This window comes from Aquarana catesbeiana, linkage group LG09 (genome assembly GCF_042186555.1).
Source record: "Aquarana catesbeiana isolate 2022-GZ linkage group LG09, ASM4218655v1, whole genome shotgun sequence".
In the NCBI taxonomy this organism is placed as follows: domain Eukaryota; kingdom Metazoa; phylum Chordata; class Amphibia; order Anura; family Ranidae; genus Aquarana; species Aquarana catesbeiana.
The window spans coordinates 228,668,855-228,740,943 of NC_133332.1; the positions used below are offsets into that span (position 1 = coordinate 228,668,855).

General features: G+C 43.0%; 2 protein-coding genes across 2 annotated transcripts; one reads left to right on the forward strand and one right to left on the reverse strand.

Annotated features, from left to right (window-relative positions):
- Positions 1 to 10,805: 10,805 nt before the first annotated feature.
- On the reverse strand, positions 10,806 to 45,148 carry ANAPC2 (anaphase promoting complex subunit 2). Its single transcript, XM_073599917.1, has 13 exons — positions 44,960 to 45,148; positions 38,496 to 39,112; positions 30,532 to 30,664; positions 29,136 to 29,310; positions 27,436 to 27,555; positions 22,898 to 23,015; positions 22,298 to 22,473; positions 18,340 to 18,481; positions 18,031 to 18,106; positions 15,313 to 15,516; positions 15,098 to 15,227; positions 14,168 to 14,403; positions 10,806 to 11,207 (listed from the first exon to the last, which is right to left on the reverse strand). The coding sequence occupies exons 1-13, from the start codon at positions 45,131 to 45,133 to the stop codon at positions 10,995 to 10,997; spliced, it is 2,514 nt and encodes an 837-aa protein (XP_073456018.1). The 5' UTR covers positions 45,134 to 45,148; the 3' UTR covers positions 10,806 to 10,994.
- SSNA1 (SS nuclear autoantigen 1) lies at positions 45,111 to 50,499 on the forward strand. Its single transcript, XM_073599918.1, has 3 exons — positions 45,111 to 45,369; positions 48,096 to 48,295; positions 50,261 to 50,499. Exons 1-3 carry the CDS (start codon positions 45,318 to 45,320, stop codon positions 50,354 to 50,356), a joined length of 348 nt encoding a protein of 115 aa, XP_073456019.1. The 5' UTR covers positions 45,111 to 45,317; the 3' UTR covers positions 50,357 to 50,499.
- Positions 50,500 to 72,089: the final 21,590 nt, after the last annotated feature.

The following is a 72,089-nucleotide window of genomic DNA, read 5'->3' on the forward strand; positions in this document are numbered from 1 at the left end:
AAGGCTTTAATCAAAGCAAAATGTTTTCCAACAAAATATTACATAAGTGGGTGATCCTTTTTCCAATTCAGTGATTCTGTTTTTGATTTTTTTTATGACATGTTGGCATTATATATTTTACACAGATTTTATTAGTAAACACTTGTAAATACAGCTGGATAAAAACAAAAACAAAAAAAAAAAAACTGTCCGTTTTCATTTCAGGCTGCAAAACAACAAAATGTGATTATTTAAAAGGGGGGCGATTCTTTTCTATACCCACTATATGTAAGATAATCTTCACCAGTAGACCTGCCTTATGTTCAAGGATATTGGTTTATTTAGAAAAACAGGAGTAGAACCAAACAAAGCTGATGTTTCAGGACCTCGCAACCTCACTTTATCAAGGCAGGTGATCTTTCAAAGGAATTGTGAATGATGGACATGGAATGATGGTAGCTGTCATTGTTTACTTTTGTGTTAAAGAGCAGGCTCCTGGGTACTCAGTGTTCATTCTTTATACCACCTCCACAAGAGAAAAAAAAAAAAATTAAAAAAAAAGACCGTTCGTAAACAGGAAGGTTAATTGCAAAAAATTTAAAAAGGCACACTTAGGGGTCTCTATTTATAAAAGTGTTCTCACATTTTCCTAAATAAATCCACTTAGAGAAGTGTAAAAAAAAAAAAAAAAAAAAAAAATAGAAATAGACTTCATTATGTCTTTTCTCCAAATGAAGATATCTTCCTTCTTGCAAGCTTCTGTAAAATGTGCACTAAACTGTACATTCTCAGTAAGCCTTGGTGTCGGGATGAACTAACTTTCATGTGCAGGAGTTACTTCATCACAGCCTGTCCAGTCAAGATGGTCGAAGATGCTAAAGCCAGAAGGATTAGAATTAGATGACTGCAAGCATCCTCACTGGTGTACAATCACAAAGCTGGTATGGAGGTGACGTATAGATCTTTTTTTTTTTTTTCTTCTTTTTTTTTTAAGGTGGAACAAAAGCTAAGATGTATGGGATTCCCCCCCCAATCATACTTGCCTAGGTGGATACAACATTGGTCCGATGCTGCACCTGTCCCCCACCAGCTCTAACACTTAAAACTGAGCAAACTAACACCGCTGATTACTCGATTCTCAGGGCTCCCTGCGCAGAGAGCTGGGGACTGTCAGTCACCACATTCTCCTCTGGTCCCCCCCCCCCTTGCTCAGTGGAACGCTGGGATGTGGAGGGGGCATGGGCGGCCGGGCTCAGGCTCTCAGCAGCTCACTGAGAGCCTGAGTCGGGTGCCAGTCCAGGCATGTGGGCGGATCCTGACCATATGGTTGCGATCTTGCCCAAGCCTGGACCAGCACTGTGACTTCAGCCCACTGTCTGCTGAAAATAGGTCACAGGAGTTCAGAACGAACTGCACTTCTGTAATCCACAAGCAAAATACAGCCAAACAAGATTTGGCTGTACTTCTTTAATTGCGAACATAAGGTTAACCACTTAAAAGCAGAGTTCCACCCATTTAAAAGTCAGCAGCTACAAAAAGTGCTGCTGCTGACTTAATAAACAGACACTCACCTGTTCCACGATCCAGCGAGTGCCTTCAGCAAGCCACGCGTTATGAATGGCTGGGCAGTCTTCTGGGACCTGTGACATGTCCCAGAAGATTGCAGGGAGAGGTGAACTTCCTTCCGGCCCCAGGAGAAGAAATGGGAGCTGGGTACCTGTAAAACTAGGTAGCCGCTTTCCCTCCCTCCCTCCCACAAAAAAATGACATGCCAAATGTGGCATGTCAGGGGGTCACGAGTACTTAAAGCGAAAGTTCCATTTTTGGGTGGCATCCTGCTTTAAGAACCGGAAGATTTTCCCCCTTGATGACCAGGCCATTTTTGCGATACGGCACTGCATTGCTTTAACTGACAATTGTGCGGTCGTGAGATGCTGTACCCAAACAAAATGTATGTCCTTTTTTCCCGACAAATAGAGCTTTCTTTTGGTGGTATTTGATCACCTCTGCGGTTTTTATTTTTTGCGCTATAAACAAAAAAAAAAAAATAATAATTTTGAAAGAAAAAATATATTTATTATTTTCCTATAATAAATATCCCAAAAAAACTCATCAGTTTAGGCCAATATGTGCTCTACATATTTTTGATTAAAAATAAAAAAATCGCATAAGTGTATATTGATTGGTTTGTGCAAAAGTTATAGCGTCTACAAAACAAAATAGGGGATATATTTATGGCATTATTATTCTTTTTTTTTACTAGTAATGGCGGTAATCAACGATTTTTAGCAGGATTGTGGCGGACAGATCGGACACTTGACACACTTTTGGGACCATTGACATTTATACAGCGATCAGAGCTAAAAATAGCCACCGATTACTGTAAAAATGGCATTGGCAGGGAAGGGGGTTAACCCTAGGGGGGCGATCAAGGGGTTAGGTGTTCCCTAGGGGTGTAGTGACTGGAGGAGGAGAGAAATCACTGTTCCTGATCACTAGGAACAGCAGATCTCTTTCTCTACTCCCCTGTCAGAACGGGGATCTGTGTCTACATTGACAGATCCTCGTTCTGGCTCTGAGGAGCGATCTCAAGGTGGTGGCGACATCGCAGGCATGTGCATCGGCTCCAGGGTCATGCCCCCTATAGCCCTTAAAGCAGCCGCCGTACAGCTAAGGAGATTCGCGCAGGGGAGCCAACCTGCCACCGTATAACAACGGCGGCTGGTCGGCAAGTAGTTAAAGGCCACCAAACAGCTGTCAGAGGATGCAATCCGAATTACAGAAGTGCTAGCTTCAGCCAGGCAGGAAGTTTAGCTGCAGGTGTGCTCTGCCAGTTACTAGCACTATGTCCAGGAATCAGGTGTTGAGAGCCCTCAGTGCTGGAAAGGAGCATCACCTGTAGCAGATTAAAACTGTCCTCAAGGATAAGTTTACTTAAAAAGAAAATAAACAAATGCACTTTTTTTTTTTTTTTACGTGAAAAAAAGTGCATTTTTTTGAGCCTGTAAAGCATTGCACCAGCGATCAGCAGACCACTGGTGCCATGCAGGTCTTCTGCAGACCTGTAGGTGTATCTGTGTGCCCGTACAGGCAAGCAGATACACTGACAAGAGTAATCAACCATGTAGTTAATTGAGAACTACAAGCCAACAGCCGCTAAGGAAGGGGGAAAATTTCTTTTTTTATAATCAGGCAGCCGCTGCAGCATTGGGAACATGTTACATATTCCACCCTAAAAAATCCTAAATAAGAACAGATCACAGTGCAAAAAACATTTAAGTAACTTTTAATTACAAAATGATTTTCTATTTTGTGCAAAAGTGACACACAGTGTACAAAAGAAAACATTTCATCAGTTTACAACATCCGTGAAGCCCTTAACCACTTGCCGACCGCCTAACGTAGATATACGTCGGCAGAATGGCACGGGCAGGCAGAATCACGTATATATACGTGATCTGCCTCCCGCGGGCGGGGGGTCCGATCGGACCCCCCCCCCGGTGCCATCGGCGGTCGGCATCTGACTGGGAGCGTCGGGAGGCGAGGGGGAGACCATCCGATCGTGGCCCCCCCCTCGCGATCGCTCCCAGCCAATAGGAATCCTCCCCTGCCTGTGTGTAGTTTCACACAGGCAGAGGATGTGATGTCATCTCTCCTCGGCTCGGCAGTTTCCGTCCAGCGCCGAGGAGAGAAGACATGTAAGTGCACACAACACACACACACACACAGTAGAACATGCCAGGCATACCTTACACCCCCGATCGCCCCCCGATCCCCCCCCAATCACCCCCCCCCCCCTGTCACAAACTGACATTAGCAGTATTTTTTTTTTTTTTCTGATTACTGCATAGTGTCAGTTTGTGACAGTTACAGTGTTAGGGCAGGTAGTATTACCCCCCTTTAGGTCTAGGATACCCCCCTAACCCCCCCTAATAAAGTTTTAACCCCTTGATCACCCCCTGTCACCAGTGTCACTAAGCGATCATTTTTCTGATCGCTGTATTAGTGTCGCTGGTGACGCTAGTTAGGAACGTAAATATTTAGGTTCGCCGTCAGCGTTTTATAGCGACAGGGACCCCCATATACTACCTAATAAATGTTTTAACCCCTTGATTGCCCCCTAGTTAACCCTTTCACCACTGATCACCGTATAACTGTTACGGTGACGCTGGTTAGTTTGTTTATTTTTTATAGTGTCAGGGCACCCGCCGTTTATTACCGAATAAAGGTTTAGCCCCCCGGTCGCCCGGCGGTGATATGCGTCGCCCCAGGCAGCGTCAGATTAGCGCCAGTACCGCTAACACCCACGCACGCAGCATACGCCTCCCTTAGTGGTATAGTATCTGTACGGATCAATATCTGATCCAATCAGATCTATACTAGCGTCCCCAGCAGTTTAGGGTTCCCGAAAACGCAGTGTTAGCGGGATCAGCCCAGATACCCGCTAGCACCTGCGTTTTGCCCCTCTGCCCGGCCCACCCAAGTGCAGTATCGATCGATCACTGTCACTTACAAAACACTAAACGCATAACTGCAGCGTTCGCATAGTCAGGCCTGATCCCTGCGATCGCTAACAGTTTTTTTGGTAGCGCTTTGGTGAACTGGCAAGCACCAGCCCCAGGCAGCGTCAGATTAGCGCCAGTACCGCTAACACCCACGCACGCAGCATACGCCTCCCTTAGTGGTATAGTATCTGATCGGATCAATATCTGATCTGATCAGATCTATACTAGCGTCCCCAGCAGTTTAGGGTTCCCACAAACGCAGTGTTAGCGGGATCAGCCCAGATACCTGCTAGCACCTGCGTTTTGCCCCTCCACCCGGCCCAGCCCAGCCCACCCAAGTGCAGTATCGATCGATCACTGACACTTACAAAACACTAAACGCATAACTGCAGCGTTCGCAGAGTCAGGCCTGATCCTTGCGATCGCTAACAGTTTTTTTGGTAGCGTTTTGGTGAACTGGCAAGCCCCAGCGGCCTAGTACACCCCGGTTGTAGTCAAACCAGCACTGCAGTAACACTTGGTGACGTGGCGAGTCCCATAAGTGCAGTTCAAGCTGGTGAGGTGACAAGCACAAGTAGTGTCCCGCTGCCACCAAGAAGACAAACACAGGCCCGTCGTGTCCATAGTGCCCTTCCTGCTGCATTCGCCAATCCTAATTGGGAACCCACCACTTCTGCAGCGCCCGTACTTCCCCCATTCACATCCCCAACCAAATGCAGTCGGCTGCATGAGAGGCATTTTCTTTATGTCCTCCCGAGTACCCCTACCCAACGAACCCCCCCAAAAAAGATGTCGTGTCTGCAGCAAGCGCAGATATAGGCGTGACACCCGCTATTATTGTCCCTCCTGTCCTGACAATCCTGGTCTTTGCATTGGTGAATGTTTTGAACACTACCATTCACTAGTTGAGTATTAGCGTAGGGTACAGCATTGCACAGACTAGGCACACTTTCACAGGGTCTCCCAAGATGCCATCGCATTTTGAGAGACCCGAACCTGGAACCGGTTACAGTTATAAAAGTTAGTTACAAAAAAAAGTGTAAAAAAAAAAAAAAAACACATACAAAAATATAAAATAAAAAAAAAAATAGTTGTCGTTTTATTGTTCTTTCTCTCTCTCTATTGTTCTGTTCTTTTTTACTGTATTCTATTCTGCAATGTTTTATTGTTGTTATGTTTTATCATGTTTGCTTTTCAGGTATGCAATTTTTTATACCTTACCGTTTACTGTGCTTTATTGTTAACCATTTTTTTGTCTTCAGGTACGCCATTCACGACTTTGAGTGGTTATACCAGAATGATGCCTGCAGGTTTAGGTATCATCTTGGTATCATTCTTTTCAGCCAGCGGTCGGCTTTCATGTAAAAGCAATCCTAGCGGCTAATTAGCCTCTAGACTGCTTTTACAAGCAGTGGGAGGGAATGCCCCTCCCCCCCCAACGTCTTCCGTGTTTTTCTCTGGCTCTCCTGTCTCAACAGGGAACCTGAAAATGCAGCCGGTGATTCAGCCAGCTGACCATAGAGCTGATCAGAGACCAGAGTGGCTCCAAACATCTCTATGGCCTAAGAAACCGGAAGCTACGAGCATTTTATGACTTAGATTTCGCCGGATGTAAACAGCGCCATTGGGAAATTGGGAAAGCATTTTATCACACCGATCTTGGTGTGGTCAGATGCTTTGAGGGCAGAGGAGAAATCTAGGGTCTAATAGACCCCAATTTTTGCAAAAAAGAGTACCTGTCACTACCTATTGCTATGATAGGGGATATTTACATTCCCTGAGATAACAATAAAAATGATTAAAAAAAAAAAAATGAAAGGAACAGTTTAAAAATAAGATAAAAAAATAATAATAATAAAGGAAAAAAAAAAAAAAAAAAAAAAAGCACCCCTGTCCCCCCTGCTCTCGCGCTAAGGCGAACGCAAGCGTCGGTCTGGCGTCAAATGTAAACAGCAATTGCACCATGCATGTGAGGTATCGCCGCGAAGGTCAGATCGAGGGCAGTATTTTTAGCAGTAGACCTCCTCTGTAAATCTAAAGTGGTAACCTGTAAAGGCTTTTAAAGGCTTTTAAAAATGTATTTAGTTTGTCGCCACTGCACGTTTGTGCGCAATTTTAAAGCATGTCATGTTTGGTATCCATGTACTCGGCCTAAGATCATCTTTTTTATTCCATCAAACATTTGGGCAATATAGTGTGTTTTAGTGCATTAAAATGTAAAAAAGTGTGTTTTTTCCCCAAAAAATGCGTTTGAAAAATCGCTGCGCAAATACTGTGTGAAAAAAAAAAAATGAAACACCCACCATTTTAATCTGTAGGGCATTTGCTTTAAAAAAAATATATAATGTTTGGGGGTTCAAAGTAATTTTCTTGCAAAAAAAAATTATTTTTTTATGTAAACAATAAGTGTCAGAAAGGGCTTTGTCTTCAAGTGGTTAGAAGTGTGGGTGATGTGTGACATAAGCTTCTAGATGTTGTGCATAAAATGCCAGGACAGTTCAAAACCCCCCCAAATGACCCCATTTTGGAAAGTAGACACCCCAAGCTATTTGCTGAGAGTCATGTTGAGTCCATGGAATAATTTATATTGTGACACAAGTTGCGGGAAAGAGACAATTTTTTATTTTTTTAATTTTTTTTTGCGCAAAGTTGTCACTAAATGATATATTGCTCAAACATGCCATGGGAATATGTGAAATTACACCCCAAAATACATTCTGCTGCTTCTCCTGAGTACGGGGATACCACATGTGTGAGACTTTTTGGGAGCCTAGCCGCGTACGGGACCCCGAAAACCAATCACTGCCTTCAGGCTTTCTAAGGCCGTAAATTTTTGATTTCACTCTTCACTGCCTATCACAGTTTCGGAGGCCATGGAATGCCCAGGTGGCAAAAAAAACCCCCAAATGACCCCATTTTGGAAAGTAGACACCCCAAGCTATTTGATGAGAGGTATAGTGAGTATTTTGCAGACCTCACTTTTTGTCACAAAGTTTTGAAAATTGAAAAAAGAAAAAAAAAAAATGTTTTTTCTCGTCTTTCTTTATTTTCAAAAACAAATGAGAGCTGCAAAATACTCACCATGCCTCTCAGCAAATAGCTTGGGGTGTCTACTTTCCAAAATGGGGTCATTTGGGGGGGGGTTTGTGCCACCTGGGCATTCCATGGCCTCCGAAACTGTGATAGGCAGTGAGGAGTAAAATTAAAAATGTACGCCCTTAGAAATCCTGAAGGCAGTGATTGGTTTTCGGGGCCCCGTACGCGGCTAGGCTCCCAAAAAGTCCCACACATGTGGTATCCCCGTACTCAGGAGAAGCAGCTAAATGTATTTTGGGGTGCAATTCCACATATGCCCATGGCCTGTGTGAGCAATATATCATTTAGTGACAACTTTGTGCAAAAAAAAAAAAAAAAAAAATTTGTCACTTTCCCGCAACTTGTGTCAAAATATAAAATATTCCATGGACTCAACATGCCTCAAAGCAAATAGCTTGGGGTGTCTACTTTCCAAAATGGGGTCATTTGGGGGGGTTTTATGTCATCTGGGCATTTTATGGCCTTCAAAACTGTGATAGGTAGTGAGGAGTAAAATCAAAAATGTACGCCCTTAGAAATCCTGAAGGCAGTGATTGGTTTTCGGGGCCCCGTACGCGGCTAGGCTCCCAAAAAGTCCCACACATGTGGTATCCCCATACTCAGGAGAAGCAGCTAAATGTATTTTGGGGTGCAATTCCACATATGCCCATGGCCTGTGTGAGCAATATATCATTTAGTGACAACTTTTTGTAATTTTTTTTTTTTTGTCATTGTTCAATCACTTGGGACAAAAAAAATGAATATTCAATGGGCTCAACATGCCTCTCAGCAAATTCCTTGGGGTGTCTACTTTCCAAAATGGGGTCATTTGTGGGGGTTTTGTACTGCCCTGCCATTTTAGCACCTCAAGAAACGACATAGGCAGTCATAAATTAAAGGCTGTGTAAATTCCAGAAAATGTACCCTAGTTTGTAGACGCTATAACTTTTGCGCAAACCAATAAATATACACTTATTGACATTTTTTTTACCAAAGACATGTGGCCGAATACATTTTGGCCTAAATGTATGACTAAAATTGAGTTTATTGGATTTTTTTTAGAACAAAAAGTAGAAAATATCATTTTTTTTCAAAATTTTCGGTCTTTTTCCGTGTATAGCGCAAAAAATAAAAACGGCAGAGGTGATCAAATACTATCAAAAGAAAGCTCTATTTGTGGGAAGAAAAGGACGCAAATTTCGTTTGGGTACAGCATTGCATGACCGCGCAATTAGCAGTTAAAGCGACGCAGTGCCGAATTGTAAAAAGTGCTCTGGTCAGGAAGGGGGTAAATCCTTCCGGGGCTGAAGTGGTTAATGGAGACACATCATGAAGGATAAGGTATCGGTCATTGCTGTGGCAGCAAGTCTCGGTTCACACTGGTATGATGCGGGATCCAGCACGATTCCTGTGTCAGTTCCCGCATTGCATCTGACTCGCAGGCAGTTCACACTGCTCTGTGAACCACTGCGGGTGTCAATAGAAAGTTAATGACACCCCCAGATTGGTTCACAGAAAGCAGTGCGAACTGTGAAATTAGATTGCATGGGTATGAACACCCATGCATTTCGATTCCAGTGTAGACCAAAAAAAGGGTCCTGCACCATTTTGGTGCAAATGCGATGCGATATCAGCCATACAAACTGTATGGCTGAATTTGCATCGCACAGACATTGCATGTGATTCACACCGCATTGCTGTGCACATCACATGAAATGCCTGGCATCACATTGCTGTGAACCCATCCTTAAAATCTTTGATACCTGGCTGTTCTGGTTTCAGAAATGTGAGTCACTATCCTGGAAGTGGTATGTGGATCAGGTTTTGTGACTTCACTTGCTGGATGATTGTCACCATGGGGTTGATTTACTAAACCTGTAGAGTGCAAAATCTGGTGCAGCTGTGCAATTTTAGTCACTCGGCTTCTAACTTCAGCTTGTTTAATTAAGCTTTGACAAAAAAATACTGGAAGCTGATTGGCCACCATGCACATCTGCTCCAGATTTTGAACTCTCCAGTTTTAGTAAATCAAACCCATTATTACAACTCCATGAATAAAGTACTGAACCAAAGACAGCCATGCAATTACAATTTTCAGGTGGTCAGCAATAGCATTGCCCATATTTTTTGTCATGACAAGTTTCCTTTTTTAGCTCCAGTCTAGGAGTGATGAATGCAGATATTAAAGACAGTGCTGGCTTGTTTACAGCTACAGCCAAGCACTATTCCTATAAGATCTTTATTCAGCAGTCCCAGAATGCAGCTATACAATGCTTTATGGGCTTCAAAATAGTGGTTTGAATAATTCTTCATAAATAAAATACAGTTCAACCAATCATAGAAATGGTACTCATACATTTGATGGGCGTTGGGGAAAATGGCTATTGATGTTTTGCATCCTTGGACACCTCTCCTTTTTCAGCCAATGACAGGACAGAGAAAAAGAACTGCAACTAATGTCATCGCTTTGCTTGCTCCTACTGTCAGCAAATGTTCATGCAGCAAAGCCTGACTGGATCCAGCTGCTGCCCTTTCCTCTTCTAGTCTGAGTGCTGCTGTGCAGGGGATGATACCAAGACAGATTCAAAAACATATCTATACCATATGTAAACATACTGTAATTACATAACTAGATTCATTGGTGCTGAAAATTTGCCTGGAGTTCAGCTTTTAAGCTGATATCCAGTGAAGTTTAAACAGGTTGTTTGGACCAAGGTGGTCCAAATGAACTATTTACTTCACTAACACATGCAGCGGCTGTGAGCGTTGTATAAACTGTATGTAGCCTCGGTGTTCCGGCAGCAGGACGAAAACTTCCTTTTCCACTCCCAGGACAAAATCAATGCGGGCTGAATGCTACTCAGCCATTCACAGAAAGCTTTGTATTTTATGATTGAATACAAAGCTCCCGCGGATTGGCTGAGTTCGAGATTGTAATGTCAATCATCCACCTTAGCTAATCAAAGGAAGCTCTAAATTCATACACAGAATACAAAGCTTCCTGTGAATCGTCGAATTGATTTTGTTCTGAGAGCATGACTCAAGGTCTCTGTCGCACAGCTGCTGCATGCATCTGTTAGCGAAGCAAATAGTTTGGACCAGCTTGGCTAAAGCAAACTATTTAAAACTTACCTAAAACCCGGAGTAAAGCTTTAATTTCTACGCCCTGGGGCCCATTATCAGAGACTGCTCAGATTTTCCCTTAAAACTTTTAAAGTCTAAAGTAACCAATACTTCAAATGTAAATTAGAAGTCCAAAAATTAATTTTATAGAACCAGTTACACAAAATTCAGAAAACAAGGAAACTCTGAACCAGACAGAGCACAAGATCTGCGCAGGTATTCTCAGTGCTGATTGCAGGCCTTGACCACTTTCAAATGCTGGTAAACGAAAGGTGAAGAAAGTCTGTGCATCTCAACCATGGTGTCTGAACGTTAGCTGGAGTTTTTGGGTAACCTGTAAACCCCTCCAGAGTAGACAAGCTGTTGGTCACTGACTTTCTTCTGCAGATAGCCCTGGAGCTCCTGAATATCTATCTCTGTCACCACAGGACCAGTCATCACAAACATCTTTAGCATACTGTGAATCCGCTCAAGTGGCAAGCTCTCCAGGTTGGTCAGCATGGCCTGGATGTAAGTCCAGAAGAGCTAGGGAAATTGGAGGGAGGAAATAAAAAAATACATAAATAAAAGGATCAATCCTGTTACTTGCACCAGTCACATGCACACAATTTGGAGACTCCTGGTAAAATGACATGGTTTATTGATTTTGTAAGCTTAAAGGAAAAATGTGGGAATAGTTGTAAAAACACATCTATACTTACCTCCTTGCTGCAGCGGTTCTTCACCAGCTCTAAGCCAGAGAACTGAGCAATTACATACCCGTCAATTGATCAGTTCTCAGTCTGGTCTGAGCAGAGAGCAATGAATGTCAGTTACCGCTCTCTGCTTTGCCCCTCCAGGGCTCACAGTAGCACCGGGCTGGGTAGGGGGCAGGAGCAGCTGGCTCTGGCTCTCAGCGGCTGAGCTGGCTACTGGTCAGGCATCTGGTTGAATCCCGATATTGTTGGGATCCTTCCAGGGTGGCCCAGTGACGTCAGCTGACTGATTATGGGTTACATAGGAGCACAAGTAAAGTTAACTCCCATAACCCAAAAATGAAGTATGGCCAAAAAAGGTTAATGCTTTTTTAAAGCCATATTTCACAGTGGAGGAGAGTAGGTGTCAAAGATTAACACTTATAAATATTTCTGAACTAGAGAGGAAGAAGAGTGGCTGTTTACTGGCCGCAAGAAACATCTGATGTCTAATAAGTACTGACTACAACGCTGCACAAACCTCAAACACAAGCAACATCCCATCCAGATATACAAAATACACATAAAGCAAACATCCAGACAAAAAAAACACAAATAAAAACATGCTTATTGTTTAATCTGCTAAAGGACTTGTAATTTTATTTAGCCACTCTTGTGATTTTTTTTACAGGCAGAATAAAAAAGTTCTACTACTTCCTGGTTCAGCTTCACAGGTGCCTAGGTCACCCCGCAATTAGCAGCCAGACATGTGACATGAAAAGTAGCTTTGACAAAACAGGAAATAAGGGTGTTAATCTGCCTGGCTGTGCAGTGTGGTAGAGATGCATAAAATCACAAGATCTGTAAAGAATTACAAATACTTTGGCAGATGAAATACAGCTTCTTTTAGCCATATGATTGGATTTACACCTTGATTGAAAAAGCCAACATCCTTATAAATAGAAAATAAATTGGATGAGTCTCCTGTTTTCTAATGTACTGTTGCCTGTGTGGGACTGAAGTAGCAAACTAATCATTTTCTAGGAACTAGTGCCACAACTATTCTGTATATAATGAAGGGGAAGCACCTCTAAGTGCAGCAGCCAAGTGGTTTATTATAATAAAAAAAAGTTAAAAAAAAACAAAAAACACACCACATTCACAAGATGTGGTGAAAAGGAACCTATCAGCATAATCAAACCGCTTCGTGTGTGTCCTCCGTCAGCAACAGCAGTGTCCCTGAAGTGATGTCACTGGACCGCCCCTTACAGTGTGATGTCACCTTCCTGATTGCGCTCCACGCTGGTTCTGGAAGTCGCCAGATGCCATCTTGCCAGCTCATGGATCCAAAGCTGCTCTGGTTGGCTATTAGGATTGGGGACATTGCTGCTGCCGCCACAGAACAGCGACACACACCAGGGGTTTGATTCCACGGAGGCTCCTTTTCAGCACCTTTGTATTTCTAATCTGTTTTTTATTATAATAAAAATCTTGGCTGCTGCACTTAGAGGTGCTTCTTCTTGATTATATTGCCTTCAAATTTTACTCCATACCTGATAAGCAGCCCAAGTGCCTTGCTGCCTTCTGGCCTTTTTATGGGACATATGCTCAAGAAACAAAAATATAAAATAAAAATGTTTCTGCACACCCATGGGTTATCACCTCAATATTTATCAAAATACTTATCAAAATACAGCTTACCAAACAACCATCCCTCCTACCTCACATAAAATACCACATCCTCCACAAATAAATTACCCCCCCACCCCCCTACATTGTTATACAACCACCGTGTTGATTGCAACCCTTTGGAGGATTTAACCAGACAGTTATCACTTGAGGAGACAGAGCTGGGAGTACATTTATATACATTGCCGATCACATCGGCTGTTGCAGTAGAGTACCCGGATCAGCGGGATCCATTTATCTACTGGACCGATCGGATGTATACACTCATCCATGCTTCCTTGTGACCTTGTTCTACGGGTATCCACCTATAGGACTGTTCCTATATATCATTCACCTGTGCATAACTTATGCGGCATTTCTAGTGGCATGACCAGCGAATTTACCATCTAACCCACACCCATGAACTGATCTCTTGTTATATATTTCCACCAATAGGATTATCAGAACAGTTGTTTATCATCCAGGTGGGACCAATAACGGTTCATTTAGGAACCATCTATTCAGAGACCATAACACAGCAAGATTGACCCACCTGGTATAGGGCTACTGCATTCGCCCAACGGGGCTTTAAAGGTGCTGAGCCCTATATACAGGTAAATCGGTTACTATTACTATATTGGTTGTCATTTGATTATTTGGTGCAGGCGTCAGGGGTACCATCTTTTAGGGGTGGGTCACAGTTGTTTGGTTCCAGCTCCGGTAGTTTTTAGGGGAAGTCTATAGCGGTCTTTTATATGATTTGGGGGGAGATAAGCGATAATAACGGGTTAATACATCATAGTGCTGTAGGGGTGGGGTGGTTAGTGAGTGTGTGTGGGGGGGGGTGGTGTGATAACTTATTTGTGGGGGATGTGGTATTTTATGTGGGGGAAGAGGGACAGTTGTTTGGTAAGCTGTATTTTGAGGCAATTTTTTCATAACAAATAGTGAGGAGATAAAAATGTTTCTGCACAGCCATGGGTAATTTTGTTTTTTTTACTGATGGAGGTACCCTCACATATGTAATCCATCAGGCTCCTAGGTTTGTTTCTTTCTGCGTTTCCTTTTGTTAAAGCTCAAGACCACATGAGAGGCTTTTCCCTCCAGTACGCCCTCTAAACATAATTCCCAAACTTTTCTCACCTGCAGTTCCTCCTCCTTCTGATCAGCCTGTGAAGCCATCGCCGAGTCCCCTTCTTCATCACTATCTATCAAGACCACTTTCTCCGCCTGGTCTTTCTGCTCCTCCTCAATAACCATGAATGTTCCTTGAGGGTCTTCACGGAGAACACCTTGCTGGAGCCAGAAGGTCATTTTCCTCCGCAGGGAAGCAACAGGTACCTTCAACACCTCACTGAGCTCTTCTAAGGTCCAGGTACCTAGATAGAAAATCAAGTGGCATTTAACTTGGGATAAGCATGTGTGCGCCAAGATTAGGGCCTCATTTGCACAGGCTACTTTGATCAGACAGGCAATTCTTGCAGCTGGAATTGCAGGTGGTTCCAGAGAGCTGTGGCCAGGAATCCTGTACAAAAGCAACAGGCTGACCGGAGATGCAGCTGTGTCACTGTTCGTAAGTAAATCGCACAGCCAGCAAATACATGTTTGTTAAGGACAGATGATGGTCCCTGGATGCAGACATTTCCACAGTGGGTGTCCAGTGTACGACCATAAGTCACAAAAAAGTATTTTCCTTCTACGCTCATTTAAAAGCAGAGGGTTTGAATGTGGTTGCCTTTTCCCAATCATTGCTGTACACACAATTAGCTGCAAGCAGATCAGCCCTGCTCTGCTTTCCTTAACTTAGAGATTCCCTGAGAGCAACAGGAACAATTACAATTTTCTGCACCCTTCTATTCATATCAATTGGCAGCAGTCTCGCAGAAGCAGCTAGCCATGGGAGTCAGCCCTCCCAGCAAAATTGTACAGCGCACACAGAGTGTCTGCAAATGATGCAGCAGAGAAAGGGCTGTCCATTTTTTTTTCAATATAAGACAAAGTTTTGCAATCTATCAATTTAAATAAAACGGCAAGTTTCAACATGGAACAAGTCAGTGCTGAATGCATACTTACTTTTATTCTGAAAGTTTAGTATGATGGCAGCATGTACAGGGGACACGGAGTAAGAGAGTGTGCGGTCAGCTAGCTCCACATCCAGACTCACCAACCCAAGGTGGTGCTTCCAGTTTAGGGTCCTCATTGCCTGGGAAGGGGAACAAAACACTTTATTATAAGTTATGACAAAGGCTATCAAATCTGTACTGTGATAAATTATCTTTGGGTCTTACCTTGAGCTTCTCATATCTCCTAGTGAACATATCCATGGTTTCTTTAATCTGCTCTGGAAGTTCGAGCTTCTCCTCCTTTAGGGCTGGCCAAAACTCACTTGAAAGGATAACGGCAACCAGGTTAAATGGAGGCCGTTCTTCCTCTGGGAGCTTTTCTTCCTCATCACGTATATTTGTATTGATCCGGCGAGAATCTGCCATGTCCTGAAAAAAAAAAAAAAAAAAACATTTTCTACTGTAAAAGCTGTAAAGTTACCAGTGCAGCACACAGCCTGAGAAACCGAGGGACTATAAAGTAGCAGTATAGCAGTATGGCTTAACTGTGGCCATACAGCTGCTGAAAAAAGAAAAAACTGGTACATTTACAAAGCACAGGTTTGTACTTTACAGGTGTTCTCTCCATCTTGCTTGGTTCAGGACTTAAAAGCAAGCAAAACCCCAGCCATTCTAGCTAATGGGGGCGGGAACCCGTCCTGACAAAATATGCTAAAGTGAGCCTGATAAATAGCAACATTAATTGAACAAAAGGCAGATTTAGGGGAGCACAGACTTGCTTTCTAACCTTGCTACCCATTTTAAGATTTTTTGATTCATAGCCAAGCCATGCAAATGTATTCTTTTTGCTCCTGGGTCTGTGTATTAAAAAAATGTTTTCATCACAGACAGTCTAAATATATAAAAATATTTAACCATTTATGCAACTCATCAGGGCAGAATATGGATCTAGGTCTTTTTTGTGATAAAATTATATAGATCCATGTCCCTGGTTTGAGCAAACACCCGCAGCTTTAAAATAAACCTCACAGTCTGCAACAGCTAAGCCCTATATAGTAACCCCACATTTAGAATCACAAGGCTTATGGAATGAAAAAAAGAAAAAAAAAAAAAAAGGATTTAAATCCTACAAATTGTAAAGTCTTGTTATTTCCTATAAAAATAAACATGTTATACTTACCTGCTCTGTTGCAGTGGTTTTGCACAGAGCAGCCTGGACCTTCTGTTCTCAGGTCCCTCTTCGGTGTGCCTGGCCCATCCCTTCTGTTGAGTGCCCCAACAAGCAGCTGGCTACGAGGGCACCCAAGCCGATCCACGCTCCCTGTGTCCATTCAGATACGAAGCCCCGACCCAGCCCCACCCCCTCTCTCCCGATTGGCTAGCTGACTTTGACAACAGCAGGAGACAATGGCGCCACTGCTGTGTCTCAGGCAATCAGGAAGGAGAATCTGGGATGGCTGAGACATTCATTAACATCACTGGACAGAGAGGGAGCTCAGGTAAGTGTTAAGGGGGCTGAGGGAGGCTGCTGCCCACAGAAGTCTTTTTATCTTAATGCATAGAAGATAAGATAAAAAAACCTTCTGCCTTTACAACTCCTTTAAGCCTCAACCTTTGGCCTATTCACCTAGGTGAGGCATTACTATAAGTTTTTGCAGGATCTTTAGAAAGCTAGAGATCCCAAATTCTGCAAAATGTGTAGCAGCAAGATTTGAGGCTCTTCCACTTAGGATCTCAGCTGCAATTTGCTATTTAGAACCCTTCCTTACAATCTGGGGTTAGATGTGGAGGAAAATGCTATACAGGGTTTAGTTGTTGCAGACAGCGAAGTGCACTATAAGCATGTTTAAGTGAATTTTCACTGCATCTGAGCACCACAAACCAAAAACGCCATTTAATTCATTTTCGATATTCAAAGTAAACTCCCTCATCCATCCATGTCTCCATGCTTTATTTTGTTGAGAAATCAGTTTGAAAACCCCCTAGCATTTCTGGCCATGGCCATCTTGAGTAAGAGCAAATTATTCATATAGCATTTACTTCCTGGAATCTACCTGCCCTTAGCTAAAGCATGCAGAAGAGTGCTTGGCTGAGAAAACCCCTCCTCCTCTCCTGAAGACTCCTGGGATGTATGATATTGATTGCCTAGGCAAGAGACCAGGAAGCGAGTGCAGAAATAAACTTTTTATTCATTTTTTTTTTAACAAGTAAATATGATATATGCAGCCACATATTTGCATTCGAAAATGTAAAACAAATGCTCCCAATTGCTACTTGTGATTAAGCTTTCCAATTATGTGACCGCTGCGAAAACCAATCACGGCAACAAAACCATAAACCATGCCCAGCATCAGAAACCCCTTAAAGGGCCGGGAGCTGCAGGCATTAACCTACATGATTCCTGTACAAGCCATTAGGAAAGATAAATAAATTACATAACTTAAAGTGGAGTTCCACTCAAAAGTGGAACTTCCTCTTATCCGTCCCCCCCCCCCCCCCCCGGTGCCACATTTGTGGATGGTGGGGAAAACCGGTACCCTTCCCCACTTCCGGGAGATGGGGCCCGGCCCCCTTCTCCTTCCTCCGCCACACCAACTAGAAAGCACAGTGTGCTTTCGGCTTCACAGCCGGTTCCCCTCACCAGGAATGGTGGCGGCTTCACCTGACAGCCAATCCGAAGATCGGCTGCAATGCCGACATCGCGGGCTCCCTGGACAGCTAAGTGCCCTAACATTAAAAGTCAGCAGCTGCAGTATTTGTAGCTACTGACTTTTTTTTTCATGGGGGGGGTGCTGGACCTCCTCTTTAAGGTTTAATAGTTTGTTTGATTTAAGTGCGCATCATCTGTGAGCTTAGATATTTCATTTATGCACAATACATAGTCTCCACATAATGCACAGTAGTCTCTGTCCCAGCATTATATAAAACAGACATTATCCTTACCTTTAGCATGACCTCGCAGTAATGCATCTGAGCCTCTCCAAAACGCAGCTTCAGCAATTCTACATTACGAATTTCTCTAAAATAAGAGATAGAAGCCATACATCTTTAATGGTAATTGAAATTTGTGAGCTGCTAGTACACTTTTTGTGGGGTTAGTGTAGAAAGAGTGGTTAGGAACTAATGAATGGGAAAAAAAATTAAAAAACAGTAAATTATAAAAAAAAAAAAAAAAAAAAAAAAAAAAAAAAAAAACTCTGGTTACTAATGAATAATCAGTAGCTTGCCCTTCCTACAACACAATATATTTACCTCTCAGAACTGTAGCTGAACTGGTGGAGCAGTCTGTCAGCAAGGAGGGTTCTGTATTCATTAATAAAAAGCTCTTTGCTGCCGTAAATACTGACCAGAAGGCTGATGATGTCTGAGGAACGACGCTTGGAGCCACTTTTACCTAGAAGAAAAGAACGTAGATAGTATTGCTAAAAAAGCCATCACAGCTTTTTTTATACTAATTCTGCTGAGCAAGACAATCCAAAATAAGCAGTAATGTTCTGTTTAGCATTTGTTGTGTGCACATATAGGACTATCGCAGAGCATGAACACACCATAGCGAGAGGAATGAGGGCAGCAGCTGGGGCTAACAGACATATAACCTAATCAAAGTTCTCTACAGACCCAATGCTTTCAAGAGTGTCGAATGCCTAGAAAACGTTGATTTGTTATACAACCCCAATTCCATAAAAGTTGGGACGCTGTGTAAAATCTACAGAATACAATGATTTACAAATCTGATAAACCCATTATTTTATTCATATTAAAAAAAAAATCAAAAGTTTAAACTAAGAAAACTGACCACTTTTAAGAAAAAAAAAAAAGATAATTTTGAAATTGATGGAAACACCACATCCAAAAAAAAGTTGGGACAGGGCCATGTTTAATACGGTGTAGCATCCTCTCTTTTAACAACACTCTGTAAATGTCTGGGAACTGAGACCAGTTACTGGAGTTTTTGGAGAGGAATGTTGTCCCATTCTTGCCCAATATAGGATTCTAACTATGCAACAGTCCTGGGTCGTCTGTCCTATTTTTGTTCAAGATGCACCAAATATTTTTAATTGGGGAAAGATCTGGCCTGCAGGCAGGCCGGTTAAGCACACACACTCTTCTACTACGAAGACATGCTATTGTCATACATGCAGTGTGCGATTTATAAATTGTCCTGCTAAAATATGGAAGGCCTTCGCTGAAAGACACATTGGGGGTTATTTACAAAAGGCAAATCCACTTTGCACTACAAGTGCACTTTGAAGTGCAGTCACTGAGGGGAAGATCTGAAATGAGGTGAAGCTCTGCTGATTTTATCATCCAATCATGTGCAAGCAAAAATGCTGTTTTTTTTATTTTCCTTGCATGTCCCCCTCAGATCTACAACAACTGCACTTCCAAGTGCACTTGTAGTGCAAAGTGGATTTGCCTTTTATAAATAACCCCCATTGTCTGGATGGTAGCATAATCTGCTCTAAAACCTGGATATAGACTTTATTAGCCACCCCAAACTCACTCATCCATGTCTTTATGGACCTAGCTTTGTGCACTGGTGCGCAGTCATGTTGGAACAGGAAGGGGCCATCCCCTAACTGTTCCCACAAAGTTGGGAGCATGAAATTGTCCAAAATGTCTTAGTATGCTGACGCCTTAAAAGTTCCCTGCACTGGAACTAAGAGGCCAAGCCCAACTCCTATAAAACAATCCCACACCATAATCCCCCCTCCACCAAATGATTTGGACCAGTGCACAAAGCAAGATCCATAAAAACATGGATGACGAGTTTGGGGTGGAGGAACTTGACTGTTGTGCAAAGAGTCCTGAGCTCAACACGATAGAACACCTTTGGGATGAATTTGAGCTGCAGTATTTGTAGCTACTGACTTTTTTTTCCAGGGGGGGCTGGACCCCCTCTTTAAGGTTTAATAGTTTGTTTTAACCACCTTTGGGATGAATTTGAGCGGAGATTGCAAGCCAGGCCTTCTTGTCCACATCAGTGCCTGACCCCACAAATGTGCTTGAATGGTCAAACATTCCCATAGACACACTCCTAAACCTTGTGGACAGCCTTCCCAGAAGAGTTGAAGCTGTTATAGCTGTAAAGGGTGGGCCAGCTCAATATTGAACCCTACGGACTAAGTCTTGGATGCCATTAAAAGTTCATGTGCGTGTAAAGGCAGGTATCCCAATACTTTTGGTAATATAGTGCATCTTACAGCATTGATGGTGTAAGTTGCCAATTTCATACGCACTAATGCATCCCCATGCTATCACAGATGTAGCTTTTGAACTAAGCCAGTGGTTCTCAACTCCTGTCCTCGGGACCCACTAACAAGCCAGGTTTGCAGAATAACTGAAATACATCACAGGTGATATCATTTGCTGCTCAGTGATTGCAGCATTCTAGTCTGCATCTCCCCAGGGTAATACTTAAATTCTGGCCTGATAGTGGGTCCTGAGGACCGGAGTTGAGAACCACTGAACTAAGCACTGATAAGCCATAAGATCCCTCACCTCTTTAGTCCGGTGAATGTGGCACTCACCGTTGCCAAAAAGAATGTTAAATTTAAATTTTTCGGGCCACAGAACAGTTTTCCACTTTGCAATAGACCATTTTAAATGAGCTTTGGCCCAGAGAAGACAGCTGTGTTTCTGAATCATGTTCAGATATGGTTGTTTCTTTGCATGATACCTTGCATTTTGGATGGCATGGCGAACTGTGTTCACAGCTGGTGATTTTTTAAAGTATACCTAAGCCCATGTAGTGATGTCCATCACAGAATCACGCTGGTTTTTAATGCAGTGTCATCTGAGGTCACGAAGATCACAGGCATCAAATTTTTTTGGCCTTGTCCCTTGCACACAGAGATTTCTCCAGATTCTCTGAATCTTTTGATTATGTAGGTAGCTGATGTCATATTTAGCCCTCATGCACACAGGCTGTTAAAAAAACGTTATGAAAACACCAGTATCTTTGCAGTGATTTTTTTTAGCTTTTTTCAGCGTTTTTGCAATAGCGGTTTTGAGCGTTTTTCCGCGTTATCGTTTTTTTTTTTTTTTCAAATTTTTTTTTTTTTTTCAATGGATCAAAAACGCTAAAAAACGTTGGTGAATGACGTTTTTGAGCGTTTTTCAGCGTTAGAGCGTTTTTACAGCTGAAAAACGTCTTTCAGAACCCACTGGTCCTGGGTTTTTTTTACAGCTTAAAAACGCCTATGCCACTTGCAGCTCAAAAATGCCTAGGTGGGCATGAAGCCATAGACTAACATAGACAGGCCTTTTTAAGCTGCAAAAAAAGCTCAAAAAAGCAGCTGTAAAAACGTCCGTGTGCATGAGGACTTAAAGTCTTTGCAATTTTATGTTGAGGAACAATATTCTGAAACTGTATGAAGATTTTTAGATGCAGCTTTTCAGATTGGTGAACATCTGCCCATCTTTACTTCTGAGACAACTCTGACTGTCTAAGATGCCATTTTTTCTAACCAACCATATTACTGACCTGTTGCCAATTAAACCAATTAGTTGCAAAGTGTACTTCCAGCCCTTCCTTGTTAGTACCACTATGCCAGCTTTTTGTTGCCCTTTCCCAACTTGAGATGTGTTGCTGACATCAATTTCAAAATGATCTTATTTTTTCCTTAAAGTGGTAGTAAACCCAGTTCTTTACTACCTCTTTTAAATGATATATTTTCTCAGTTCAAACACTTGATATGTTTTCTATATTCAATTGTGAACAAAATATGGGTTTATAAGAATTACAAATCATTGCATTCTTTTTTTTGTATGTAGATTTTACACAGCCTACCAACGTTTTTGGAATTGGGGTTGTGGAAAGAAGGAAATGGTTTTGAAAAACAGATTGTTTAAGTTTTGAATATAGTAGGGAAGCATTTCCCCTGACTGATGTTTTTTTTTGTTTTGTCATTTATTAGAGCACCGTTTCTTTTTTGCCTCCACGCTACCCCAGAAAAAAAAAATCTAACAGTATTTTTTACTTACAATAAAAGCATTACCCGTCATCCCAACCAAAATGCATTTTTATATCCCCTTAGAATCCCATTTACTTTTTCAGCTCACAGGAAATGAGGTGAAGTCATCTGAGCTGGGACAAATATAAGTCTGAAAGAGGTTCTAATTTTTCCCTCCACCTTCATCCAACCTTGAGATTTCCATGCCAGAGTTTTGGGCCAGAAATAAGTTTCAGACATAGGTTACTGCATACCAGGATCGGCATCCACAGGGTCTGGCACCCAATCCTCTGGGTCTGAAACATCATCATCGCTCTCTTGACCATTCTCTAGGACCACAGGATCAGCCTTAGACAGCTCATTGGCCAAATCCCCTTCTGCGTCTCCTGTTAAACCAGCAACAATTTGTCGCACGGTATCCTCACGTGTTCTGTTGGGACAGGAAAAAAAAAAAAAAAAAAATTTATAACATTTACTTGACACTCATTTTGACAAAGTTTTAATAGGAGTTTTACTTTTTAAAAAGAGTTTTACGACTGCTTCATATAATTTTTAGATCCATCCTATGCCATTGTAGAAGGGATCTTTGCAGAAGTGCGAAGACTACATAATACGTTACAATCTCTTGTATTTTAATATTCTGAGCAGGGGCAGGGATTCATTATGATTTACAAGATAAATAAAAAACACCATCTGCAGAAGTACACAGAAAGAAGCACAGCCTGCATAGGGAATGAGGAAATAATGTTACTGCCATCTAGATGTGCATTTACAAACTAAACACAAAAGCAAGTCAACAGGTCTGAAAGACATCTTCAATTTATAAAAAGTGACTGTATGGAATGAATTATTACCTCAAGTACTTCCTGATTGGCTCACAGGCCACCTCCAGAATCACCATAGAGGGATCCAGCTCTCTCAGAGCTTTAATGGCAGAAATGTATAGGGTGATGATATCTGATGTATTCACACCTGCACAAGACAAATACCAGTGACTCCCATGAAAGATTTGCATGCAGCTCATTCCTGTTGTGTGGTCAGCTGTCTTGCAAGGTTTCTGTCTTTTAAATGTATTTTTAACCCCGTTGGAGAGCTTTCACTTTACTTCCTAAGCATGTGGATAACATCATCCATGTGTTCTCCCTCTTGAAAGTAGGTTCATAATGATAGATTAAAAGAGTGCAAAGCAAAAAGAATATAGCCTACAGAGTCACTCTTCTGTGAATGGGATTACAGTAGGGCAATAATAAGACTCAGGGGGGCTCATTTACACTTGCTTCGGCTTCAACACACATTAACGGCTATTTTACACTTCCTTCAAAACAAGGCTTCGGACAGGCTTTGTTAAAGCTCTCTAAACGCTAGTCAAAGCTCCTATCACAAAAAAAAAAATAATAATAAAAAGGGTTAGCTCAAAGTCCTGTTTACACCTTGCTTTTGCTTCAAAAATTATACCCCATGTAGCTTTAGTGGTACTTCAAAGCGTCTTCAAAGCCTCCATAGAAGTCTATGGCAAAGCTCGCTTGAAGCCCCACCAAGCAAAAGCAAGGTGTAAACAGGACTCTAAGCTAACCATTTTCTTTAGTGACAGGAGCTTTGACTGGCGTTTCAGAGAGCTTTAACAAAGCCTGTCCAAAGCCTTGTTTTGAAGCAAGTGTAGAACTACATTTGGGGCCTATATTGATTGGCTTTATTGGTCAAATGCAGCATTGCTATTCAAATTGATTATATTATTTATATATATATATATATATATATATATATATATATATATATATATATATATACACACACACACACATCTACATAAGCCAATATACAGAACATGAATATAAGTAATATTAACGTTTTTTTTGTCTTTAAAACAGACATGTTATACTTACAGCAAGTAAAATAAGTATTGAACACGTCACCATTTTTCTAGGTAAATATATTTCTAAAAGGTGCTATTGACATGAAATGTTACCACATGTCGTTAACAACCCATGCAATCCATACATACAAAGAAACCAAAAACAAATAAGTTCAGTAATTAAGTTGTGTGTAATAAATTGGAATGACACAGGGAAAAAGTATTGAACACATGAAGAAAGGGAGGTGCGTAAAGGCATGGAAAGCTAAGACACCAGCTGAACTCAGCAATTAGAAAGCAATCCTGCCCCTTGTCAGTGCAAATATCAGCTGGTTCAGTCTCAACTGATGGCCTATAAAAAGGTGTCTCATTACCAAGGTGTCATACAAGAAAAATCTCATGATGGGTGAAAGAAAAGAGCTCTCTCAAGACGTTTTCAAACTTATAGTAGCAAAACATACTGATGGCATTGGTTACAGAAGGATTTCTAATCTTCAAAATGTTCTAGTGAGCACTGTTGGGGCCATAATCCGGAAGTGGAAAGAACAGTTCACCAAAAACCGGCCACGACCAGGTGCTCCTCACAAGATTTCAGACAGAGGAGTATAAAGAATTATCAGAAGAGTTGTCCAAGAGCCAAGGACCACTTGTGGAGAGCTTCAGAAAGACCTGCAATTAGCAGGTTCAATTGTTTCAAAGAAAACAATAAGTAACTGAACTCAACTGCCATGGCCTGTGTGCGTGCTCACCACGCAAGACTCCATTGCTGAAGCTCGTTTAAAGTTTGCTGCCGAAGGTTTAGAGAAGTCTGTGAAATACTGGGAGAACATATAGGAGATACTCGAAAAATTAGAATATCATGCAAAAGTTCATTTATTTCACTAATGCAACTTAAAAGGTAAAACTAATATATGAGATAGACTCATTACATGCAGAGCAAGATAGTTCAAGCCCTGATTTGTCATAATTCTGATGATTATGGCTTACAGCTCATGAAAACCCCAAATCCACAATCTCAGAAAATTAGAATATTGTGAAAAGGTGCAATATTCTAGGCTCACTCAGCTAATTAAGCCATAACACCTGCAAAGGGTTCCTGAGCCTTAAAATAGTCTCTCGGTCTGGTTCAGTAGGAATCACAATCATGGGAAAGACTGCTGACCTGACAGTTGTGCAGAACACTATCATTGACACCCTCCATAAAGGAGGGAAAGCCTCAAAAAGGTACAGTAATTGCAAAAGAAGTTGAATGTTCCCAAAGTGCTGTATCAAAGCACATTAATAGAAAGTTATGTGGAAGGTTAAAGTGTGGAAGAAAAAAGGTGCACAAGCAGCAGGGATGACCGCAGCCTGGAGAGGATTGTCAGGAAAAGGCCATTCAAAAGTGTTGGGGACTTTCACAAGGAGTGGACTGAGGCTGGAGTCAGTGCATCAAGAGCCACCACACACAGACGGATCCTGGACATGGGCTTCAAATGTCAAATTCCTCTTGTCAAGCCACTCCTGAACAACAAACAACGTCAGAAGCGCCTTACCTGGGCTAAAGAAAAACAGACCTGGTCTGCTGCTCAGTGGTCCAAAGTCATCATTTATGATGAGAGCAAATTTTGCATCTCGTTTGGAAACCAAGGACCCAGAGTATGGAGGAAAAATGGAGAGGCAAACACTGCAAGATGCTTAAAGTCCAGTGTGAAGTTTCTACAGTCTGTGTTGATTTGGGGAGCCATGTCATCTGCTGGTGTTGGTCCACTGTGTTTCATTAAGTCCAGGGTCAACGCAGCAGTCTACCAGGAGATTTTGGAGCACTTCATGCTTCCTTCCACAGATGAGCTCTATGGGGATGCTGACTTCATTTTCCAGCAGGACTTGGCACCTGCCCACACTGCCAAAAGCACCAAAACCTGGTTCAATTACCGTGGGATTACTGTGCCTGATTGGCCAGCAAACTCGCGTGACATGAACCCCATAGAGAATCTATGGGGCATTGCCAAGAGAAAGATGAGAAACATGAAACTGAACAATGCAGAAGAGCTGAAGGCTGCTATTGAAGAATCCTGGTCTTCCATAACACCTCAGCAGTGCCACAGGCTGATAGCTTCCATGCCACACTGCATTGAGGCAGTAATTGCTGCAAAAGGGGCCCAAACTAAGTACATATGCATGCTTATACTTTTCAGAGGTCCGATATTGTTCTATGTATAATATTGATTGCATGTAATATTCAAATTTTCTGAGATTGTGGAATTGGGGTTTTTCACCTTTTAAGTTGCATTGGTGAAATAAATGAACTTTTGCACGATATTCTTAATTTTCAGGAATCACATGTAGTCTGGTCAGATGAGACCAAAATTTAACTATTTGGATGCCATAATACACACCATGTTTGGAGGTCAAATGGCACTGCACATCACCCCAAAAAAAACATCCCCATACCAACAGTGAAGTTTGGAGGTGGGAAAATCATGCTGTGGGGCTGTTTTTAGCAAATGGTACTGGCAAACTTCATATCATTGAAGGAAGGATGAATGAAAAAATGTACCAAGACCTTGATAAAAATCTGCTGCCATCTACCAGGATGAAGATGAAACGAGGGTGGACATTTCAGCAAAACAATGATCTCAAACACAAGGAAACGCTCAATTGGTTTCAAAGAAAGAAAATAAAGTTGCTAGAATGGCCCAGCCAATCACCTGACTTGAATTCAATGAAAAATCTATGAAAAGAACTAAAGATGAGAGTTCATAGAAGAGACCCACGGAACCTTCAAGATTTGAAGACTGTTTGTGTGGAAGAATGGGCCAAAACTGCACCTGAGCAATGCATGTGACTAGTTTCTCCATACAGGATGCATCTTGAAGCTATCATTACCAAAGGATTTTGTACGACGTATAAAATAAATTTTAGTTAGCGTGTTCAATACTTTCCCTGTGTCAATCCATTTTATTACACATAACTTAATCTCTGAACGTATTTGTTTAGGTTTCTTTGTATGTATGGATTGCATGGGTTGTTACTGACATGTGGTGAAAGTGTCATGTCAACAGCACCTTTAGAAATACATTTACCTAGAAAAATGGTGATGTGTTCAATACTTATTTTACCCGCTGTACCTGGTCTGTGTAATGGTTTTGCAGAGTAGCCCAAATTCCCCTCTTGAGTCACCTGCCAGTGCTCCTGGCTCCTCTCTCCCGCTGAGTGTCCCCATAGCAAGCCACTTGCTATGCAGGCACTTGTGCGTGCTCGCTCTTGAGCCCTGTTCTGTCAGTCCATAAGAGACACAGAGCGGGGCTCAGCCCCAGCTCACTCATCACTGGCTCTGACAGCAATGTGAGCCAATGGCACCTGCTGCTGTATCTGAGCCAATGAGGAGCGAGAGAACGGAGACAGCCTCGGCTCCCGTGCACATTGCTGGATCGAGATCGGGTTCAGGTATGTATTTGGGGGGGGGGGGGGCGCTGCAGGGGAAGCTGTATGCAAAAGGTTTTTTATCTTACTGCATTCAAAACCGCTTTAACATCAAGATAGAAACAGAATTCTCACCGGGATGCAGCAACCTGGTCTCTAGAGCAGATTTCAGGCTTGAAAGTAGTTCCTGCCTCTGATTGGTCCGCTCCAGACAGTACTTTAAATCCTTGATGGCTGGTTTAGAGTCAGGAAAATCTGAATATAATAGAAAAAAAAAAAAAGTTAAGATAACCTGTCACAGGAGACATACAGTATATAGGCCACCCCTGTTACCCTCTCCCAAAATATAAAGTTTCTTTGATGTCCGGCTCACAGAGCTTGAAGTAAACTTATAAGCAGTCTGTTGCTTAAAAGATTAATTTTAAAAATTGCTCCCAATGGCCTATAGGCAGCTAGAAAAAAAATAATTAGACTGAATAGAATATATCAAAAAAAGTTATTTATTCCATACAGATATATGGTAAAAAAACAAAAAAAAAAAAAAAAAAAACACGAATTAAAAACTACATGAGCTCTGGTATGCATGGTATCCAAACATGAGAGGTCAATGTTACAAATGCAAATAGCAAAAAAGTTTTACACTAAATGCTATTGCTCAGAGAATAGCAATAACGCGTTTCGATCGTATATTGTTCTGATCTTCCTCAGGGAGATGAAGACATATTCAAACTGAAATATCGTGCATGACCAGAGTCAATTAAAAACATATTAGGCGGGGTAGTTTACAGGTGAAAATCTGTCCAAGGAGTATAGAACGGGCCCACACTATCCCATGGAAAGCCACACAGACTAAATGTGAGACAAAAGGGAAAGGGAGCACAGACGTACCCATAAGTGGCCTTAGATGGTAAATAACATTCAAATCACAGGTGACACCGATGGGAACTCGTTCAATATTATAAATTATATATATTATATCTCCACTTGATTGTACAAGTTCAAATCCAATGTAGTTTATTTCTACAGGTACTCCGTTTGCAGGGGCATATATATATATAATAACCAAGTTTAAAGAGTCAGGGATTCATGCGAAGAATACCTCACATATCCAAATGAATCATATTTTGGGCTAGCAGTATTCTCTTCACCCAGGTGGGTGGGTTTCCATTGATTACAGTTGCTTAAAATATTACCTTTGGCATACAACACTGACTTTACTAGAAATCTGCTTTCCGAGTCCCTTTGTTTTAGAAAGAGCATGCAGCCAGGTGAAGTTATATATGCAGTGAGGCCACCGGATCAGCATGCCAGCTAGGAAACCATTGTAGGAGGAAATTTCAGCCTATGGCTCTTTACTGAAAATCGTTTTTTTGCAGTACATTAGTGTGAAGGGAGTAACTTTGTGCCGGGGGCCTGTGAAACGAGAGGTTGGGAAACCCTTGTTTCAGCTCCCCATGCACCTCCTATGTCTAAGTTACCCTGTGTCTATCAGGGGCACAGGGTGACCGAGAACCCCACTCTGATCTGTACTAATTGGACTCACCGTACAACCACACTGGAATGGTGTGTGATAGAGATATATAGATATAGATATAGAGAGAGTATATTATATACATATATTATAGTTTGGGGTGTGGCTGTATACCATTGTGTCTGTCTGCCTTGTGCGTTTGCTATGAGGAGGGAGAAGGGCATTCCTTCAACAGCTCTCCCTGCTGATTGAACAGTCTACTCCACCCTGAATGCAAGGGGGGGGGGGGGGGGGCTGATTGGCCCAAGTGTTACCTGTGTACCTGTGTTTCAATAAACAGTTCATGTTCAAGCTGTGTACTTACCTCGGATAATGCAGAAGAGTTCATCAATGCGCATGCTAGCGTACAGGCGGTAGAAGAATCGCTGAACATGACAACGCCACCGTTTCAGGGTACTCATAGCTTTAAGTTTGGAGACTTGAGATGTCTCATCCTGAAGGAAGACCTTACTGAGCCAGCCAATCACCTTCTCTATCCACTGCCAAAACAGGTGGTTATAATTTACATCACCCTCCTAGGAGCTTGTACAAATACACAGTCAAGCTTCCTTACATACAGTGTCAGGTAACCAATGCCAAACCAATTCAGTATTTTAACTGGACTATGTATTCTAAAATAATTATAACATTAATTTAAAAAATTGTTAGGTTACGTTCATCAGGCAGATTAATAGGCGTGTGAATCAAGCAGCAAAATGTCTGGCAAACCATTCATTTACAGTTTAATGCCTATTGATAATTCACAGTTTCTACAAAGCCCTTTGCTAGGTACGTGTTCAGATTCATTCCTGTATACCAGTCATATTTGTAATCACTTGGTAACCAAGAAAAAAAAAAAATGTAATAAATTATATATATATACACACACACACACACACACACACACACACACACACATATACATACACCTTAATTTACAGCATTTCTTCACACCTGCCTAAAACTTTTGCGCAGTAATGTACATAAATATTTCTCATATTATTCCTTGACCTTCGTGCAGCAGATAAGCCTAAATTTCTGGGGTATGTGGTTACACAATTCCGCTGTTCTTCCACAGCGTGTTCAGTTTCAATAATGCACACACATGAAAAAGGATCCAATGGAAACTAAGTACTGTTTAAATGCGTGTGTATCTATCACAACCATACACCCTTGGTTTCCTGCCTAGTAGCGCTTAATTGCCATTCCCTTTATTCCACTAATGCTTATACTCTCCTTTCCTTCAATCACTCTATTTCATTCAACTGCTGGAGAGAATGGAAATATCAAGTATTTCTAGGTAAGTGCAAATACATCTCTCGTCTTCCCCTCACAAAGCAATACTGACTGAGCAGACAATAGCCAGTACCAAAAGCTGTTACATAGCGGAGGAAGAGAGTCCTTAAACCTGTGTAAGCTCCAACCAGGTCAATCCCAATTAGGGTCAGTGTTGATAGGCTTTTGTTTGCTTTAGAACGGCTTCTCTCCCCATACAAAACTATGGCATGCTAAAGCAGGTCAGCTGCACCTGCACTGAATTCTAAATGATCTCATAAGTGTCCCAAATTGATTGCTGCATTTTGATTCAAATCCTTTACCCACAGGGCTTTAGTTTTATGTTCCAGCAGGCAAACAGAAGCACTAGGATAAATGTGTTGCGGGGGCTTTGCCCTACAAGCATAAAGCACAGGCTCACTTTAGGTTGGGTATCTCAACATTACCTCTAAGAATTCAGTAAGAAAGGATCTCTCGTAGTCTCCACGGCATCTCTTCTCCATTCTCTGCTCGATCATCTTGTGCAGAATTGTGGTGACTGCATCTGAACAAACTCTCTCCAGCAGATTCAACCTGTGGCTACAGTTAGTGATGTCAAGTCAAAGGTACAATAAAAAAAACTCCCTTCAAAAACATAAAAAAATGTGCCCAGCTCTACAATACCTGTTACATAACTCCATTATAACTACAGAATGTATTTGATGGTGTTTGCATGCCTCACATGTAGTAGTGAATAATCGTATAAAAAAAAAAAATATATATATATATAAAACGCAAAATGCTCCAATTGCATATGATTGACTACTGCTACATACTTGTGTAGCCAACATCATAGGGAACCACTTGTGTCATCTGTTAAAGCGGAGGTGTAACCTTAATAAAAACTATTTGCAACCAGGAAGGTATTTTATTACAGAAGAGACATACTAGGTATCTTTTGCAATAAAAGGCATCCTTACCATCCTCTTCAGATTTTCTTTACACTGTACATAGGGGTTTATTTACTAAAGGCAAATCCACTTTGCACTACAAGTGCACTGCATGTCCAGTTGCTGTAGATCTGAGGGGGACATGCAAGGAAAATCAAAAACAGCATTTCTGCTTGTACATAATTGGATGATAAAATCAGAAGAGCTTCCCCTCAGATTTACAGCGGCTGCACTTCCAAGTGGACTTGTAGTGCAGAGTGGATTTGCCTTTAGTAAATCAACACCACAGTGTTGTATGTGGACAGCTTAGTACACCAATTCCACCATGTGCTGGGTTGCATTAACTTTTAGAGTTACGCCATCACACGCTGGTCAATCAGGGCAGCCAAATAGCAGCAGAAGCGGGGAGAGCTTGGCTCCAGCAAGGAAGCTAATTGATGTCGCAATACTGGAGCAGAGTTGGGTATTTGCAGACTGTAGTACATCTATGCCTTACTTGACCGTTTCCTGTGTATTTAAAAACGCTGCAAGTACAGAAAAACACTTGTTCATCTGCTAGAAATCTAGCAAGTTCAAAATATCCCAGTTGATAAGACAAAAGAGTGCCTCTGCTGCACTGAAATCCTAAGAAATGTCAGTCATGCCCAGGAAATTAGTAGTACACTAGAGTTTCTGGCAGGATCAACTGGCCTTCTCTGTACTGTAGAATTTTTTGAGGGATAAATCATGGGGAAATGTACAGGCATAGCAAAGCAAGGTCCATAAAGACATGGATGAGTGAGTTTGGGGAGGAGGAACTTCACTGGTCTGAACAGAGTCCTGACCTCAACCCAATAGAACACCTTTGGGAAGAATTTGAGTGGAGAATGAGAACCAAGCCTTCTCGTCCACATCCTACCTAACCTCACAAATGCACTTCTGAAAGAATGGTCAAACATTCCCGTAGACCTTCTCCTAAATCCCAGAAGAGTTGAAGCTGTTATAGCTGCAAAGGGTGGGTCAACTCAATATTGAACCCTACGGACTAAGACTGGGATGCCACTAAAGTTCATGTGCGTGTAAAGGCAGGTGTCCCAATACTTTTGGTAATATAGTGTATGTACATTCTCGGCCCAACAGGTTTCGTCCAAAGGGACATCATCGGAGGCCTCACAATAACGAATATAGAAGTGCACTATTTGATAAGCATGCACATTACTTATGTTGTTGGTGGGATTCACGTTGTGAAGATCATATTTACGATGGACTTTCTCTATACTTAAATTTGTCTGAGGTGTTCACAAATTATTCTGTGGATTGGAGAAAAAAAAAAAAAAAAAAAAACCACACAGGGTACTAAGGATTATCTTTTTATAATTATATATTGTGTGCATTACATTGTGAAACACACTTAGGATCCATATTATATATTTGGATTGTAACACTTGGTGGTTCATTTGGAACATGGGAATTTTTGCAGGTTTTTTGTGTATTACTTTGTGAAGCACTCACAGGATTTATATTACATTTTTTGACTAACACTTGGTGCTTCGTTTGGAAGAAAGGACTTTCACAATAAAGTTTTGAATGTAGCACTGGATTGGAACATATATGCTTTGATTGTGTCACTTCATGTAAAATATTACGTTTATGTGGTCACGCTGCACGTTTTCTCTGTTATTTCCTCATGCATAAGGCCAACAGGACTATAGTAGTCCTGTGATTAAAAGTGGTGATGAGCTGTGTAATCAGTGAAGAAAACCCTAGTTAGACTTACCGGTAACGGTATTTCTACGAGTCTTTCAGGACAGCACCTGGAGAGAGCGCAGCACCACCCACTTTTCCCAGGAAACACTGCAGTCAGTTTTTTCTTTAAAGCCTGGACACTTCCACCATGGCCTCAGTTGTTCATAGAGTACCGAGGGCAATTCCTGTGGTGAACATTTTTTAGTCATGCACCAGGAATTAAACCGCTTCCATGTCTTAAAATAAATACCCCTGGTAACCTTCTTTCGGATACTTAACAGGGTTGACAGCAGCTTATCTGAGAAGCCCCTTCTTTTTAGAAGCTGCTCCTCAGTAACCAACCCGTCAGCCTGAGCTGGTTGATATTTGGATGCTGAAGGGGTCCCTGGGATAATAGATCCTTTCGAAGTGGGAGAACCCAATGTGGTTCCACTGCCATCCTCTGTATGGTTGCAAACCAGGGCCTCTTGGGCCAAAAAGGAGCCACTAGGATCATCCTTGTGGACTCTCGTTGTAGCTTTTTCAACACCAAAGGGGTCATTTGAAAGGGGGGAAAGGCGTAGCACAAGTGGAAGTTCAATGGTTGTGCCAGCGCATCCAATCCTTTTGCCTGATCTTGCCTGTTTAGTGAGTAATAGGCCTTCACCTTTGAATTCTTGTGGGATGCGAACAGGACTGAGGAGTTCCCCATTTCTCTGTTAATTCCTGGAATACCTCCTTGTTCAGACTCCACTCTGCCTCTAGTATCCTTTCTCTGCTTAGAAAGTCTGCTACTAGATTCAGCTCTCCTTTTAGGTGTACAGCTGTTAGGGACTTTACGTTGTCTTCCGCCCAGGATAGCATCTGAACTGACAAGGCTAGCAAGACCTTGCTTCTCGTGCCCCGTCTTGTCACATATGCCACTGCTGTGGCATTGTCTGATAGCACCTGAACATGGTGACCCCGGACTATTTTCTCGAAAGCCCATAGTCCTAGGAGAATAGCCCTTAGCTCCCTCCAATTGGAGGATCTCCTGGCCTCCCTGTTTGTCCAATTCCCCTGAGCCATCTGTCCTTCCAGGTGGGCGCCCCAACCCCAGGAACTCGCATCTGTTGTTAATCTCCTCTCCTGTGGAAAACACCAGAGCAGGCCCTTGTCCAGATTGGAGTGACTCCTCCACCACCAAAGCTTCCTCTGAACTCGGGGGGATATTGTTAAAATTTTTTCTAGGGACTCTCCATAGGACCAATTTTTCAAAATTGTCTGTTGAAGTTCCCTTGCGTGCAAACGTGCCCACTGTACTGCCGGTATTGCTGCAGTAAGGAGCCCCAAAACAGACATCGCTGCCCTGATAGAAATTGGCAGGTTTGTCTGGGCCTTTTTTACCGCGTTCTGAAGTTTTACTATCTTCTCCTCTGGGAGGTAGATTTTCTCCTGTATGGAATCGATAGTGTAACCTAGAAAGGTTATTGCCTGTGATGGGATCATGTTTGATTTTTCCTTGTTTATTAACCACCCCAGGCTCTCCAAATGACTCCTTGTCCTTTGTAGATCCCTCTAATATGTGCCTTGTTTTGGCAAATATTAGCAGATCGTCTAGATATGGGACAATCGAGATTCCCTCTATTCTGAGAGGGGCTAAGGCCTCTGCCAGAATCTTTGTGAATATCCTCGGAGAGGATGACAGCCCGAAAGGGAGAGCTCTGAATTGCAGATGAATGACAGACCCCTCTATTCTGGTCGCAAATCTGAGGTGTTTTTGTGATGCTGGGGCTATAGGTACATGGAGATATGCATCTCTCAGGTCTATGGATACCATAAAACAGTTTAGGGTCAGGAGACCCTTTACCGAAAAGATCGTATCCATCTTGAATTTCTTGTACCTGACCGCTCTGTTGAGAATCTTCAGGTTCAGGATTAATCTGGACTTGCCTGAAGGCTTCTTCACCAGAAAGATGTACGAATAGCACCCCTGTTCCACTTCTTTGGGGGGAACATTTACTACCACCTTCTGCTGAATTAACTCCTGAAGAATTGCCGACATTGCTGTAAGCTTTTCTGGGTCTCTGGGAGCCTGAGTTATATAAAACCGAACTGGAGGGGGTTGGGCAAACTCTAGTCCGTAACCCTCCCTTATAGTTTTTAGGATAAACGGACTGTCTGTTATCCTCTGCCACTGTGGGAAGAAAGTCTGTAACCTTGCTCCCACAGACGGGGGACAGTCACTGGCTCTTTGTATTTGGGGTAGGGGGGCGAAAGAGTACCCCTGACTTGCCCCTGCCTCTCTGAGACCTCCAAGGTCTTTTATATCCTGTCTCCTTTGAGTCTAAGGTTTTCCGAAAAGGACAAAAATTCTTGTTGCCCTGAGGAACCACCTTTTTCTTAATGGGGAAGGCCTTCTTCTTGTCGGCCGTTCTCTCAAGAATGGCTTCAAGACCTGGGCCAAAAACCAAATCCCCTTCAAAGGGTAAACCACATAACTTGGTCTTAGAGGCTGTATCCCCGGTCCAAGTCTTGACCCAAAGAGCTCTGCGCGTTGAATTGATTAGAGCAGATGATCTGGCCGACATCCTAATTGATTCCGCCGAAGCATCTGCTATATATCCAACTGCTTTCATAAGCACTGGTAATGTCTCCAAAAGATCCTTAGGAGGTGTACCTGCCTCGATATGAGCTTTCAGTTGTTCTAACCAGTGCTCCAGATTTCTTGATGCCATAGCTGGTTTTAGATTTGCTAGGGTGGAATCCCAAGCTTTCTTCAGCAGGGAGTCAGCCCTCTTGTCCATGGGATCCCTGAGGATACCCATGTCCTCGAACGCAAGGTCAGTGTTTCTTGACACCAGAGAGAAGGCCGCATCCAATCTAGGCTTTTTGTTCCAGACCTGTGTGCTATCTTCCTCAAAGGGAAACCTGCGTTTGAGGGATCTAGAAAAGAAGGGGACCCTCTCTGGGTCCTTCCATTCTCTTTTAATTGTTTCTGAAAGAAACTTGTGCACCGGAAACATCCTGTGTTTCACTTCACCCATGCCTTGAAACATTTTGTCGTGTAACGACAGCAGGGCTTTGTCCTCTGTAATATTTAGAGTAGTGTGGATAGTTTTTAGCAGATCATCCACCTCCTCTAGAGACAATTTATATCGAGAAGAAGAAGATTCTTTCTCTTCCTCTGCTTCTTCCTCCAATTCCGTAGCCACGCTACGATTTTCCTCCTCCGAGTCACTGTCACCCCTATATGCAGAAACAGAAGACTGGGAATGAGGCACTGAGCTGCCTGCGGCTGGACGTTTGTCCAGGTAAGATTTAAATGACTCAAAAGTATCCGCCAAATCTTTCCTAAATGAGCTCAGTAAATCCTGCTGAACCACAAGTGCACTAGGAGTGATTTCCTCTAGAGGTCGACCGATATATCGGCCGGCCGATATATCGGCCGATATTTGGCTTTTTTTTACTTAATCGGCATCGGCCAATTGTGCTGATAAAAAAAAGCCGATTCAGCGGGACTTGCAAATGACTTCTGTAATAGAAGTCAATTGCAAGTTGTGTGAAGTTATCTTCTCTCCTCCTCTGGGCAGCCTGCCAAGTCTGATAAGAAGATACATTTGTAGATCTTTCAGGTTCTTTTATCAATAGACTGAACTCCGTGGAGAAGTTTTCAGTTTAACCATTTAAAGACTAAATCTTTTCTGACACTTGTTGCTTACAAGTAAAAATCCTGTATTTTCTGCTATAAAATCACTTGGAACCCCCAAACATTATATATATTTTTTTTAGCAGAGACCCTAGGGAATAAAATAGCGGTTGTTGCAATATTTTATGTCACACGGTATTTGCGCAGCGGTCTTTCAAACGCAATTTTTAAAAAAAAAATACACTAATGAAATTTAAAAAAAAGCAGTAAAGTTAGCCCATTTTTTTTCGTCCAAAAGTTTTGATTACCTGTTTTTGTGTATTTAATATTTAAGATATAGTTTTTTTTTTTTTTAATCTAAATTCTACATACAAGTGAACTGATTGGAGGTTTGTTTTGTTTAATAAATATTTAAATATAAAACATTTTCTGTATCACTTATTACTTAAGGCTGCTTTCACACTAGAGCGGGCATGCGTTGACGGTAAAACGCTGTTAATATTAGCGGCGCTTTACCGTCATTTTAGCGGCGCTATTCGGCTGCTAGCGGGGCACTTATAACCCAGCTAGCGGCTGAAGAAGGGGTTAAATGCGCCCCTGAAGCGCTGCTGCCGAAACGCTTTGTAGCGGTGCGCATTCATTTCAATGGGCGTGGAGTGGTGGAGGAGGGGTATACACCGCTCTAAAGATGCCGCTTGCAGGACTTTTTTTTAACATCCTGCCAGCGCATCGCCTTAGTGTGAAAGCACTCGGGCTTTCACACAGACTGCAGGGGAGCCGTTTTACAGGCACTATTTTTAGCCCAAAAGCGCCTAAAAAACGCCCCAGTGTGAAAGGGGTCTAACTGTTAGATTTTATGAGATGAAGGGAAAAAAAAAAAAAAATCGGCCTAATATATCGGCCCAAAAAAAATCGGCATCATATTTCGGCCATCGGCCAATGCGATTTCTAAATATCGGCTTTGGCATCGGCCAGAGAAAAACCCATATCGGTCGACCTCTAGTTTACTCCTTCACTAAGTCTGCAATACATCCTTTGCACAACACTTTTGCCCAAGACTATTTAAGCACATTTTCTTTTAACAGAAAAAGACGAATGTTTGGTCTTTTCTTTTGCCTTCTGAAATACACAAACAGAAAAAAACCTATCAACAAACCGCATGCTGAAAAAGACTGGAAGAGCTAACACTTTAACCACCCTCCTTCACTCAGCCAGTAAATCCCCCCACAGATTTACTTCACAATCTTAAAATACATTTACTTCCTGCTTCAATACACAGGAAGAATGCTGCAGGCTCTTTAAAAACTTTTACCAAAGAGGGAACTAAAACATGCCCCTAGAGTAAGTTACAGAGACACACTGTCCCCGCTTACCTGGGCCTGGCTGACTTGTGTGGCTCCTGCCACCACCGATTGTTCCTCCTCCATACTGACAGGATTTGCAATGGCGTTTGGTGCTTGCTTTTTAAAGTTTCCCAGTCCACTCGCCGCTGCGAGGGCCAGAAATGACGTCAACCGGAAGTGACCTGCCCTCCCCTCCTGCGTTCCAGCGGTCGGAACCGAAAGCCGCGTTGCGCCGCTAGAGGTCCCGCCCCCGGCCGTAGTGACACGCTCGCCACCGGAACCCGGAAGGCTGAGCTTTGGTGATGCAGAGGAGACGCCGTTCCTCCCAAGCTAGCCGCCGGTCTAAAGGAGCGGGGACCCCCAGCAGCCTGACCCTCGCCGGGTATGAAGAGGGGAGGACGCCGGAGCAACCCCTGCACGTGAAGGGAGGAAGCTGGGCTGGCCTGTAAAACAGAAAGAACACAAATACCGGTATGCCCCAAACTCTATCCACCTGGAGACAGCGCAGCACACCTCTGGTTCCCTGCAGCGTTTCCACCATGGCGGAGGAAACACTACAACTGAGGCCATGGTGGAAGTGTCCGGGCTTTAAAGAAAAAACTGACTGCAGTGTTTCCTGGGAAAAGTGGGTGGAGCTGCGCTCTCTCCAGGTGCTGTACTGAAAGACGAGGGGAGAAAATTTAGAGAAAATTTGATGAGTAACAACTTGGATCTCTAGGTATAATGTTTCAAAGTGTTTACTTTGCTTATATGGTTAACAAAGTACAATGAATGTTTTCAATGACATATTGGAATGGAGAACTTACAAGATGCTATTGAGCTGCTGAAACTGCTCCATGGCAGTGCTGCACCAGCACTGGTCCTTAGGGCTCTCACAACCAGCACAGTAAAAGTCCTCTACCACAGGGTCCTCAGAATCACTCTCCTGCTCGTTCATGCTGCTGTCACAGTCGCTGACACTATCATTCCCCCTTTTCTTCTGCCTCATGTAAATCTTAAACGTCCGACTATAAAACTGCTGAACCATGTTTTGGAAAGTCTTGGAGGTGGAAAAGAAGAGGATAGCTTTAAACATGGTGAACACTTTATCCCTCAAAATCTGGGAATCTGAGCCATGCAAGAAGCCCATGTCTGCCCACCTACCAAGGATCTCCAGGCTTTTTAGGTATGGTTCTAAACGGGACAAGAGGAGACGGAAGGTGTCCAGTAAGAGCAGTACGCATTCCTGCTCTTCAACAGCATTCTCCTGTTGGTTGATGCCATTCCAGAACTCTGGAGCAATGTTCCTCTGCAGATCCATCTGCAAGACTTCGATGAACCATTCTTCCACCACAGTATGCAGGCCACAGACACGGAGCACATCTAAAGCTATTTTCAGATCGCTTTCCCCTATGGACTCATCGATACCAGATCTTGGAGCAGCCTGTCACAACAACAAAGATTCGAAAACAAAATTATGAGAAGGACACAAGAGGCTAAAAACAGTTACAAGTGCTATTATCTGCCGACTCACTTCTCTCCTCACATTGCAGCGTCTAAGGGCTCATTCACATGAGCAGCTAGGCTTAGGTAAAAGCAGGGGGTTAAGTCGCAGTTTTACTGCCCCCTGGCCACCCACCTAAAAACAGCAATGCAGGGCTGTACCCATGCTGTGATGCTTTGCGGCCAAAATGAAGGCATGTCACATTTGGCAGGCAGTACTACTGCTAAAGCAATCCATTAAAGTGAGTGGGGCTGCACCCCAACTGCATGCAATGCACATGGTTGCAGTGGCTTAGCATTATGAGAGTCAAAACAGGTGGTGAGGTGGCAACAGAACACCTCCTCACTGCCTGTCAAATGCCCTCCTAAAAGCAATCCACTCTGGTGAGCACATGTGAACAAGCCCTTTGTGGGTAGTGTTCTTACATTTAGGCTGGGTTCACACCATTGCGATTTTTTTGCTTTTTCGCGCTATAAACAAATACCAACATTAATAAAAAATAAATAAAACAATATTTTTCACTTTCTGCTATAAAATATATTCAATTATTTTTTTTTTTAAATCTAATTTCTTAAGAAATTTAGGCCAATGTGCATTCTGCTACATATTTTTGGTAAAACAAATCCCGATAAGCGTATATTGATTGGTTTGCAGAAAAGTCATAGCTTCTACAAACTATGGGATATATACTGGATTGTTTATTTTTAATACTAGTAATGGCGACAATCAGCGACTTATAGACTGCAATTTTGCGGCAGACAATTTGACACTAATACAGTAATCAGTGCAAAAAATATGCACTGTCCGTGTACTGACACTGGCTGGGAAGGGGTTAAACATCTAGGGCGACCAAAGGGTTAAATGTGTGCCTAACCAGTGTTTTTGTGTACTGTGTGTGCTGTTTTTACTGCTGACATAACAGAGCTCTGTTTACATAGGCAGAGCTCTGTTCTGTGCCTCTCCTCGCCGATCAGCAGATGCCGGCGAACATCCACTGGCCGGCACCTGCTGACTGGCTTGTGATGTGTCTAATCACAGAACAACCGCGGCGCCCGCCCCCTACCCGGAAGCGCCAGATCATGTAATAGGTACGTGATCCGATGCAGGATAACCACTCTGCCGCCATATAACCAAGTTATGTGGTTAAAGTGAATTTATCCTTTAAAGCAGAACCTTACTCAAAAAGTAAAGCCCTGCTGCTTCACTCCCTGCAGGAAGACAGGGCTGGATCCCAAGGACTGGTAAGTACCCGATTTTGAAAAGTCATCAGTTACAGTATTTGCAGCTGCTGGGTTTAAAAAAAAAAAAGTTCATCTTTAAAGTGCAGGGCCCTTTCATTCAATTTCCATCTGTATAGAGTTTTTTTGTCCTCTACAATCCAACAACATACTGTCGTGAGTTAAATATGTAGGCTTCCGTTACCACCCTTAAACAATAGGTGAACTTTAAAACAAAGTGCGTTTATCCTTTTTTTTGCCCTCTACAGATGACATTTATCCAATGGGAGTGCCTGAGTATTACTCCCCAATGGGGTTGATTTATTAAAACTGGAAAGTCCAAATGCTGGTGCAGCCCTGCATAGAAACCAATCAGCTTCTAGGTTTTAGCCTAGGTTCACACTGCTGCGGGATTGAAATCGTGCGAGTTCAACTGAAGCGCGTTTTTTCCACATCCAATTCGCATGACAGGAGAGTGTGCCTCGCTCTCAATGGAGCCAGTTCACACATTTCCGTAGTGGCTGATGAGCGGATTGCACAGGGGTCCTGTGCGCCTTTGACTGTTTCAGGTCCGAATTCAGGCAAAAATTTGGGCCCGATTCATCCCAGAAATGGAGAACAGGGACGCACTGGACCCCTGATGTGAGCTGCATCTGATCTAAGCATGAACCCAGCCTAAGGGTCCTTTTACATGGCCATCCTGTGCTGAAACTGACCTGTCAGAGTCCCGCTCCCCTCTATAACCACCTATCCATTTTCATCTGATCCCATCCGCCAGACGGATGGAAAATAGGGTCTCCGTCTGCATTTCACTGACGGGTTCGAATCAGATAGCAGCGGGTGCCAGTGGACATGTCACCGCTGACATCCGTCGATTCATAGGTGTGAATGGAGGCTCCGATCAGGTCCACCTGAAAAACTGACCTGATTGGAAAGCCCGTGTGAAAGGGGCTAAAACCCAGGTTCACATTGAGGCTGGGTTTGAAATTGTGCAAGTTCAGCTGAACTCACACAATTGCAAACCAGCAATGCATTCCGACTTCTGGGGCGATTTGACAGACATCTGTGTGGGTTCATGCACAGATGGTTTATTCAAATCGCCCCCGAAGTTGCCAAAAGTAGTACAGGAACTAATTTTGGGAATCAGCGCCGCACCGATTTGGACGGTGCTATTGCCGGAAATAGCCGCCAATTTGGCATGTGATTTAACATGTCAAATCGATGGGCTTAAATACCAAAGCTTAATTGAACAAGCTGAAGTTAGCTGATTGGCTACCATGCACAGCTGCACCAGATTTTGCACTCTCAAGTTTTAGTAAACCACCCCCCAATAGAGGTCTATGGGGCTGAGCCACGAGATGTTTGAAGATGGTTCCACGGTCTATGGGGCAACCATTGAATTGGATTTCAGTGAACTCACATGAGATATGTAAAACTCTTTCCCGGAGTAAATGTGTTGTGAATTAAGCCTATGGTGCTGAGCTGGAGACATGTCAGAGAAGACTTCTGCTGGTTACCAAAGAACCTTGGCACTCATGCTTGCCGCAAGACAAGTCTGAGTATAAACTCATTCCATGACTCTCAGCTTAAAATGTACTTTTTTTAACCTCCCTGACGGTTTTCCCCGAGTGTGGCTCGGGGTTAAAATTCAGTCCCATTAGCGGTAACCCCGAGCCACACTTGGGATTACATTGCAGGATCCTGGTGCCGCGTTACTTACCTTGTCCCCAGGATCCTGCGATGTCCCCCGCAGTGTCCGTGGGCTCTGTCTCCTACAAAGTCTCTCCGTGCCAGGCTCCGTTCCCTGCAAGCGACGCACGGGGGCGGAGCCTGGCGGCAAATTCAAAAAAATTGTAAAAATCATAACACATACAGTACTGTAATCTTACAGATTACAGTACTGTATGAAATTATTTCACATCCCTTTTGTCCCCAGTGCTTTGTCCAGTGCCCTGCATGCAGTTTTATGTTATATATACTGTTCTTTCTGCCTGGAAACTGGAGATTGTCCATAGCAACCAAAAAGTGTCCCTTTACGTCAAAAGTGGCTTTCGACCAGCTAGAAAACAGCGTTAATAAATTAGAACACCTGCAGAATTGAGCGATAGTGATTTATGGAGAAATTAATTTTATTATTATATTATTTTTTTTAATTATTTATATTTATTTACTATATTATAATTTATGTTTTTGTGTTTCAAACTTTATCATACCTGGGATATCTACTAGACTCTTGTTTGGGCAGATTTAAGTGTGTTATTGTTAAGAATTACAGGCCAACAATATAAAACGCCAAATTTCCATGCAAAATAATTGTACCGCTTTCAGCACCTAAAATCCGAAATACCGCCAGGGAGGTTAATATGGTTGTAAAGGCTCAATACTTACCTGAGCCCCAACGTGATCCAGCGATGTGCCCAAGAGCAGCGGCTCTCCCAGGTCTCTTCCATCTCATTGGCTGACAGCAGCGTGAGCCATTGGCTCCCGCTCCTGTCAATCACAGCCAATGAGTACAGAGCAGAGGCAGGGCCAGGCCACACTCTGCGTCTGAATGGACACAGCAGTGGCTTGGGAGTGAACCTACTTGGGTGCCCCCTAGTAAGATGCTTGCTATGAGGGCACTCAGCAGGGGCCAGGAGCACCAGTGGGAGACCCAAGAAGAGGAGGATCAGGCCTGCTCTGTGCAAAACCACTGCACAGAGCAGGCAAGTATGACTTTTTTTTGTGATCTGCCTTCTGCACCCTTCCCGCCTCTCCTAAAAATGATCACTTTTATGTGAAAGAGAACCGGTGTTCTATCGAAAAATGCTCCCAATGGGTCTGCGCAAGCGCATTACAAAACATCAATCCAGCTGATATGTTGATCAGCTGGTGTGACGTCAACACATCGCATGCGCAGCTCAACGCTATGCAAACAGCGTTGGAACAAAGTTGTCAGATTTAGCCTCGCTGTTGTGGGGTGGGTGTTGCAACCCACCTTTAGACACAACCAAAACCCGCTGTTCAACCCACCAAAGCCGCCCTGCAACACTGACAAAACCCGCCCTTCAGCACACGGAGAACCCACCCCACAACAGTAAGGCACAATCTGACAAGTGCGTTCTCCCGCCGCTATATGCATAGCTCTGAATTGCGTCAAATACTGTCTCCCGTCGAAAAATGCCTCCGACGATCTGCACGTGTGGTGTGTTGCCCTCACGCCAGCTGATGAACATATTAGCTGGAGTGACGTTTTGTACTGCGCATGTTTAAACCCATCGGAGTCACTTCTTGATAGAACACCGGCCATTGTAAAAATGATACCGGGATTATGGCAGCTAGTTGCTGCCATAACAGTATTTAACGTCTGTCAAATATTTTAGACATGGACAGTAAAGCGAGGCAGTGACCCCAAGGGCCGGTACACACTGGAACATGCGCAGTTTTGTGCATTCCAGGTTTGACAGATTATATATGTGAATGGGCTGCCAAACGTACCAAAATGCAAAAGTAGTAGTGCAAGCACCATGTCTTGAGATGACGTGGCCACAAACGCACTGCATTTGTGAGATGTGTGTGGTGTGTCATTAAAGCAGAGGTCCGGCCGTTTAAAAAAAAAGTAACACTGTAGCTGCTGACTTTTAATAGGGACACTTACCTGTCCAGCGAGCCCGTGATGTCGCCCCCCGAGGCCGATCCGTCTATCGGATCAGGTGCCGGAGCCACCATCCTAACTAAGGGAAACAGGCAGTGGAGCGTTGCGGCTTCACTGCCCGTTTCCTACTGCGCATGTGCGAGGCGCTTTGTTAACGGCCCTGTTGTTTTCTGGGACAGACACACATGTCCCAGAATACAACAGGGCAGCTCACCGAAGAGGAGGAAGTGACAGAACAGCGCCGCGGAATAGGAAAAGGCAGATTAGGAAGACTGCCTAGCAACAGGAGTTTCTGGTAAGTAAAAAAAAATTTTTTTTCTCAATTTTTTTAAATATATTTCTTGCAGAATTTTAATGTCATTTTTTATTTTAGGGTGAACCTCCGCTTTAACAATGAATGTCACCCACATATGTCTCACAAGGGCAGCCTATGCGGAGAATGCACACAGAACTCACCTTTCTCACACCACGTCCCAGCCCTTAGGGCTTATTTACACCTCAACTGCTCACCGCGCGCTTCTGCATGTGTGTTTGCACGCATTTTCAGCAGTTTTTGGGACAGCTTTTTTTATTTATTTTTTTATTGCATTTGCACACATGCATGACAATTTGCTTTCCAGTGCAGAAAAATGCAGAATGCTGCATATTTTTATTTTATTTATGCACACATGAAAGCGCTGCAATGGTGTAGACTGGGCTCACTGGAATACATTCATATCTGTACTGGAGTTTTGCTGCGTTTAAAACTGCACCTGACTGCATGTTGTGTAAACAAGCCCCAACTCCTCCCTCACCGTGTCCCAGCATTTACTCTTTGCACTGTAGAACTACACGTCCCAGCAGGCCCTGTCAGTTCCCACCCAGCCTTTATTCTACTACATTTAAACCCTGCCATGCCCACAATGGTCCCTGCACAGCTGTAAGGAGCACACTGACCAGCCCCAGGGCGGAGGCGGGCACCAGGCCCAGGCTCAGGGTGTTCCAGGCAGCGGACAGCTTCTCCGGGCTGCAGCGCGCCATCGCTCCTCTCCGGGGCGGGCCGGTCGCACAGCCGCGCGTCGCCTCGGTCCGCGGCTGATGACGTTGCAGAGCCGGGCTCCCCGTCCCCATGGCAGCCAGGTACGCCGGCCACCCGCGCGCCGCAGACATCTTTCCGGCCACGTGTTAGCCAGTGCTGGGCTCTTATAGGCTGCTGACCGGGAGGTGAAAGTAGAAATAGGTGACGTCACTATAAAAAGTAGAGCCGTAAGCACGCCAAGAACAGTTCGGTGAGCGCTTCGGAGTTGGGGGAAAGATGAGCCAGCAGGGGGCGGCGCTACAGACCTATAACAACGAGCTAGTGAAATGTAAGGACCACTATTGTACCAGGAACCCCTCAAACCCTTTTCTGTGACTCCCTCTGTCCTCATCTGACTTCCCCACCCCCTCTCATTGACTGACACCCTTCTTCTTCTGTAGTCCAGACTTCCTAGAGCAATTTCTGCCCCTCAAGACCCCAATGATCTTTGTAGCTATCTATAAGGGGGGGGGGGGGGAGGGGATTCTCAATGTCCACAAGGAGTATTCTTCCCACTTATGTCCCATATGCTGTACATACAGTGATTATCAGCAGGGATCCCTGAGAACAAAGTTACTTCAAGGGTTCCTTCATGTTAAAAAGTTTTGATGCTGATCTATAATATAGATCACTAAATGGCGGACTGCACACCCTCTCCCCCCCCAGCTGTCATCCTCACAACAGAGCCCATGGAAGGTGGGAGATTCCCAAGTTAGCTTTTTAACCACTTGCCGACCACCAATTTACGCTGGTAGAATGGCACGGGCAGACTAAAGGGCAGACCTGTACGTCCCTTTGAATTTGCCACCTCGCAGGAGCGTGCGTGCCAGCGAGTCCCACAAACTCGATGTTCGATTGCGGGGAGGGGAGGCAGAACGGGGAGATGCCTATGTAAACAAGGCATTTCTCTGTTCTGCCTAGCAACGTGACAGAGATCTACTGTTCCCTGTCATCGGGAGCAGTGACCTCTGTCATGTTGTAGTGAGCCCATCCCCCCCTACAGTTGGAACACATCCAGGGAGCACACTTAACCCCTTGATCGCCCCCTGGTGTTTAACCCCTTTCCTGCCAGTGTCATTTATACAGTAATCAGTGGCTATTTGTAGCTCTGATCCCTGTATAAATGTTATTGGTCCCAAAATAGTGTCAAAAGTGTCCGATCTGTCCGCTATAATGTCGCAGATCGCCGCCATTACTAGTAAAAAATAAATAAATAAATAAATAAAAATGCCATAAATCTATCCCCTATTTTGTAGACGCTATAACTTTTGCTCAAACCAATCAATGTACACTTATTGCAATATTTTTTAAATTTTTTTACCAAAAATATGTAGAAGAATACATATCGCCCTAAACTGTGGAAGAAATGTTTTTTTATATATATTTTTAGGGGGATATTTATTATAGCAAAAAGTAAAAAATATTGCGTTTTTATCAAAATTGTTTGTCTTTTTTTGTTTGTTTATAGCAAAAAAAAAAAAATAAAAACTGCAGAGGTGATCAAATACCACCAAAAGAAAGCCTTTTTGGGGGAAAAAAAAGGATGTCAATTTTGTTTGGGTACATTGTCGCACGACCACGCAATTGTCAGCTAAAGCGACGCAGTGCTGAATCGCAAAAAATGCTCAAAGTATAACATTTATTTTTTTTTTTGTTATTTTTAGAATCGCTTTACTTAATTAACTTCAGGCTGACCCCTTTTGCAGGTATAGCTACGGAAAACATTAAAAATAAGTGTCTATACTGTTTAAAATCCAGTAATACACTTACCCTTACAATAGTCTTCCCCTGCTCTGCACTTGCTCAGTTGACCTCCGTTTTTAGATACTGCAGAGTTTGTAGAGGCCGATCTGCTGACAGCCTTAAAGTGAAATTAAACCCTCCTATCCTTTAGAGCCAAGGAAGCTGCAACTACCATGGTTCTGCACATGTGATCAGTTATAACAGCAGTCATTTGATGGTTTGACAGTTTGGTTGACCACACAAGCAAACGTGACAGCAATTACAGGAATGTAACTGTTTTTTTGAAACTGTTAAATCGATAGATTTATTTCCGCTTTATAATTTACTGCTGTTCAGGGGCTCTGTGCTTCAGCAAAGTGGCAGCCTCCAGCAAGAAGAAACAGGAGCAGTGCTGGTGGCAATTTATAGCACACTAATTTTGGTAGCAAAATTATTAATGTGACATGTGTGTTCCTTGCTAAAGCACATTATTTTTTATCAAGTTGTTATGGGTAAATTTCCACTTTAGCTTGGGCAGCTCCCACCCTCCATCCAGACGTGCTGTGCTTTCTGTGTATCTGTGTAAGGCCGCATTCACACCAGTGAATCGGCCTGACAGTGTTTACACAAATGAACCCTATTGGGATGTCCTGGCAATTAGCTGCGGGAAGCAGCACCTTTGAAAACAACTAGAGGCTGTTAGCTCCCGCAGATAATTACAGCCACTCTTATATGATCACTGCATGATTTTGGATATAGTCCCTGAGTAAATGGTTATCCCAATCGCCACCCCTGTGTGACTTGCTGAAATGTGTACTCACCCTAGTTGAGCAATAATTAGGGCTAATAGTTGAAACGCGTAAGTCACTGTGTTTCTTGTACACCTGAAATACAAATTTTAGTATCCACAAGAACAAGTTACCAGCTTTTATCTCCTTTCCTAATGTGTTTGGGTGTTAGGAAGGCTTCACAAGCCAGTCTGCTTGCCTTCTTGGATGTTTTGTTTCCTTATGACCATAGTTGAGCTATTTTGGATATACACTTTACACATCACCTATCCAAGAGGTCTCAACACTGCCGTCTCGCTTTTGTATTTTCTCAAGTCCAGTTGGGTGCCGATGGGCTCTATCAAAGCAGATTGTTATTAATATTCTTTTTCCAGTTTGTACAAGGAACAAAATGGCTTCCCAGAAACCTTTTTATCAAGTGTCTTCCGTATTTACTTCTATGGGGGTTTTGTTTTTTTATATGAGTTAAATTGCTCTACTTACAACTTCTACTGTCTGATTTCAGGTATAGAAGATCTGTGCAGCAAAAGGGATGAGCTGAACCGTCAGGTCCAGCAGGAGGAAGAGGAGAAGAATAAGCTTCAAAATGATATCCGCATCCTCACAGAAAAACTGTCCAGAGTGAACGAGAGCTTGGCAAAGAAAATGGCGTCCAGGACGGAGTTTGACAAAACTATTGCTGAGACCCAGGCTGCATATATGAAGGTAGAGTATATAGGAGTGACTGTTTTGGATATTGTGATAACAAATAGTTTTTTTACAGTAGACCGATTCAGAGTCTTGGACTATGAGTTATGCAGCTTCCTTGAAGTGATTAGACCCTGGTACACACCGCTGTAAGGACCACCCCAACAAGACCCTTCCCATGCTAAGCAAGCCAGTGTCCTTAGATGGATGTCTTCTTCTCTAATCTCAGAGAAGCAAACTTTTTTCATTAATTTTTTTTTTGTTTCAAGATTCTTCCAGCAAGTTACTAGTTACTACATAGCCACTGTTGCTTTCACCCTTAATAAACTGAACAATCCAATGACTTGCCTCATATAAAGTCCCATTTCCTCTCTCTTTTTGTTGTTGTATACATATTACGGATGGAGGCTTGTCATTGCTAGAATCATGGTGTGATAGGTCGCATCTATTATATTGCCATACTATCTGTATGGCTAAAAATCGCATCGCACATCAATCGCAGGTGATTTGCAGTGCAGTGCGAATCACATTCTATGTCAGACATCGCACCAGTGGGACCCGGCCCTTAGACCCTAGCTGATGGGTCCAAGAGCATGGCTCAGGATCCTGCATCTTTTGACAGATTTGTCTGTCCTCCCACAGCCCATGACCTTGATCTACTGTGTTGATGAATTGGTATGTAATGAGCAAATTTTAGGGTTTGATGGCTCTGCATTTATATATTATTGATGGGTACGTTTCTACATATGGATATTTTATTCTGTGGTTTTGTGGCGAATAAGTTGAGAGTGCTGCACAATGTTATGTTTTGTTTATAACGAGTTCACACCAGATGCAGTCCAATGCTTTTATTTATTCATTTTCTCCTGCATCAAAAACACCTGGACAGTAGATTAAATAGGTTCCAACAGCCTAGTTCACACCAGTGCGGTCAGTTCCAGTGCAGAAAAAAAAGTAGATGCTGCATTTTTTCTGAACCGTACTAGAACGCAGCATAATGCATCAAAAACATATTGCAGCAAACAAAAAAAAAAAAACCCAGGAAACTTTGGGGAAAAGTGAGAGCTAAAATGCATTTAAAAAAAGTTGCAAAGCACATCAAAAGCATGCATGCAGAAACGCAACTGTAATGCACCTGGACTGCGTTTCTGTGGTGTGCACCAACCCTTAAAGTGTTGCTAAACCCAGTAATATGAAAATAGTTCCCACAGCTTATAAATCTTCTTTTTACTTTAAATTACTGCCACTATATACCCTTTTGGCTGATCTGTATACCATGGACACGTGATAAACTGCAGGGTCTGGCCGAGTGCTGAGTGTTCAGGTAGGAGGAGGTTTCCACTACAGCCCGTGTCGTCATGCTGTTATGGGAGGCAGATCATCCATTAATCAAGATGTGACATCCCACCCACTGTGTTCTTTTTTTAGTTACTGGGCATGGAGAAGGGAGGGTGGCACTGGGCTGTCATTTAGGATCTGTATACACACCCACATATGGTGTGTCATACTATGTGACCTGAAAAGCTCAGCTCAACAAGGAAATTTTCTCTCCAGCAATAGAGACCAAACTGAGCATGTGCAGCAGTACTACCCTCACTGTGTCTTATAAGGCCTTGCCAAGAGAGGCCCTGCAGAAGGGGGGGGGGGAGATCTGTGCTTACAGGATCAAACAGCATTTTTACACAATGCATAGAATTAACCCCTTAAGTTCCACAGTGAGTAGTACAAGAATGCTATTCTGCATATACAGAAAGATTTTACTGTTGTGGGTTTAGTAACACTTTAATGTGTGACTCTCATTCTGTGCTGGTGAACTCTGAGTAAGGAAGCAGAACTGAAACGTAGCTGTACAGGAATATTTGTATTACACTATCAACGGGTTCACTGACTTTGCATGTATCCTTTTTAAGCTGCTTTGTTAATTTCATCTAGTAGATAGCACTTTTTTTTTTTCACACAAATTCATGGACCTATTTATTTCAGATCCTGGAGAGCTCACAGACTTTACTGAATGTACTGAAGAGAGAGGCCGGTAACCTGGGCAAAGCCACGGAAGTACAAGGAAGCTCAAACACATAACCACCAGTGCTAGTTTTTATATTGCATTTTGGATCAACTATTGAAACTTTTATATATTGGTCTGGGTTAATGATATAGTACATTTTGAGTGTATTTTTATATTTATAGCTGAAATCAAGGCTAAATAAATATTGTTTAACATACTAGAGCTGTGTTCTTTTAGTACGCCCCCCCCCCTGTATTTCTTCCAGATCTGTGTAGTCCGAAATAAAAAGAAGAAAACTTCTGTTTCAACTCTTTTTTTTTTTTTTTTAATTGTTTTTAATAAAGACAACACTTAACAAAGAGTATCAGTTTCAAAAAGAAAGTTCCAAAACTCATCTTATAAAAAAATACAATCATATACATTACATATTTACATAACATAACACATTACCTTTAACACTTAACATTATACATTTAACATTCCTATCATTCCTACCTAAGGCCCCTTTCTCATGAGGCGGACTCAGTTTCCACGGAGCCCGCCTCGGTCCGCCTGCTCAGCGGGAGATCAGTCCGTTGATCTCCGCTGAGCCAGCAGATGACAGGTCCCTCTCTGCTCACTGAGCGGGGAGGGGCTTGTCAGGCGCCGCTGCCGCCTATGGAGGGATCGAATGAAAACGGACAGCCTGTCTGTTTTCATTAGATCTCACCCGATCCGCCAGCGACAGACCTGGACATAGGGCCATCCGTCTGCTTTTAGCGGATCGGACCGGGTCGGATGTCAGCAGACATGTCTCCGTTGACATCCGATGTTCCATAGACTAACATGGAGCGCCTGTTCAGGTCCGCCGTCAAAACTGACAGGCGGACCTAAACGGTCCGATCGTGTGAAAGGGGCCTAAAAACAAAATTAGATACAGAAGCAAAACAGTAGGGGGGGGGGGGGCAGAGGAGGGGCGATGGGAAATTTAAGAGAGAAATAAATAAATAAAGGAACCCACCCATAAAATTCCCAATCCTATTATCTCAGTGCTTCTATTATAAATGTTTGAATTGATCATTTTATAAGGGGTGGTACAATCGAGAATTTGCCTTTCGCCTACTTCACCCTGTCCACCCTATTGCCGTTTTATTCCTCTTTATGCCCCGTACACACGGTCGGATTTTAAGACGGAAAATGTGTGATAGGACCTTGTTGTCGGAAATTCCGACCGTGTGTGGGCTCCATCACACATTTTCCATCGGATTTTCCGACACAAAGTTTGAGAGCAGGCTATAAAATTTTCCGACAACACAATCCGTTGTCGGAAATTCCGATCGTGTGTACACAAATCCGACGCACAAAGTGCCACGCATGCTCAGAATAAATAAAGAGATGAAAGCTATTGGCTACTGCCCTGTTTATAGTCCTGACGTACGTGTTTTACGTCACCGCGTTCAGAATGATCGGATTTTCCGACAACTTTGTGTGACCGTGTGTATGCAAGACAAGTTTGAGCCAACATCCGTCAGAAAAAATCCTAGGATTTTGCTGTCGGAATGTCCGACCGTGTGTACGGGGCATTACTCTAAAACTTCAAATCTAATCTTAACCCGATTCTTAATATAATAACCCAAAGTGTATTACTAATTGTGACTATCTATAATTTATAATAATATATCCCTCATCTAATGCCTCAAAAAAACAAAACAAAACCCTCACCCCCCCCCTCACTCCCCCATACTGTTCCAATATGCTTCCATTTGTTTAAAGCCCAGCCATTCTTTCCAAATTCTATGGACTCTTTGTCTAGAGTCATTTTGTAGAGATATCAATTCTTCCATCAATCTGATTTTATCTACTTCTCTAAACCAATTCTTTATTGACGGAGCTTTATTTATTTTCCATTGTCTTGGTATTAGAGCTTTTTCTGCATTTAAAGTGGAGTTCCACCCACTTTTACAACTCTTCAGCATCCCTTACTAAACTGTGCACTGTAAACAAATTGGATTTTTTTTTATTTTTTTTCTCAGCACTTACTGTATATCTGCTGTATTCATTTTTCACTTCCTCCTCCCTGGCTGTGGCCCATCGCATCATTTCCTGTTTGCAATGCCTTCTGGGAAGGGGCGGCAACTTCCTCTGACACTGCCGTTGCTATGGAAACCTGACCTGAAACCTATTACACGGCTTGTGCTGCACTGAGCATGTGCGAGATCTGCAAGGATGAAATCCAGGAAGAAATACAGTCTGGCTTCAGATGCCCACACTTAAGATGGCCACAGCCTGCTGTAAGTTTATAAAATAACAAACTACTGCTATAAACTAACAAAACAGACCTTGGTTTACAGACTAACTTTACCAGAATACATTAAGCTTGTGTAGTATAGGGGTATTCTTAATTAATAAGTATAATTTTGGCCGGAACACCACTGTAATAGATATAGAACTACTGCCATTCTATATTTCTTCCTCGACTCCCTAGTAGCATGGAAAAAACATTGCCAAGGATCCTGCCCAACCTCTACCCCAGTGATCTTTTTAATCATTTTCAATATCTCTTTCCAAAAAAATTGGATCTTGGTGCACTGCCACCATATGTGGGCATGAGTACCCTCCAATCCACATTCCCTCCAGCATAGCGATGATATCTCTGGATTAATCTTGTGAAGTTTTATTGGGACATAATACCATTTTGTTAATAATTTATAGTTCATTTCTTTTATTTTCATATCTATTGATGTTGAACGTATATAATCTATGATTTTATGTTTCATTTGCTCTGGTATAGTTTGATCTAATTCCAACACCCAACTCTCTAAGAAGCGTAATGGCTCCAAACCTGGAGAAGAAATCAACATCTTATATATAATAGATATTCCATGGCCCCTTATCCTCCCTTGGTCCAACAAACTTTCCCATGGGGTAAGCTCTTTACTGGAGCGAACGGGCATTGGGAGAGTATCTACAAAATGCTGGAGTTGCCTCTATCTCCACTTATCCCATGGTGTTTCTCCATATCTCTCACGTAGTTGACCTATAGTACACAGGGCATTTCTCTCCATGACGTCTTTTAATCTTAATCTATCCGAGAAATAGTTTGTACCTGACAGGGGCATTAATGGGCTGTTATATTGCCATAGCCTAGTTTTAAATAGGCTATTCCAAGCTCTTAAGGTTTCCTTTGTCATTTGAGCTACATCACCAGGGATGTCCCTAAACTTCCCAGGTACCCACATTATTTGGCCTAAATATCTTCCACATAAATCTTCTTCCAGTGGTACCCATTTTTTCTGGGAGGCACCATGGACCCAGTCGATCGGCCTCCGTAACACCGCTGCCTCATGGTACCTCTCAAAATCTGGGAGCTATAAACCTCCCTTTGACCGTGGTCTTGTCAGAGATCCATAAGAGATGCATGCTCTCCTATCCTTCCATATGAATCTTCTAACCAACCTCCCGAGGGTCTTAAAATAGGCCCTCGGGATGTTTATCGAAAGAGTCTACAAAGCCCTCGGCAATGTTACCATCTTAATCTTATCCTACCAAACCATGACAATTTATTTGCTGGGTATCCCCTCAGATCTTGCTTGATTTTATTTAGTAAAGGTAGGTAATTGTTCTTGTATGAATCTGTTTCCAGAGTAGACAAAAAGATACCCAGGTACTTTAGGCCTCTATGTTTCCAAGCAAACAGATACTGAGATTTAAGATGTCTGCTGTCTGCTATAGGAGTGGAGACATTTAGTATCTGTCTTTTCTTTATTGATCTTTCAGTTTGAGATTTCTCCATATCTTTCAAACTCTGACATTATAATTGGGAGTGATTGTCCTGGGTTGGAAACATACAGCAACACATCGTCCACAAATACAGAAACGTTGTGTTCTTGTCTGGCCAGCTCCATCCCCTTCATTTCCTGATTTGCCCTAATAGTTGCCAGGAAGGGTTCCAGAGAGAGGACAAACAGCAATGGTGAAAGTGGGCATCCCTGTCGTGCACCGTTGTACAATGCAAAGGCGCCCGAGTGGTTCCCATTGACTTGTATCTGTGCAGTTGGTTCAGAGTACAATGCCTCGATCCATCTGTACATTCGTGGGCCTATGCCTGTTCATCTCAATGTTGCGAGCATATACTCCCAATCCAGTCTATCAAAAGCCTTTTCGGCGTCTAATGATAGAACAGTGGTTTCTTTCCCTTTTTGGCTCTGTGGATCACGAATAAAGTTCTTATTACATTATCCCTTGCCTCCCTCCCTGGGACAAAGCCTGCCTGGTCCTTGTCTATCCACTCTGGCATAAGGGGCTTCGGCCTTTCTGCCAATATCTTTGCATAAATCTTTATGGCTTCATTTATCAAAGATATCGGCCTATAGCTGGCACATACTGTTGGATCCTTCCCTTCTTTAGCTATGAGGGTTATGTGGGCACGTAATGCCTCTCTGCTAATCTCCTTACCTTCTCCTGTCGAGTTCATATATGACAAAAAATATGAGGCCAAGATTCCTGAGAACTTTTTGTAGTTCTTTTAATGAAGTAAACCCATCAGGCCTGTTGTCATGTTTCACATGCTTGTGATATGCCTTTAAATGTTATATGTATTATTCTGTCCCTGGTCCCTCCCCTTCCTGTATCTCAGCTTATTCTGTATAGTCAGCCCCACCCTTTGTTCATTCTCCCAGTAATGCATTTCTGCACACATGTGGACTGGATCGCATTATGATCTTTTGACCTATCCGATGTTCAGAGTTGTAAGATCCTCACAGTTTATGGATTAAACTTCCCAAGATCAACAAGGTGTCGTCTGGATCGAGTCACTGTCTGTTTATTCAAATAAGATTGGGGTTATCGACATCTCAACACAACTAACTGTAAGTTACAGAGATCACACTTTCAATGCTTAGATTGGAGAGACATAACAGTCAAAAGATCGTTAGAAAGATCAATCAATACATCCTTTTTTTTTTTCTTTTTTTTCTTTTTTTTGCCACTTCAGCGAAGTGTTAAGTGGCAGATATTGTTTCAACTTTACAGTTCAATCTCATCCCTATACGTATTCACATCATTGTGGCGTAGTCAGTCTTTATTCACCAATTACTCATAATGATATAAAAAAAAAAAAAAAAAACAAGAATACATATCTACCCCTAGAAATTGTTTATCCCCAATAACCCTCCTAGACCAACCCCCCCCCCCTCGTCTACCCCGTGGCCCCCCCCTTCCCCTCTAATCTAACCCTCATTTTGCTTGTTGCTATCCTGGCTCCTCCCCCTGTTATCGTAACTTTTATCTATTCCAATCCTCGTCTACTCATTTACACTAGTTAGTAATGATCGTCTAGTTTCTATTCACAATGAGGCATCAATCTATGTTCCCCACCCCTCGGCCGCTCGGAGTGAGTACTTAAATTTTACCCAATCCCTCCATGTCTCAAAGACTTCCATTTCCAACCCTTCACTATACCTCAAATAATCCAGGCAGTGAATTTAATTTATCTTGTTGAACCACTCCCGCATTGTAGGTCTCCCTCTATCCAACCAATATCTAGGAATGAGGCTCTTGGCTGCATTAAGGAGGTGTGGTAGTAGTGAATTGAGATACATCTTCGTGGGCATTTTACTACAGTGGTGCAAACACACCCAGGGGTCGTCCGGGATATCCATGCTAGTAACCTCACAAATGGTTCGCCTTATCTCCCCCCAATAAATTTTGATTTCCGGGCACTGCCACCATATGTGCGCCATTGTCCCGATATCTCCACAGCCCCTCCAGCATAATTGCGATGTTTCCTTCTGGATTCTATGTGCTCTATCAGGGGTAATATACATTCTCGCAAGAATCTTATAATTCATCTCGGATAGCTTAAGGCTGACCAAGGTGGCGTTCACCCTTTTCAGAATCAGCCCTGTCTCCCTTTCGCTAATCTTGATGTCTAATTCCTTCCCCCACTTCTCAAGATATGGCGGACACTCAGCACCTCCTAATTCGTTCAATATTCTATAGATCTTGGAGACACTCCCCTTCCCTTTTTTCTCCGTACATATTTTCTCCATGGGGAGAATGCCCTCCATCGACCTAATTATCTGCGGGAGTGAGTCAACAAAATGTTTCAGCTGCTTATACCTCAATGGATCTATAATAAACCATTAATTTTTTGCTTTTAGTTCTTGAAATGTACATATCTTGCCCTGTCTCATGATGTCTTTTAATTGGGCGTCCTCCTTCAAAATCCACCTCCCAAACAGATCTTCTTTCCCCCGGTGTAAAATAATCTGTGTCCTTAAGCGGAATTAACAGTGAGTTATACTCCCAGTGTTCCCTCTCGTGCAATTTATCCCACATATTAAGTGCAAGTTTTGTGATCTCCGTTACTACCGTGCTCAATTTTCTATGCTGTGGTGGGATCCATACTATCTTGCCCAACTCTGCTTCACTCATTTTATTTTCTATTTTCACCCATTGTTTTTCTGTTTTCTTTTTTTTTTGTTTTTTACCCAATCTAATATGCGTGATAAGGCGATCGCCTCGTAATATTTTCTGATATCAGGTGCCCCCCACCCCCCCCCCCTTCCTCTTATCTTTAGTTAATTGTGTAAACTTTATTTGGGGTTTTTTTCCCTCTCCATATAAACTTTAGGAATATGGTGCGCAATCTCTTAAAATAGATCTGTGGAATTAGAATTGGGAGCATTTGCATTTTATAAATGATTTTTGGGAGGATTGACATCTTGAATAAATTGATTCTTCCTCCCCATGAAAGTTGGTTACGTGATATTCTGTTCAGGTCAATCTTGATCTCATTAAGGAGTGGCATAAAGTTAGCTTGGAACAATGACTCTTTAGTTGTAGTTATTTTAACTCCTAGATAGTTGAGCTCTTTTATCCCCCATTTAAATGGAAAAAAACTTCTGATATGTATTATCCCCTACTTTACCTCCAATTATATCTAGCGTTTCTGACTTGGTTGAGTTGACCCGGAAATTGGACAGCCTACCATAGGCTTTTATGGTCGCTAACAGATTCGGGAGGGTAGTCCTCGGACGGGTGACATAAAATAATACGTCATCCGTGAAGGCAGCTAATTTGTACTCTTCTTCACCTATTTTAACCCCACTGATATCCGGGTTAAGCCTTATCTTCGCTAGAAGGGGCTCCAATGCCAGCACAAACAACAATGGAGAAAGTGGGCACCCCTGTCTGGTGCCATTGTACATTTTAAATGGCTCAGAGAGAGTTCCGTTCGTCTTCACTCTCGCAGTAGGGTGTGTATATAAGGCTTTTATCCAACTAAGCATTCTGTAACCCAGTCCAATCTCCTCTATAGTATCCCACATGAAGTCCCAGTCTACCCTATCAAAGGCTTTTTCAGCGTCTATTGACAAGAGTAGACCTGGGGCCCCGCTTTCTTTTATTTTCTGGACTACCAGTAGCGTCTTAATGCCATTGTCCCTCCCTTTTCTTCCTGGCACGAAACCCACCTGGTCAGGGTGGATAATCTCATTGATTATCTGTTTCAACCTGTCTGCTAATATGTTAGCAAATAGTTTTGTGTCGGCATTTAGGAGAGAAATGGGCCTATAACTGGAGCATAACGTACTATCCTTTCCTTCTTTCCAAATGATGGCAATACTGGCTTCTAGTGCTTCTTTTCTCATCTCCCATTTCTCCCCTATCCCGTTCATATATGAACACATTTTGGGGATCAATAGGTCCTGAAATTTTTTGTAATATATAACATTCAGCCCGTCTGGCCCTGGGCTTTTACCGGTTGGGGTATCCTGAAGGGCTTTCTTAATCTCCTGTTCTGTTATAGGGGCATCTAGGATGGTTTTGTCGCTTTCCGCTATTTTAGGTAAACACGCCTCCTTTCAAAAGTTTTTGATTTTCTCTCTTTTTTTTTTTTTTTTATTGGCCTCCTGCGGGTTGTTTATATTAATTGCGTAAAGCTCTCCATAGAATTCTTGAAAAGCTTTCGCGATATCACACGTTCTATATCTGATATCCCCAGATTTGGTCCTTATTTTCTCGATATAGTTAGTATTTTTCTTTTTTTTCAAGGCCCTGGCTAGCAATTTGCCCGGTTTATTGCCGTTTATGTATCTATCTTTTTTTACTAGATTGAAGGTCTTACGTGTTTCATGCTCAGTTAAGTCCCTCAACTCTTCTCTTCTCCTATGTAATCTTGCCATCACCTCCCCGTCACCCGATGTCTTATGTTGCTGTTCTAGTTCATGGATTTATTTTAACAGGGTACTCTTCTCTTTTACCATTCTCTTTTTTCTTTCCGATCCTATCATCATTAAGATGCCCCTAATGTATGCTTTGGTGCCTCCCAGACTGTAGCCTCAGTTATCTCCCCAGGCACATTTATTTTAAAGTACAGATCTAATTCATCTTTAATCCTTTTTTTAGTGTCCTTATCTTGAAGAAGATCCTCATTCAATCTCCAGCTTGTACCCTGTATTCGGGGTTCCCCCAATTTTATTTGAAGGCTCACCAGTGCATGCTCTGAGAACATCATGTTATCAATACCAGCATCAGTGAACGCCTCCAGTAGCCGATGTTCAACCAAGAAGAAATCCAATCTCGAATACGTCGCATGCATGGGGGAATAGAATGTGTAGTCCCTTGTATTGCCATGTTGCACCCTCCAAACATCCACAAGTTGGAGCTGCTGCAACTTCTTTTGGAATTTATTTGCCCAAACTCCACCTGTCCCCCATGCATGGGACGTACAATCTCTTGCTGGATCCAGACATAAATTAAAGTCCCCCGCTATGATGGCTCCCCCCCTCTTAAATTCGTCAAATTTGACCTGGGCTCCCATTAAATATCTAGTTGTGTTCTTATTTGGTCCATAAATGTTTGCCAGTGAGCAATCCGAGCCATTTATTTTACCTCTCAAGAAGAGGTATCGTCCTTCAGGGTCGACCATTCTCTCTTCTAGCTCAAGCCTTACCTCCTTGGCAAACCCTATGGCCACTCTTTTGCCCCCTTAATCAGGGAGTCCCCATATAGCCATACTGGGAAATCTCTAGAAAAAAATTTTTGGCACCTATTAATACACAAATGTGTCTCTTGGAGCATTACCACATCAGCTTTCAGGAATTTCAGTTCGCTTAATATATTGGCCCGTTTTGTGGGAGAATTCAAGCCTCTTACATTGTAAGAAATAATTTTTAAACTAGACATCTTCTCTTATTCTCAGATTTTTGAACCCAACTGGGAGGTAGGAGCCCATACACTGTAACACTAACGCCCCCCCACCCCCTCCCGCATCCCCCCCTCCTGTACCCCCATCCTCCTCCCCCACCCACACCCTTATTGCCCACCGGACCCCCCAAACCTTCCCCTCCTCCCCCCCATACCCCTACCTCAACCCCCACCCCCCATCATTTGGGGAAAAACGGGCCTCTCCTAGACCCCAATAACCGTGGCCCCTCCTACTACTCCCTGTCCCCCGGTTGTCCCCCAAGAAGTTGAGCTCGATGTAGGCATGGTCGGATACCAAAAGCACCCCCCGGGATTAGGATTTGTCCTCACCCATCCGTCCAACCCGCCCCCCCGTCCCAACCCCCCATCCACCACAAAAATATATAGATATCGGTACTAAGTCCCTATAAATCTTATTTAGTTATTATTTCATTTTGCTTTAAGTATGGGTTTTCATACTGTCAATTCCTCTGTGGATTCTTGATTAGCTCTTCTCTCCCACCAACCCGGGATCTCTACTAGTGGGATATCCAAACAATGACAAAATTTTTGCGTTTCTTCCGGGAATCTCAATACTGCTGAACAACCATCTTTACGTCCAATTAGGCAAGCAGGGAAGCCCCAAGAGTATTGAACCTCATGTGTTTTGAGTACGGCAAGTAGTGGTTTCAGGGTTTTTCTCCTTATTAGGGTCTCTGCAGCCAGATCCGGGAGGATTTGCAGGTTTGTTTCCCCAAACTTCAATTGTTGATTTTTCCTAATGCTGACTTTAATCTGTTCCTTATCCTGGTAATTATGAAATAGTACGATAACATCTCGCGGAACATCTCTGCTAATTTCAGCCGGCTTTCTAATCCTATGGACTCTATCCAGTTTTAATTTACGACTGGTATCAGTTGGGTTAATCAGACCTCCAAAAATTGCATCCATTTTTTTTTGCAGATTCTCATTTTCGCCTTGTATCTCTGGAAGGCCTCTGGTCTGGAGATTTTTCCTTCTATTACGGTTCTCTTGGTCTTCCAATCTGTACCTTATGTTCCTTTGTTCTTTCTGCAACTCTTCCATCTGGAGTTTGAGATCTTTTATTTCGGCCCCTTGCTTGTCCAGTATGGTTTCTACCCCCTTGGCCCTTTTTAAAATATGGTTCATGTTTTCATGCAAAATTCCTATCTCGCCTTTAATCGATATATCAAGCTTAGCAAACATTTCTGCAATTTGTCCCTTTGTGGGGAGCTGCTTTTTTTGTTGGGGTTCCGTTGATGGTTCTTCCATTAACTCGCTACCAGAGGGTCATAAATCAGTATCAGCCAGCTGTCTTCTTGACCCCATTTTAGATGAGCATTCTGGAGATTTACTTTTGGCCCCGGTTGCTTTCCCTTGGCTTTCCTTACTATTATTGTTTACCATGTATTTTCTAATGGTTCCCGGGCTTGCGCTTGTTCTAGGCGGATTAGCGGTTGCCCCTTTCGTTGATTTACCTTTAATTTTTCCTTCTTCTCTGTCACCTTTCTTTTTCCCCTCTTCTCTCACCTTCCTTTCTTCTTTGCCCTCTTCTTAATAGGAACAGGGGGGGCGAGATCATAGCAAGTACACCGACCTCACTTCCTCCGTACACACCTCCTCTGTCACATCGGGCTGCAGCGGGCCTGCTCCTGTGACTGATATCCCTCTCCTGTAGTTATTTTTTTTTTCTTTTTCTTTTTTTTTTCCAATCAAAGAGTGATCTTTGGAAGGGTCCCTTCCACCATGCGGGGGCTGTTCTGCTCTTATGGGGGTTTAGTCTATGCACTGGGCGCTGGCCACTGTCCAGGAGTCCACACTTAAAACCACTATTTATCGTTTACACACACCTCACATAACCACATGATTTGCTTTTTTTTTTTCTCCTTACCGCCTATTGGCTTCCCCCCAGTTCCGTCTGAACAGAGCATTTTCAGTAAGTTTGTGTTTGAAATGTTCTTGGTGCAAGGAATACAATTCTTTTTATTTCTTTTCCTTCGTCCCCCTACTACCTTACTTCCGTGAATAGTTTTGGGTTTGGCCGGTATTTTATTCCCAGCGGGAGTGGTGGCTTATGAGTCGCCAGCCCGCGCCACCAGACCTTCGCTATTCCAAACCGGTCTATTTAATAATGTATCGCCGGCGATCGCCTCTAAATCTGCATTCACTACAGATTTCTATGGGCTGCATCGTATAGCATGTGACACTGCTTGCATAAATCCCCAGCGATAATACATGAATACTCCTTTTTCCACACCCTTGTATGAGAAAGTCACCAAAGATCAATTGAGTTGTTATGTTCAGCAAAAAAAAAAAAAAGAATAATAGGGTGCTGCGGGATATTGCCGATTAACCTTCCTCCTTAGTTTTGCTGCACCGAGTGGTTGTAACGATATAACAATAACATATGGAGTCTTGTAGTTCATGTAGATCATGCAGGTCTATGTAATCTTAGAAGTCACTTACCCCTCCGGTCAGTTTGAACTGTCAGTGTCTTACCATTCCCATGCCTTCAGGGGCTGTCTCCTGTACCTTGATGCCATCCCACAGCTTCCGTGATATCAATATGGACTTCACCTACTTTAAGTATTCTTTAGGTTCCTTGCGAGTGGCATAGGGGGCGATCTCCCCGATCCCTGTGTTATTCATGGTCCTAGCGGGTGGGGGGGGTGGGGGGGTCATGGGCAACAGGCTGCCTGCTCTACAGAGACGCTCACAGCTGTAACGGAGCTCCGTTCCGCAGTGCCGGCTTAGTGTGTGGGATTCGGGCACAACGCTCTCACCTCCTCCACCAGCTACGACTTAGATCTGGGGTTAGGATGTCCGACGAGGGGAGGGGGAAACCGAGGGCAGCGTGCCGAGGGAGTGGCGACGGGCTAGGGGATGGTCCGCACACAAACCGAAGCCTGGATCATGGATGGGGAGACGCCAGGCATCCCGGGTTCGGCGTCGGCACCTAAACTACGCCCACATCCGGCTCCTCCCTCCTGTCCTAATCAATACATCCTTAAGGAGATCAGTTAAAAGATCTGATCCTTGCTAGCTCTGGAACCACTCTGAGAGGTTATATGGACAATGAAAATAGCAGCTATCAGACAGTGCAGGCATTAATACACAAGTCTGTATGTGTGTGTCTGCAAGCAAGTCTCAGCGTAGCACTCATTAGCCACAGGACAATATTACTACTGTGAATGTTCATACAAACAGCTTATACACTGCCTCTGTATGCATCAGCACATGGCTTTTTGTCTGTGTAATCGTATAAGAAAGTCAGAGTAAACCTTTCTTAAAGTGGTGCTCCGCCCAAAAAAAAAAAATGCATGAATGTGCCTAAAAAAAAAAAAAAAAATGTGGAATTTTTTTTTTTTTAAACTCACCTCTAAATGCCTGTTGCTAGGGGGTCCCTTGTAGTCTGCCTCTTTCAGTGCCTGGGCTGGTGACATCACTTCCCCTCGGCGCAGGAAGGGCTCAGCTCTGCTCCCTCCCTCTTGTCAATCATCTGGGACACATTACAGGTCCCAGATGACTGAGTGGCCAATCACGGCGCGCTGCGCCGTTCACGCATGCTCAGTGGGTGCCCGGCTGTGAAGCCACAGCCCGGCGCCCACTGTTGCAATGCAGGCGCCGCCGAACTGAGGGGGAGATGAGCGGGGCTTCTATCCCCTGGGACAGGTAAGTGTCCGATTATTAAAAGTCAGCAGCTGCAGTATTTGCAGCTGCTGACTTTGAATTTTTAAAAAAAAATGGGAACTCCTCTTTAAACTGCAGCCTAAGAAACCTGATCTCAGATACAACAAATTGATACATTTCTCTGCTACTGGAAAACTGTGCTATAAACCCCCTCCTTGTTAACAAGATGTTTCAGCAAGACAATATGCAATCTTGGGATGCACAGCCAGGTTTAGTACCCCTTCCAGATGAGGAATTAAACCCTGAATCAAACCAAAGGAAAAATGCTTAACAAAACCAACGTGGAAAGTGCAAGAGAATCTTAAAGCTGACGAAGAAGAACTGCTGTTTAATATAAATGACTTATGCCCCGTACACACGGTCGGATTTTCCGATGGAAAATGTCCGATCGGAGCGTGTTGTCGGAAATTCCGACCGTGTGTGGGCTCCATCGGACATTTTCCATCGGATTTTCCGACACACAAAGTTGGAGAGCAGGAGATAAAATTTTCCGACAACAAAATCCGATCGTGTCAATTCCGACCGTGTATGGCCTGTTCCGACGCACAAAGTGCCACGCATGCTCAGAAGAAATTCCAAGACGGAACAGCTCGTTCTGGTAAACTTAGCGTTCGCAATGGATACAGCACTTTCGTCACGCTGCAATGTTCAAAATGGTTTAATACAGTGCACTCTCTTCTTCTTTATAATGTGACAAGAATTAAGTAGTTTTGCTGCTCATATTCACACACACTTCTCACAAAGTTTTATTTTTGTTTTTTTATTGGGATTCCCTGAATATATTGTTATTAGTTGTCACATCTGACAGAATTTTTTTTTTTATTTAATTTTTTGGGGGATTTTAAGCCTTTTATTTTTTTTAATGTTTGAATTTTTTCAAAGGCTGATCTTTGTTCAATGTTATTTTTATTTTTACTCCAGAATATTTTTGTGTGTGTTTTGTGTGTCAAGTTACCCCAACACCATTGATATCTTTTATTATTTAATCTCAAGGAGATTGTTTGTTGTTGGTGTCCCTTGTTTATTTCACATTGTATATTTGAAATGTACCTGAATCCTCACAAACCAACTGTCCTTTTTGAAGTAAAACACATAGGAGAGTATAATTCAAAACAAAAATCCTTTATTAAGGGCTCAGAACCAAACAAAGAGGAAGGCAACACTGGATCAATAAAAAATTCAAAAAGTGTGGCGCTATGAACTGTATATAAAGGTGATAAGTAGATAATATGAAAAAATTAAATTACACATACAGTGACTTCAAAAGCAGATATTCCGATATAAATCAGAAAAAATCTACGTGGATGGATGTGATAGTGACAAATAGTAACACTTAAATACATAAAATAAATTAGGTAGTGTAAAAAGTCACAAAATAATATTAAATATAAAATATAAAATCCAAATGAGTGAACAAACAAAAGCAAAAAGTCTGTGATGACAGTGCAAAAATCGATGATAAACAGGTGTCTCCTGGGCATGCAGGGGGATTGTTCAGACCCGGCAACTTGGTAGATAAGAAAACACTCACATAGCGTGATAACGTTTCAACTTGGATTTATTTAAAAATGTTAAATCAAGATCAACTCAAATCAAGATCAACTCACATTTTCAGAAGATAAAACAGGCATGTAATCTTGTAGCGGTAGTCATGAGGGGACCCCTCATGACTACCGCTACAAGATTACATGCCTGTTTTATCTTCTGAAAATGTGAGTTGATCTTGATTTAACATTTTTAAATAAATCCAAGTTGAAACGTTATCACGCTATGTGAGTGTTTTTATCCCTCACATGTTATATAAATTATTCGCTTGGCCCATGGTGTACCCATTGACGAGGAAGCCGTGCTGATTTCTTCCCCCCATCTGTGTGATGTCATCTGACCAGATATAATCCCCTGACCGGTCGGTCATAAAGCCTTTTTGACCTGTATGGCATACGCCATTTCAGGCCAATCTTTCTGGTAAGCCTCCTCGGTTTCTGGTGATGGTTCTGGCACTGATTTCAACCCTCTGTGCACCTTTGGTCTCCCTACGGTCTACTTATCTACCAAGTTGCCGGGTCTGAACAATCCCCCTGCATGCCCAGGAGACACCTGTTTATCATCGATTTTTGCACTGTCATCACAGACTTTTTGCTTTTGTTTGTTCACTCATTTGGATTTTATATTTTATATTTAATATTATTTTGTGACTTTTTACACTACCTAATTTATTTTATGTATTTAAGTGTTACTATTTGTCACTATCACATCCATCCACGTAGATTTTTTCTGATTTATATCGGAATATCTGCTTTTGAAGTCACTGTATGTGTAATTTAATTTTTTCATATTATCTACTTATCACCTTTATATACAGTTCATAGCACCACACTTTTTGAATTTTTTATTGTTTATTTGATCCTGAGTCTACGGGTGTGTTGGCTGCTGTTTATATTTTCTAGCGTAGCGCTGTACTTGATCTTTACATATCTACAGGCAACACTGGATCAACAGGAGAAATTAGCGAAGCCTGGGACCCCCAGGGCAGACATCAATTCTTGAACATCAAAATTGGTGGCCTGAGGAGTCCATATGTAAGGGAGGGCAGTCTGGTCCAGAATTCGCAGAGATCAGGATAGCAGCAGATGACTTCTGTGTCCCCAGGCTGTGGTACCACAAGAGGCTGCATTTTTTGGCCGACCAGACTGGATCCAGGGTCCTCACTTTCTGGTCTTCCTTTCACGCTTCATTCCAGGCTGTGGCTGTGCAGTTGGAGATGTGGCAGGAGGAGGAGTAGGACCTGGAGGAGGACTGGGAGGACCTGGAGGAGAAGGAGGAGGAGGAGGAGGACCAGCAGGAGGAGGACCATCGCAAAGGTGTGTCTGAGCTGTCATTTGGCCCCTCATACCTTTGTTAAGAGCCTCCAGTATGAGCGCCTCACACAAGACTTGTTGGCCCTCCTCCATCCTCTGCATTTTATATGCAATGACGGCAGCAATGCCCTCCTCCACGGTCTGTCGTGCTCCCAGGACCTCTGTAGCCCTCCAAAAGAGTCCTCCGTTAGCCTCCTCTAGGGCACTCCTCCTACTGCCACTTTCTCTTTTCAGGGGGGGTGGAGGGACCTGCAGATCAGCCAGCCGGCTCGGCCCAGCCACCTCCTGGCTGAGACTTCCCTGTGTATGAAATAGGGACATGGTTTTAGTTTTTGCTTCATCAATCACAATCATAAATTAGTACTCCAAACTAACATCTAGTTAACATCACTGATTGGACAAGCAGAAATATTTAGAGGAATGCTATACCTGGCTCAATCTGGGCTCCTCCACATGTTGCCTGGAAGGCCCAGGTTGGGCGTCAGAAGCCTCAGCCGGGGGGGAAGGAAGCGTGGAAGGAAGACTGGAGAGTGATGACCTGGGTTCAGTCTGGCCTGCCAGAAAATGCAGCCTGTCGTAGTACAACATCCTGGGGACATAGATGTCATCTGCTGCTCCGGATCTCTGTGAATCCAGGACCTTTTTGCGCTCCCTTAGATAAGTGCTCCTCAGGCCACCAATAAAGATCTTTAAATAGGTGATGTCTGCCGTGGGGATCACCTGCTTCACAATTTCACACAATTGCACCAGTGCTGCCTTCTTCTTTGCTTGGTTCTTGTAATGGGGGTGTTTAATCTCCCACAGACATGGCAGTTCCCTTAACATATCTATGAATACTGATATGAAGTCATTGTCTTTCACTAAGATATCCATGTTCACTGCAAGACACAACACAAGACAAAGCCTAATGTCAGACAAAACTCTCCTAATCTTGTTACAATATAGGCTTCAATGTAGAAGCAGTATAGGCACAAGTTTGTCTCTTACCTTCGTTCTTACGATCGGCGCGTCCAATGCTCCTTCCTCCACTCACAGATCGTACGTAATACGCACGCATGTTACGCTTTATACACACTGCGCATGCGTGTAACTCCGCCCGCCCCTGACGTTCTTTCTAGTCTATTCCCCGCCCCTTTTCGTTCGGCGCAGTGGGGGAAGAGCACATGGCAGAGTCACAGTAGGTGCGTGCTAATTGCAGGAACGAGGAGGAGGAGGAGGAAAGCCCGGATCCGGACACGTCCCGATCCAGAAGGTGACGTTTTAAGGCCACAAATATGTCCTTTGGGGAGATGTTGGAGATGGTCGACATCATGAAGAAGTCCGACTATGACGGAAAGTATGGGCCTTACCCCAACCCCAACATCAGAAAGGCAAAGATCATGGCGAAAGTGGTCAAAAGCCTTCACAAGAATTTCGGGGTACGAAGATCGAAAGATCAGCTCAGGAAGCGGTGGTCAGACCTGAAGTTAAGAGAGCCAGAGCAGTACCGAAAGATCCGGAGAGTGCTGCAAAAAAGTAAGTAGTTGTGCTGTGTTCCTATTCTTTCTGTCTTTATTGCGTTCGTGCTGCTCCATGTGCTTTTCTTAATTGTACAGTTTAAAAGGGCAACTTTAATGTTCATGGGACCATTATTCGTTCGTATCAAACATTTTTCTTTCGGCCTCTAAAACACCATTGTTTAGGCCATATGCATTTTCCCACATTTTTTTTGGGCCTACTTGGATGCCAAATAGTTGTTTTGTTGGGTTTGTTACTAGAATGAAATGCCAACTAGATTCTGTGTAAGGAGAGGACACTGAGCAGCTGTTTTCACATCTGGACACTGGAGCACTAGTGTGGGACACAAGAACACCATTTTTATTAGGGGGCCACACAGGGGCTCCAGTGTATACTATAGGGGGGTCTCCATCTGTGAAGCTTGTACTAAACAGGTAAAGTATTGCAGCTTGACAAAGGCCAATAAAAAAAATACATCTTGGAACTCGGCTAAAATAGACAATTGTACCCCACTTCCAAGCAATGTTTCCTATTTCTAGTTCTGCCATCAAATATCTGTGTGCTAATTATACCATTTTTGTTTTACATAGGGGAGAAAAGACTCGGAGGACACCCCTCATCCGAGGAGACCATAGACCCTCCACCTCTGGAAGAAGGGGAACTAACACCAACCCAAGAAGAGCAGGAGGAAGAAGAGGATGTGGTGGAGATTGGCACCACAACAGGTGAGTGTCTGCGACCACAGGATCAGGTAAAAGAGATGGATGGTGGCAGATTTTTGAGACCTGTTTTTGTTTTCTTTCTCTCTTTTTAGGTGATCGTGATGTTGTGGATCCAGAACGTTTCACATCAGAAAGTGCAAAGATCCTGATCGGGGAGATCATGGAGTGTAATGTCGAACTGCAAAACATACAGCAAAAAATCAATGATGTTATTAAAAAAAATAATAACATCATTGATGTTTTGGGGCGAATTTAAAACCCCACAAAATCACTTTTTGGATTGTGGTCCAATCTTTTAAATATTTTTGCAATGTTTTGAAAAGCCAAATTTGGAGGATGCACACAGTGTGCCAACATGTGCTATCTGCCATCACGGGAGATCAATGGATTTTGGGGGTGCAACCCCTTCCTCAATTATAAAGTAGCGTTGAGGAAGGGCTTGCTCCCCCAAAACACGTCCCTTGATCCCCCCTGATGGCAGATAGCACATGTTGACATTCGTAAATTGGTGTGCATCTTCCAAATTTGGCTTTTCCAGGGGTGATTTCCCCCCATCTGAACGCTATATCAAACCCAGTTCCTAAATACTGATGTCTGATATAGCCTTCAGGTTTTACCTAATGTGAACTTTGTAAGTTCAAGTTTTTTGGCTTTCTTGTTGGTTTTACACAGGCCTGTTTTATCTTAAATGGACATTTCGATTTTTGATAATGCTACTGCAAAAATTGTTATACAACAAACATGTTGGTTTGTTTTAAAAACCTTTGGTAAATGCACATGTGATTGTGCAGGAATAAAAAAGTTGCTTACTCAAGAATGTGTGGATTATTGTCTCAACACTACAATACAACACTTTTGGGGTGATGTAATTGCTGTTTTCTGCAAAAATGGGTGTTATTTCCTAAGGGCAAATCCTCTTTGCACTACAAGTGCAGTTTCAGTGCAGTTGCAAGTGCACTTGTAGTGAAATGTGTTTTTGCATTTAGGAAATAACAGCCAACAGTGCTTTGTTTAAGGTTACACAATCACAACATTTTCTGGACTCAACACATTTCTGTCAGGGTCAGCTAAAACAAACACAAGCAGTAAATGTCCACCAAGAATTTCTTTTTTTTTTATTATAAAAAGGCTTCACAGATTGTCTGGCATATTGATAGCCCCCCTACCCGCAAAGAACTCCAGGTAGCGTAACCGGACATCACGGGCACTCAGGGAGGGCAAGCCAGGACGGCCACTTTCAAGCGCCGTCAGTGTGGTTTGATGTAGGATTCCGGCCTCAGGCCCAACTGAGCCAGCATAGTTGGCCGAATGTTTCCTTAAAAAGTTATGGAGAACACAGCACGCCAGTATAATATGGTTCAGTTTATACTCCGCCATATGGATGGGTGTCAGAAATAGTCGGAACCGGCTGGCTAGGATTCCAAAAGTGTTCTCCACCACTCTTCGGGCTCTGGCCAGCCGGTAATTAAAAACCCTCTGTTCTGGGGTGAGGGTCCTCATTGGGAATGGCCGCATCAGGTGGTCCCCCAGCGCAAACGCTTCATCAGCAACGAACACAAATGGGAGTCCTTCCACATTGTCCTCTGGAGCTGGCAAGTCCAAGCTGCCATTCTGGAGACGCCTGTAGAACTCCATCTGGGCGATGACTTCACCATCGGACATCCGGCCATTCTTCCCCACGTCCACATACAAGAAGTCGTAATTAGCCGACACCACCGCCAACATCACTATACTATTAAACACCTTGTAATTATAATAGTACGACCCCGAGTTGGGTGGTGGGACGATGTGGACGTGTTTCCCATCAACTGCCCCTCCGCAGTTAGGAAAGTCCCACTGCTCGGCAAAGTGGAAGGCCACAGTCTGCCATTCCTGTGGCGTGGAAGGAAACTGTTGAGGAAAAAACAATAAACATTACTATTTTTACTCTGAAACATGGCAAGCAGATTAGACACAAACATTATGGGGCAACCTCCAGATAGCATTTATTAAGGGAAATTTAACAAGGCCAAAGTATAAGGTACACCTATCATATTCCCCCTCCCCCCCTCTCATGGGCCATTTCTAACATTATAGGGGGTGTGTGTAAATCTTGGACAGGTAACCCTCTTCACTTCATTGAGAGATGAATGCCTAAATAATGGGTATTACTTTGAACAGCCCCTCCTTAGTTACACTATTGGCAGACCACTGGACAGGTAAGAAGTGTCATAATACAATTTGAGGACATTTGGACATTCTGCTATTACCTATCAAGATAATAATAGGATACCAAAACTTTAAACAGTACCATTGGAAAGTATACAGGCAGGCCCTTGCACTACATGCTTTCGGGAATTCATCCATAAATCTGACCACAAAAGAGATGGGTATAGTGTGTATGGGTTTGGCAAAGTCAGCAGATAGATGATTGAGGATAGATAGAGAATTGGGATCAGCTGACTTAGCAGTTGGGGGAGGGAGGGTTACTAAAAATTATTTGGGGACACCACAAAAAAAAGTCTCTGCCACTCTGCCTGAATTTAAATCAAAAATAACATTTCCAAACATTTTAGGGGGTGTTTGGGGTAAAGCACTACTATGGAGCTGATAAAATACATTGTTAAGTGACTACATGAGGTGAATATAGGGCAGGAGACACCATGCTGGGGAGGTTAGTGAAGGGCAAATATGTATGAAGGACCTAAAATAATAATTACATAAAAATCCAGCATGCATGAGGACAAAAGGGACATTCACAGCATATTACAATCATGGTAATTAGGGAATGAGGAAAGAAATACAATATATTAACAAACATTCAATACAATAAAATGTGATATAAAAGGATAAAAATCTTACCTTCATATACTCCTTCTGCAGGACCTGGATGATGGCAGAACAGGTCTCTGGGATGATGATCCCCAGATCCTGGGGGGAGATGCCTGTCGAGAACTTCAAGTCCTGCAGACTTCTCCCTGTGGCCAAATACCGTAGGGTAGCGACCAACCTCTGCTCCGGAGTGATGGCTTGCCTCATGCAGGTATCCTGCCTGCTGATATAGGGGGTCAGCGAAGCCAACAGACGGTGAAACACGGGGTCCGTCATCCTGAGAAAGTTCCTGAAATCATCAGGTTTATTCTCACGGATCTCACGGAGCAAAGGCATATGAGAGAACTGGTCACGCTGAAGCAACCAATTCTTGGTCCATGAACTCCTCCCCACCCTGTTCATGGACTGGACTTGTGTCAAGGTCAGGACCCCAACACCAAGCCCCCGCACAGCACGAACTCTACGAGGAGCACGCATACGAAACATGGCTAGAAAACGGTTGGCTGCTCAGAACGAAGTAACAGAACGCACTGAAGAACAGCAAGGCCTGTGAAGAGCGACCTGAAAAACAGTAACGAACGAACAAGAATACAATGACTACCTAAAGTCACGCGGAACTTGCTTGCATGCACTGAAGAGCAGATACAAACCCACAAGCACAAACTGAATGGCAGAAAACTATCTGAAAGCCACGAGTCTGAAAAAGCGTGAATCGTCTCTCACCAAACTTTTACTAACACGAGATTAGCAAAAGGAGCCCAAAGGGTGCCGCGCTTGTTTCTGAACCGGCCTTTTCTAGTCTCGTTGTACGTGGTGTACGTGACCGCGTGGTTGGCGATCGGAAATTCCGACAACTTTGTGCGACCGTGTGTAGACAAAAAAAGTTTGAGCCAACATCCGTCGGAAAAAATCCTAGGATTTTGTTGTCGGAATGTCCGAACAAAGTCCGACTGTGTGTATGCCCTATTATGATCTAATACTGTTAAACTCATGTCCGCTGTCTCCCAACAATCTCATGAGCCATCACAACTAGAGGGCGC

Coding starts and splice junctions, on each gene's coding strand:
- ANAPC2 (XM_073599917.1), bottom strand. CDS start 45,133: ATGGGGACGGGGAGCCCGGCTCTGCAACGTCATCAGCCGCGGACCGAG. Junction 23,016..27,435: donor GACCAGGTTGCTGCATCCCG/GTGAGAATTCTG, acceptor TGTCTTGTGCAG/GTGTGAATACATCAGATATC. Junction 11,208..14,167: donor AGAAGGAGGAGGAACTGCAG/GTGAGAAAAGTT, acceptor CAATTTCCCTAG/CTCTTCTGGACTTACATCCA.
- SSNA1 (XM_073599918.1), top strand. CDS start 45,318: ATGAGCCAGCAGGGGGCGGCGCTACAGACCTATAACAACGAGCTAGTG. Junction 45,370..48,095: donor TAACAACGAGCTAGTGAAAT/GTAAGGACCACT, acceptor GTCTGATTTCAG/GTATAGAAGATCTGTGCAGC. Junction 48,296..50,260: donor CCCAGGCTGCATATATGAAG/GTAGAGTATATA, acceptor TATTTATTTCAG/ATCCTGGAGAGCTCACAGAC.